We start from the raw sequence: 60,838 nt of genomic DNA, 5'->3' as shown, positions 1-60,838 counted from the left end.
CATGCAGCTGTATCATGGAAAGGAGCGGACAATGTAAGGAGAAATGCAAAGTGTGAGGGGAAAAGGAAGGACATGGAGTGTAATGGAGCTAAGTCCAGTGCTAAAGAAGTAAACTTTACAGAAGTTTACTGTGTGGGCTATGTGGAAGAAAGGGACAAGCCCCACAAAGCTAGCTTCCTATCTATGAATGAGAATTAAAGAAAAGCTTAATCGGTGAAGAAAAAAACCCACAGAGGTGATCAGGCTGTAAGCAAACGAGGAGGCCAAGTTCCAGCCACAGCAAGCGACAGAGCTTGGCAGCTTTCTTCTGCCTTATGGACTCTCCCTCCTGTTATCTGTCCACATTGTCCCTCCATGGAGGCCCAGAGAGCCCATTGAGCAAAGCTGGGAGAGAGAATCCTGGATTTTGCTGGAGAACCCAAGATTGGGGGATGCCAGTCTTCCTGTATTCCAAAGGAAAAGCTGCTAACAGGTATGAACCTGCCTGAGAGAGAGAACTGTGTGGCAACAACACAGCTGACAGGAGTTGAAGATCTAAATAGAGCTTTGGCATCAGACATGGAGATGCAGTTTGCCCAGCTGGATTTTAGGCTGTGGTCCAGTATTTTCTCACTTTGTTACTTTTCCTTCCTTTTGAAACAGAAATGTACATCCTGTGCCATTGTATATTGGAAGTATGTGACCTGCTTTTTGATTTTCTTTATAGAGGTTTTGCAGCTAAGAAATTGTCTTGAGTCTCAGAAGAGACTGTGAACTTTGAATTTTTAAAGTGTCGAGACTGACAGACTGTAAGAACTTCAAAGTTGGACTGAGTTCCTTTTACATTATAATTTGGCTACAAGCCTGTGGGCCAGGTAGAAGAATATGGTAGTTTTGAATGAAAATGGCCCCCACAGGCCCATAGACATGGAATGCTTGGTCATTAGGGAGTGGCACTATCTAATGGATTAGGAGGTGTGTGTGTCACTGGGGTTGGGCTTCCAAGTTTCCAAAGCCCAAGCCAGGCTCACAGGCTGCCTTCCTGCTGCCTGAGGAAGCAGATGTAGAGCCCCCAGCACTGCTCCTACACCATGCCTAACTCTCTGCCAGCATGCCTCCCTCCACTCGGACAATGAACTAAACCTCTGAAAGTATATTCAACCCCCGGTTAAAAGATTTCGGTTGTTGTTTCTGTTGTTGTTGTTGTTGTTGTTGTTGTTGTTGTTGTTGTTGCCATGATTCTGAGGTCTCTTCACAGCAAGCAAACGACAATTAAGACACAAGTCGAACTTAAAAACACATTATTGTAAAGGCCTTTAGTGAAAAACTGAGAAACTTGTATCTTTCTTTGTTGTATCAAATTATAAGTTATGTTTTTTTAACTAAAGAGTTAGAAAAAGAAAATCACTAAAAGTCAGTCTGACTCACAGGATGTTGAAGTAACATTGTATTTAGAGTGAGTATTCACAGATTTGCAGCTCTGCCCGTGCTAGGTATGGATTAATTCCATCCTCTTAGGTGTTCAGGATCATCCTGTAATATTCTATCATTTTCTTCCCCCCCCCCCTCCCTTTTGATGGCTGGCTCTGGGGAACTAAGCTGCTCTGTCAAAAACAATCTCAGAGAGACCTAGGGAAATAAGGACAGAGGACTCCTGGAGACAGCCAGCCGGAACCTGAGGCCTTTCCCAGCTGCCACATGAGGAAGGCATATCTTATGTGACCTCAGCTCTAGAGAAGCCTTGAGAAAACACAGCGAAAAGAAAACAGGACCTGAGTTTGGTCCTGAGCCAGGGTCAGCCAGGGACTCTTGATGTCACACATACTGTGGAATATCAGTGGTTGGTTTCTCCAGATGCTGAGCTTGGATGCTTTGCTACAGTGCAGCAGATAACTGAGAAGTGAGGTTCTCCAGCAATCTTTCTGGAGAAATCACAGAACTCTGAGCTGAAGCTACAGTGTTCAAAAATGAGGAATTGACTCAGCAGATCTCAGGCTTCAGCTCTGCACCCAATCCCACCAAACCCAGAGGAGGCAGATCTCCCAGGAGCTCTAACCCCAGCAGTATCTCAGGTAAGGAGACAGCAACACCCACCCCAAACAGGGAGTAACTGGGACCCATTGGGAGCCAGGAATTCACTCCTGGCCTGGAGCACTGGTTCCTTCCTGTCTGTGCCTGAGCACTGAGCAAATCTTGGGCCTCAGTTCTAACTCCAGCAGCAACACCCACCCCACACACTTCTGACACAACCAAGGTAATAGGAAAGACAGGCTCCAGTCAGAGACAGGGCAGGTAGCACTAAGGAGATCCAGATGGTGAAAGGCAAGCACAAGAACATAAGCATCAGCAACCCAGGGTACTTGGCATGATCAGAACCCAGTTCTCCCACAATAGAAAGTCCTGAATTCCCCATATCACCAGGAAAGCAAGATTCAGATCTAAAATCACTTCTAATGATGATGATAGAGGACTTTAAGAAGGACATAAAAAACACTCTCAAAGAATTTGAAGAGAACACAGGTAAACAGGTAGAAACCCTTAAGAAGGAAACACAAAAATCCCTTAAGGAATTACAAGAGAACACAACCAAACAGGTGAAGGAATTGAACAAAACCATCCAGGACATAAAAATGGAAGTAGAAACACAAAGAAATCACAAAGGAAGACTACCCCTGGAGATAGAAACCCTAGGAAAAAATCGGGAGTCATAGATGCAAGCATCACCAACAGAATACAAGAGATAAAAGAGAGAATCTCAGGTGCAGAAGATACCATAGAAAATATTGACACAACTGTCAAAGATTATGCAAAATGCAAAAAGTTCTTAACCCAAAACATCCAGGTAATCCAGGACACAATGAGAAGATCAAACCTAAGGATAATAGGTATAGATGAGAGTGAAGATACCCAACTTAACGGGCCAATAAATATCTTCAACAAAATTATAAAAGAAAACTTCCCTAGTCTAAAGAACGAGATGCCCATAAACATACAAGAAGCCTATAGAACTCCAAATAGACTAGACCAGAAAAGAAATACCTCCCGTCACATAATAATGAAAACACCAAATGCACAAAACAAAGAAAGAATACTAAAAGCAGTAACGGAAAAAAGCCAAGTAACATATAAAGGCAGACCTATCAGAATTACACCAGACTTCTCACCAGATACTATAAAGCCAGAAGATCCTGGACAGATGTCATACAGAACACAAATGCCAGCCCCGGCTACTATACACAGCAAAACTCTCAATTATCATAGATGGGAGACCAAGATATTCCATGACAAACCAAATTTACACAATATCTTCTCACAAACCCAGCACTACAAAGGATAATAGTGGGAAAGCTCCAAGACAAGGAGGGAAATTATACCCTAGAAAGAGCAAGAAAGTAATCCTCTTCCAACAAACCCAAAAGAAGATAGCCTCACAAACAGTGCCACTGCTAATAACAAAAATAACAGGAAGCAACAATCTCCTCTCCTTAACATCTCTTAACATCAATGGACTCATTTCCCCAATAAAAAGACATAGACTAACAGACTGGGTACATAAACACGACCCAGCATTTTGCTGCATCCACCTCAGTGCAAAGAGTCTACCACTACTTACTTTGAATGAATTTTGATTCTAAGCTATCCAGGTTACCATCCTGCTACAGAAATAGCTGTTACTGATGCTATGATGTACTTACAAAGAGAGGACTATCATGATTGCCCTCCAAAAAGCCCAACAAGCAGCTGAAAGAGTCAGGTGCAGATATTTGCACCCAACCAATGGACAGAACCTGGTGAGCCCTGTGGCTGAATTAGGGGAAAGCTGGAAGAAGCTGAGGAGGGCGATCCTACAGGAAGACCAGCAGTCTGAACTAACCTGGAGGTCTGGGATCTCTCAGACACTGAGCCACCAACCAGGCAGCATACAGCAGCTGATATGAGGCCCCCAACACATACACAGCAGAGGACTGCCTGGTCTGGCCTCAGTAAGAGAAGATTCACCTAATTCTGGAGAGACTTGAGGCCCCAGGGAATGGAGAGGTCTGGTGGAGATGGGGGTGGGGAGGAGGTGTGGGATGTGGAACAGTCGGACAGTAGACTCAGAGAGAGATAAAATCTGGACTGTTAAAAAAAAAAAGAACGATTAAAGAATAAAAAAATTAATTTAAAAAATGAGGAATTATTGTATCCGGCCATCCTATCTGCACTAAGCTATTATAAGACAGTCTTCTTAGCATTTTATTTCAATTTTAAGTGTTCGAAGCAAAGTCTTAGTCCAGGGTAGGTCAGGAGTGGGGAAGCCCAGGTCAGGGGATTCCCCATCTCCCCAGTTTCACTTCTGCTCCTAACCTGTCCTTCTGCCCTGACACTGATGACGAGCGGGTAGTTCTCACCCCCATTGGGTGGCGCGCTCCTGGGTACCCACACAGGGTTCCAACGGGCACCGGCACGGGTTTTAATGTCTACACAGCCCTGGGGACTCAGACGCCCCGCATCCCAAATGGGGGCGATAGCGCCGCGCACACTGATCCTGCTGCTGGCGGCCGCCCTGGCCCCGACCCAGACCCGCGCGGGTGAGTGCGGGGTCGGGAGGGAAATGGGCTTTGCGGGGAGGGGCGGGGGCGGCACCGGGGAAGCCGCGTCCCCGCGTCGCCCATCGGACCCTCCGCCCCTTCTTCACCCTCGTCCCGAGCCCTGCGCCCTGCTCCCCTCCCGGCCCGCGCTCCCGACCGGGATCCCGGGAGAAGGTCGGGGTCTCACCGTGCGCCACCCCCAGGCTCACACTCGCTGCGGTATTTCCACACCGCTGTGTCCAGGCCCGACCCTGGGAAGCCCCGGTTCCTTGTGGTCCGGTTCCTTATGGTCCGCTATGGACAACACTCAGTTTGCGCGTTTCGAGAGCAACTCGGAGAATCCGAGAGAAGAGCCACGCGCGCCGGCTGATCTTTTTTAGTCTTTCTTTTCTCTAACTCTGAAGCAAATATGAAATTATCACTGTCCCAAAGGAAATACTGGAGAGTAGACATCCTTGTCTGATTCTGACTTTTGACAGAACTCTGGCTCTTTCCTTTGACACAGTTTTCCTTTCTCTCCTTCTCTCGTACTTGGGAGGAGCAGAGTTCTCCTCTCCTCACCCTTTATCAGGAAAGGCTCTCCCTTCTCCCAGGACAGCTCACTGTGGGTCTCAGGAGGGAAGAGCCTGAAATAACCAACTCAGTTAAAATTTCATCTGCAGTCCTTGTGAGCCATGGCCTTGCTCAGCGCCCATGCTCAGCCCACACACAAGGGAATTGGCGTCTGACTCCACTGAGGCTGAGTCTCTGGCCAACCTGGTCAGGGAAGAAGTCACTTTTTCTACTGCCTGAACTTTTCAACTTTTCTCCTCAGACATCCCAGAGACAAGAGTGACCCGTCACCCCAGATCTGAAGGTCATGTCACCCTGAGGAGCTGGGCCCTGGACTTCTTACCCCCTGACATCACCCTGACCTGGCAGTGGAATGGGGAGGACCTGGGTCAGGTCATGGAGCTTGTGGAGACCAGGCCTGAAGGGGATGGAACCTTCCAGAAGTGGGCATCTGTGGTGGTGCCTCTTGGGAAGGAGCAGAATTACACATGCCATGTATACCATGAGGGGCTGCCTGAGCCCCTCACCCTGAGATGGGGTAAGGAGGGTGTAGGTGCAGAGCTGGGTCAGGGAAAGCTGGATCCTTCTGCAGACCCTGAACTGGTCAGGGCTGAGAGCTGGGGTCATGACCCTCACCTTCATTTCCTGTCCCTGTCCTTCCCAGAGCCTCCTCCATCCAGTGACTACAACAGGATCATTGCTGGTGTCATTGTTGTGGTTGGAATTTTATTCATCATTGGAGCTGTGGTGGCTTTTGTGATGAAGAGGAGGAGAAACAGAGGTAGGAAAGGGCAGGGTCTGAGTTTCCTCTCAGCCTCCTTTAGAAGTGAGCTCTGCTTATCAAGGAAAACACATCCACAGACTGCACTGCTACTGTCTCTAACCTGAGTCTGTGTCAGTTCTGGAAACTTCCTAGGGTTAGACTCTTCCTTCATTTCTCACACTTTTCTTCTCACAGGTAGAAGAGGAGACTTTGCTCCAGTTTGAAGAAAGTGTGGGGGACAAGATTGTCCCTGAGGCTCTTGGGGTGAAGCTGGAGCTCAGTCAGTCCATCATAGCCCCTCCAGCCCCACCTGTGTCCCTGCACTGGCTGTCATCCCTTCCACAGCCAACTAGGGGACATCTGCATCTGTGCCCTTCCAGCCTAAAATCTTTAGTTGCCTTTTGTTTTCCCTGTATATTCCCTTTGCTCAAGCCTGTAATGTGTTCAGAGACTCATAGTGTTTTACCGTGTCCTTTACTCAGTCTTTAAGGGCGTCTGGTTTCCATCACTGTTAACATTTTCTACTAAAACTCTAGCCAGGAGACAGTTCCTTTCTTTGCACCTATTTTCTGTCCTTGTGAGACTCTGATCAGCATTTTTTCCTTGGTGGTCAGTGTTGGGATTTGACCAGCTTTTTGCTGACCCTGCCAGGTATGCCATCTAACACAGAGAAGTATAAAATTTTAGGGACTGATGAATTGCCAAGTTAGGTAAGAAGAAACTAATTGATAAACCAGAGTGCTGGTTAAATTGTAATTTGCTTGATGAGGTAACTGCCAGCAACAGGGTAGAACTATCCAGAAGGCTAGAAAACCTCTGTAGATTTTAAGTGTTGAACAAACTAGGAATGTCATACATCCCTGGATATCTGGGAAGACTGAGGGCTATGCTGTCCCTGAGGACTTCAGTTCAGGATCTCTGTCCACTGGCCTCCCACACTGGAATGGTGCTCTTTCTCTAGAACACACTTCAGGTTGCATGGAGGTGCTAATTACTTCACCTTAGAACTCACTCAGGAAGTTGCTCCTCATAACACATAGTCCACAGCAAGTGTTTGGTGAAGGACTAGGCAGTTTGGCTTCTATCTTTTAAGCCTCTAATCTTAAGGATTGTAAAACTGGCCGGGCGGTGGTGGTGCACGCCTTTAATCTCAGCACTTGGGAGGCAGAGGCAGGTGGATTTCTGAGTTCGAGGCCAGCCTGGTCTACAGAGTGAGTTCCAGGACAGCCAGGGCTACACAGAGAAACCCTGTCTCGAAAAACCAAAAAAAAAAAAAAAAAAAGAAAGAAAGAAAGGATTGTAAAACTGACCAACTGATGTTACACACGGTAGTTATTTTCTCTCTCATGTATGAACATGTGGAGGGGGCTCCCTAATGAGGTCCATCTATTCTGTTCATCTATTCTAGCCTACAAATAATTTTGCTCAGTCAAGTTGCTCTGCACTCGAGTGATGGCTCTTAAAGTTTTTCTCATTACATTAACAGATTGAAAGTGCTGCTTGCTGTGAGACTCCCCTGCAGAATTCTTCCTCAGAATATACTAGGGCAGTGTATTGTCCAGTGTAAGAAACTAGAGCAGACCATTAGGAACCAAGAGGACAAAGCTGGGCCGGGTACAGAAATGCACCCAGTCTGGAAGGTGTAAAGAACATATTAGCAAGCCGCCTCTGGAGGACACTGCCAGGAGAGGGCCATTGCCATTCAGGAATTGTTTCTGCTGCCTGCCCTGTTTCTCTACCTTTGAATTGCCAACACCCTTATCATCGGATAACTCATAAATAGCTTTCATCCTTGCACACACTGGTCTGGCTCTGTCCATGTCACACCATCCAAAGGCCTAGTGGAAGCATGCTGCTTTTTTAAAGTTTCTAGTGGTCTATTTAGTGTTTTAAATTATATTTCTACTTTAGAAACACATCTGAATATTTTCTCAGGTAGCTTTCCTGAAGTTACCATGGAAAGGCATCCTCTATGTTACCTGATTGTCAGGCCTCAGAGGTAGCTAGCCTCCTTAGGCTTGTCTCTGCCTTAGTCTATGTATTTTCCTCTGTGTGTTAATACTCTTAGAGATCACCATTGCGTGACTTTTTGATTTATGATAATAAGCGTTGATGAAGCTCTCAGCCTACCCAGTCACTCCACAGCTGTTTGCAGCTTTTGATGAAATTACTAGATAAGTGTTGGCCATCATTAGCCATTATGTTCCATGGCTGTGGGATCTTTTATGTCTTCTCCTTTCCTCAATGTTTTTGCCTCATTCATTTGGCCGTTTTCTGTTGATTATGTCACAGATTCACCCTCTGTATCTGATAGCATTATAAATCGTCTCAGTGAGTGATCGCCCCTTTAATTTGACCCCTTTTCTAGCGCTTCTTAAAATGTCCCAGTTAGATGCCAAGTCCAGTTGGTAGGGCTGCTATGATGGAGTATCATAGACCGAGGGGTGTAATCTATAGGAATTGTTATTGTTTCACATAGTTCTAGACGCTGGGAAGGATAGAGTCAGCGAGAATCTGTTTTGTAGATGACTGGTAGATGACTCAGTCTCTTCTTGAGGTCTTCTGTCTTAATACGTTAATAACACTCCCCTACTCAGCCCTTCCTCCTCCTCCTTTTTTCTTTTATGATATGCTGAGATGCATCCTCAGCTCTCTCTCAAAGATGCCAAGTCATTAGATTCAGACTCACCATGGAGACCTCACATTAATGTATTTGCCTCTTGAAAGACTGCCCCAAATGCAGTGATATTTCAGATACTGGGGCTTAGAACTTTACCAGGAATTTTGAGGAAACACAACTGTTGATAGGAGGCACACTGGCTATTTCTTAACGTGGGACATAGCTCCCGACCTGAGCTCTCTTCCCTCTTGTCATTTCTTAGAACCCTCTTATGTGTCCTGGGTCCCAGGTTCTCCTTCGTGACTAATTTCCCATTTGACCATATGTCCTTCAGCAGCTTCTCCCGGCTGGGTAGGGAGTAACAGCTGAGCCACAGAAATGGATCTGTTTGATTCTTTCTCTGCTCCTGTTCTTTGATTAGCTACAGTTTCAGGTAGGCACTTTTCTGTGCCTCGGTTCACATTGCTACCGGCTGTTGAAACCCTGTGTTGCCTGATGTCAAATCTTGGTCTGTGACCTGTAATTGTTCTCTTGAAGTCTTAGGGTCTTCTTTCTCTCACATGTCATAGTGTGTTTTCTATCCACGATGACATATACCAGCTGAGCTCTTTCAACATGGTAAATTGCAAGAAGTTTTTATTTAATGCTATTGTGTTAGCATTAATCCCTAACCCTAGGGCAGCTTCTAGTAGGATGTTGGGCCTTGGATGAGGTAACTCCATTTAACCTGCCACCTTCAATCATGTAACACACAGGTAGAGGGCGTGATTAACAAGTCTCCACCTCCAGAGATTTAAATATTAATGAATTATCAAAAGGCCAGGGGCATAGCTAATTAAGTTATTCCCTCCCCTTTTCCCCTCCCTATAAAAGTCCTGCTCCCTTGGCTTTTGGTGGGGAAGCACATACCATCTATACCCACTCAACATGCCATGAACAATAAAGCTTTGGAAAACCGGACTCCACGTGTCGCCTGGTCTCACCGCCAGATTCCCAGCTTTTGGAACCCTGGAACCCGAGCCGCTGCCCCAGCCGCCAGCCCGCGGCGGCTGTGTGAATGTGGGATCCCTGGCTGGCGGTGTGGGAAGCGCGCGCCCGGACCCGCTGCTGGACCGCGGAGACCCCGCCTCCGGACTCCCTCTGCCCACGAGATTTTTTTCATCACACATTGACAGACCTAGAGGGGACTGTGAGGGTGAGGGTGGCTGAGAGGGGGCTACAGTTAGGAGGGAAGGAGGTGAGGGGCAGCTGCAAGGTGGGGAAACTGGAAAACCAAAACAGACTGTAGCTTTCAGAACACGGGAAGGCAAGACTCTAAATGTCTTCACTGCAGAAATCACAACTTTGAGATGCATTTGATTCCCATTCAGACCTTATACAGTGTATACAGGTGTGGAACTCTCACAGGATAGCCCATAAATATGCATACAGGTGTGCAACTCTCACAGGATAGCCCACAAATATGTATACAGGTGTGCAACTATCACAGGATAGCCCGCAAATATGTATACAGGTGTGGAACTCTCACAGGATAGCCCACAAATATGTATACAGGTGTGCAACTATCACAGGATAGCCCGCAAATATGTATACAGGTGTGGAACTCTCACAGGATAGCCCACAAATATGTATATAGGTGTGCAACTATCACAGGATAGCCCATAAATATGAACAACTTCTCTCTTTCATACAACAGTTTAAAAAGAACTTGAAAGCCTGGTGTGATTGTGCACACCTTTGATCATAGCACTCAGGACACATAGGCAGAACTCTGAGTTCAAGACCAGCCTGGTCTACAAAGTGAGTCCAGGATAACCAGTGATGGCCACACTGAGAAAAATTGTCTCAAAAAACAAAAAAACAAAAAACAAAAGAACAAAAACAAACAAACAAAAAAAAAAAAAAAAAAAAAAAACAAGAAAAGAAACTGTGTTGTGGGCAGGGAGCTTCAGCAAAGAGCTTACTCTCTTCCAACAGAGCACATAAAATGCAGACCCTCCTTGGCACTCCAGTCAGCCCATGCAAAGACAACAGCTCCTGGTGTTTTCACTGCAGGAGGAGAATGGGCAGCCTGAGGCAGATCAGAAACACAGGAGGTGACAGGTGCTGGAGACACATGTCTGTAATCCCACCACTTGGGAGGCAGAGGCAAGCAGAACTCTGAGTTTGAGGCCAAGCTAGTGTACACAGTGAATCCCAGCACAGCCAGGATTGTTACACAAAGAAACACTGTCTCAAAAATTCCAAACAAACAAACACAGAGACAGAAACCCAGAAGGTGGAGGAGGCTCAGGGCAGACAGTGAACCATCCTTTTGTTCAGTGCCTTCCTGCAGGTTCTCAAATTCACTGAGGCTCCTGGTGACTCACACAGGACACACTTGGCTACTAGGGTTGGAACACACTAGGCAAAGAACGAGGAGTGAGTTGGCATGGAATGTCCTGCCACCAGACCCCTAGACCTGCAGGACTCAGACTGAGGGCCCTGGAGCAAGACCAAACACTGCTTTAGTGATCCACCATGAAGTCATGAAGGAAAGAAAAACTGAAGCCGGGCGGTGGTGGCACACGCCTTTAATCCCAGCACTTGGGAGGCAGAGGCAGGTGGAGTTCTGAGTTACAGGCCAGCCTGGTCTACAGAGTGAGTTCCAGGACAGCCAGGGCTACACAGAGAAACCCTGTCTCGAAAAACCAAAAAGAAAGAGAGAGAGAGAGAGAGAGAGAGAGAGAGAGAGAGAGAGAGAGAGAGAGAGAGAGAGAGAGAGAGAGAGAGAGAGAGAGAGAGAGAGAGAAAACTGGGTGCATGGGCTCTGGTGGGAATGGGATCCGCAAGCACACAGAAGCACCAGCAGGGGGCGCTGACAGATCTGGGTTTGTGAGCTTTCTAGGAGCTGAGCTTGGTGCAGCCCTGGCAATCCAACCAACCACTCTGGCATGGAGATATTTGATGCGGTCAGACCTATCCACAGAGCTCTGGGGTGGAACTGGAGAGAGACAAGCTTTGCCTCAAATTCTCTGTTTGGAGTTCAGTCCCTTCTCAATGTAGCAGTCACCCAAGGTACAGGCAGCAGAGCAGCCACCAGACAGAGGAATCAAAGTCCCTGGAATCTGCTCTTCCCGGCTCTTGAGGACTCATAACCCAGTCTCCCAGGTGCTTGGGCAGCACCAGCTGCATCTGATGCCTAAACTGCCACCTTATAAACCGGATGCAGGCTCTGTCAAGGCAGTTACAAGACCCTGTGAACCACACCTGCTGCTGGGGCTCCAGCTTGGCCTACATCTTGTTGAACCAGCACCTCATGGCCACAGAGGATCATGGCCACTTAGCACTGCCTGCTCCAGGAAGGAGTTCAACACAGCCACCATTGCCACAATTTAGGAGCTGAGGGTCTCCTAGTGCCTGGTTTGCATAAACCAGAAGATACTTCTCCCAGTTCCTGAGATTCAGTTTGCTGTAGACCTTGGGGACCTTGGGCTGTTCATCTGGTCAGAACCTGTACTGAGCTCACCCTCACTGGCTTTCTAGTCCTTGGTACTGGCAATTTCCCCAAGTGAAAAGAGATATCCCTGATACTCCCTGGCAGCAGAGTAGACACATTTTGCTCCTACACAGTTTCAAGACGACCACCAGCCTGCAAATGTCCATGAACAGTCTACCTAGTGCCAGTGCAGTCTGCAGGGAGCCTGGGTCTCACCTGTGTATCCAGCTGCAGGCGCTGGCTCTGCATCCCCAGCAGCCCAGGAGGCTCTGATGCCCGTAGCTGTCCCAGAAGAGGATAAGGACTCAGAACTGAGGTCAAAATTGACAGCAGAGAGGACCTCCCCTCCTCTTCATCTTGGCTTGCCCTCTGGGTACCTTTGCTCATCCAACTCTCAGCTCACCATGACTCCGTTTGCCAGGGTGAAGCCGCATCTTACTCTGGATGCTGTGGCCCATACTGGAGTCCTGAGCTGACTGCAGGCCTTGGAGTGAAAGGTGCCCTGTTCCTGTGACCATAGTTACCTCCTGATCAGTGGTCTGCTGGTTGTGCAAATGAGGGCTGGTGTGAGAGGTAGGATATGACCATTCCCTCCCTACCTTTGCAGATGGCCAGGGAAAGAAGCAGAAAATGCCTGACATCTTAGTCACCTGAGCCCTGACCAGAGCATGGGCTTTCCCTGTCCTTCAAGTGTGTCCACACTGGTGATTCCTGCTTCTGTCAGGAATGCCATCCAACATTGCCTGAGTGAGGGTGCCTAACTCCCCAGGAGATGTCTGAATGCTTTCCGTAGCATTTCAGAGCCGTGCTCTGAGATCTGAGCTCTTGAGTTTGCATAGGAATCTGTGCAGTGAACAGGATGCCAGAAACTGAAGAAGGGAGTTCACTCCAGATGTGGACATGGGTTTGAGAGGGAAGGCTAAGCAGGCTGGCCTCAGACATCTCTGTGTTGGTGGGGAGCATAGGGATGCCTTGAGAGGGACAGAGTTTTCTGAGTGCATTGGAGGCAACAAACAAATCCATCCAGGATAAGGAGAATCAAACTGAGCAGCAGCTGAAGCCATCATCTGACCCCCGCTGGAGAGCCGAGAGAGAGAGAGAGAGAGAGAGAGAGAGAGAGAGAGAGAGAGAGAGAGAGAGAGAGAGAGACATGTGCACAGATTCAAAGACAAGAGGAAGCACGAAGGCTGGGAAGGGAGAGACCTGCAGGCCATGTTGATAGTATGGGTTTGTGTGTGTGAGTGTGTGAATGTGTGTGTAAGTGTGTGTAGATGTGTATATGATTGTGTATATGATTGTGTGCCTGAGTATGTGTGAATGTGTGTAGATGTGAGTGTGTGTATGTGAATGTGTGTGTGAGTGTGTGAATATGTGTGTTGTGAATTGTGTGTGTACATGTGTGTTTCAGAGTGTGGGTGTGGGTGGGTGTGAATGTGTATGAGTGTGTGTATCTGTGTGTGTGAATGTGCATATGAGTGTGTGTGAATGAGTATATGTGTCTATGTGTATGTGAGTGTGTATGTGTGTGTGAATGTGTGTATGTGTTTGAGAATGTGTGGGTGTGGGTGTGAATGTGTGTGTGAGTGTGTGTATGAGAGTGTGTGTGTGTGTATGAGTGTGTGTGAATGCATGTATATGACTGTGTGTGTGTGAGAGTGTGTGGATGTCTGTGTGTGCCTGCACATGCTTGTACGAGTGTGCATGCACTTATATAAGCATAAGAAGACTAAGAGGTGTAGATGAACGGCTCTTAGTGTGAAGAGACCTCAGAAGGGGATATGGGGGTGGTTGGCTGTTCTGGGCAACTTAGAGATCAGGTCAATGGTGAAAACATCTTCCCATTTCTCAGAGGACAATGCAGGCATGAGATCCACATAGTAACAAGGAACCTGAGAGGTTGAGAGAAGTCATGCTAACACTCGAGCATTTTGCAGCATGAAGGAAATATCAAGAAGCTGACAATCTGGTGCTGGTGTGCAGGTGGAACCTGTCAGGAGCCTGTTAGGACCCACTGTGGGTCTGGCACAAGGCTGTTAGGACCCATTTATTTATGTACTTACAACACAGATTCCTGAGCAGTCAGGCTTCTTAGTGTGAGCTAACCCTAACAACCCTAAACCACTACAGGTGAACACAGACCCCTGGTCTCTGTGGGAAACTGTGGTGATTGCAGGTCAAAGCCTCCTGCTTTAAAGAGAACATCTGTCCACTGCATTCCAGACCACCTGATGGCGTCACAGTGGGGTTGGTGTGGAGGTAGGAAGGAGCAAAACAACTGCTCTTACCCTGAAGGTTTCCACTCTGATTACTGTCTGACAGGTAGAGGATGCTATCTGTACACAGGGCTCAGTGCAGAGGAAGGAGTCAGGAGTCCCCAGTTGTGGTTTTCAGTGTCTGAGGGCTGAGGGCGGGGCTTGGGTTGGTTTCACTTCTTGCTCTTGCTGACATTGTCTGTTTTACTGCTGCCTGAGGACGGTTTTCTGTGTAGCAGCACCTCACAAGCCCATTGGGAGGAGGTTCCTAGAAGACAGGATAAACGTACCTGTGACTGTAAATTACAAAGTCCAGAATTTGGATCTCCCTATCCGAAGATGGGGACCCTTATGCATTGCTCTCTATTGCTGCTGCTGCTGGCGGCCGCCCTGGCCCCGACCCAGACCCGCGCGGGTGAGTGCGGGGTCGCGAGAAAAACGGTCTTTGCGGGGATGGGAGGTTGCGGTACCGGAGAAGCCGCGCCCCGCGTCCATGCGTCGCCCACCGGACCCTCCGCTCCCTTTCCACTGGGGTCCAGAGCCCCGAGCCCTGCTCCCCTCCAGGCCCGCCCACCCTCCCAGGGTACCTGGAGGAGATCAGGGTCTTACCGCGCTCCGCTCCCAGGCTCACACTCGCTGCGGTATTTCGCCACTACCGGCCTGGCCTCGGGGAGCCCCGGTTCACAGCTGTGGGCTACGTGGATGACATGCAGTTCATGCGCTTCGACAGCGACACCACGGAGAGCCTTGGGTGGAACAGATGAACCCAGAGTATTGGGAGCAGGAGACACGGATATTCATGAAACACACTCAGAATTTCCGAGCTTGCCTTCAGAACCTGCTCCACCTGTACAACCAGAGTCAGGATGGTAAGTGACCCCCTCGAGTATTGGAGGTCACGTCCCCTCACGAGTTCACTGAAGGGTTTTGGGACCCTGTGTGGGTGCCTAAGTTTTGCTTTAGGTTTGGGGACTTCCTGGAAATGGGCGAGCCTGAGTACATGCCTGGGCCAGGTTTCCACGCTATCCAGGATATGCACGGGTGCTACTTGGGACCAAATGGTCAGTTCCTACACGGGCACTATCAACATGCCTATGATGGCTACAATTACATCACCCTAAACGAGGACCTGAGCTCCTGGACCTCAGCAGATGCAGTGGCTCAGATCACTCAACGCAAGTGGGAGGAGGCTGGCGTGGCAGAGGAATACAAGACCTACCTGGAGGGCACATGCGTGGAAACACTCCACAGATTACTGGAAAATTGGGAGGAAACTCAGCAACACTCAGGTAAGTAGTGTAGTGCAAGGAACAACTCCCCCTCAGCTTCCTTTTTCTCTGACTGAGGAAGAAAAACAGATGAGCTGAAATCCTGCCTTTGTCTTGCCTCAGGATAGAAAGAAGGCTTCAGGCTTTCTTGATCCAGTATCCCAGAGGGGGAAAGGGGCTCTCCTCAGTGTGTACCCTCCTCTCAGGACAGTTCAGAGTCTGTTTCAGGATGGAAACAGAGAAGATCCCTGGAATAACCAACAGTAGCCCCCTTCAGTGTACAGGCCTTTGGAGCAGTGGCTTCTCCGGGGCCCTGTTCTCTGCACACACTGGGGTCATTGGAGTGTGACTCTGGTGACACTGAACGTAAGAATCTGAATGTGAACTTCATTGCTCAAATCTTTGACCCGAGGGGTTGATTAGTGGGTAGACAAAGGGATTGAAAATACTCAAGAGTCCTGTGGAGTAAACAAATGGCAGCATTGAGAAAGAACCTTCCAGAATCTGTGTTTCTGTCCTGAGTGTCAGGTGGGACAGGAAGAGGTGGTGGTCATGCCCCTCTGGAGCCCAACTCATGAGCACTTTTGTGTGGACTGGTCATTCCTCAGCTGTGTCCTCCTGAGATCTTTTGTCCTGGTCACTTGGTGGAACCACAGGCTGACAGACTCTGTGATCCAAGAGACACAGGGATGACCTTAGCCTTGTCTTGTCCCCAGGATTACAAGCATCCAGGGCAGCTGACACAGGTCAACCTTGCTTCAGCCCTGGCTCTCGCTCTTCACCCTTTTTCTGTGTTTATTTCTGCATCTTTTTAGTGTGGATGGCAGAGTAGGCCCATTCTGGTTCCTGTGAGTGGTGCTGGTCTCACTCTCTTGTGAGGTCCCTGAATGATGGCAGTGTTTTTCCAACCTTGTTCCTTTAAGGCCCATCCAGGCCCCTGCACTCAGGAGACTAGGTTAAAAACGAACTTCTTCCAAGCAGAACATGTCCTCCATCCAGGCCTGTGCCTTGAGATACATCCCTCCCTCCACCCAACCTTCCAGAGTCTAACTCCTGTCTGTAGGATCAACATAAAGGAGGAATGAACAGGGTCTCACCTGAATCCAGTCCTGGGGGACTGTGTTCTGCTCTGCTCCACTTTGTAACATGCTATCCACCCTCACTCAGAAAACACGCACAGGTCTGTGAGCTCAAGCTTCTGGTCCTGAGGGCAAGCAACAGGCTGGGGGCAGCTACACAGACTTTGTGCTGGATCCTCAGACTTGCTAAAGGCATTCCAGCTTTGACAGTTCACAGTGGGGCTCTCCAGGGGAAGGTCCTGCTGGGTGTTCACAAGGCCCAGCTGCTGCTGTCAGGAGCTAAGTGGTGCAGGGGCTGTATGATGCAAGTAAAAATACTTCCACACACTCAAACTCACCTCTCTTTTTTTTTAAGCAGTTTTTTTAACCTTAGAACTTTTCTTGTCTTTTTTTTTTTTTTTTTGTAACAGAACAGGTAGCTTTGTTTTCATACTGTACTTACGTTATACAAATTTTGTTTTCTGACATCATCATTATATTATTATTACATGTTAGTTCCCACACAATGTTAGGTTACACAATGGCATTTTAATACTTAGATACCACCGTTTTTGTTTTTTTGGTTTTTGTTTGTTTGTTTGTTTTGTTGTTTTTTTATGAGTACACTGTAGCTGTCTTCAGACACACCCAGAAGAAGGGACCAGATCCCATTACAGGTGGTTGTGGGCCACCTTGTGGTTGCTGGGAATTGAACTCAGAACCTCTGGAAGAGCAGTCAGTGCTCTTAGCCGCTGAGCCATCCCTCCAACCCCAACCTTAGAACTTTTCTCCTGGGAAAAAAAACACTCTAGGGCCTGACTTTTGTACAAATTTTCACTGGAAAATAGAGATTTATCTTCTGCCCGTGAAAAAGAACAACAAAGTTGCTGGTGCTTCTCACGTTATTTATTGGTTGTTTGGTGATGGCTTGCTTTGGTTGGTTTGGTTTGGTTTAGTTTGGTTTGAGACAGGGTCTCACTACGTAGTTCTGACTGTCCTGGAACTCACTCGGTCGACCATGTCAATCCACCTGTCTCTGCCTTCCAAGTGCTGGGGTCTGTAACATCCCGTTCTGTCCCTCGCTTGGGGGCCACTATGTTGCTGTCCATACTGCCCTACGCTTTGGGCTAAGTGCTCTGGTCAAGAGAGAGAGTAGAGATGGAGGGGCAAGAGACTCGAAGAATGGACACAAGACAGAGGGTGTGACCAAGTCTCCTTTACTGGCTCTTGTCGCCTTTTATTGTCTCCTACTGTTGCAGGGAAATCCTGGGTATTTATGAGCACAAGCAGGGGAACACAGCTGAAGACACTTTACCACGTGCACCTTGCAGCTGGGGTCACTAAACAGCAAAACAAGATATGTGGGATAAACAAGATGTTTATCAGAGTGTGCTTCAGCTGTTGCAGGCTGTTGAAAAACAAGTCTCTTGTCAGGGTATATGGCTCGAGATGTTTGCAAAGATAGCCGCTTTCTGCTAAAAGTCGGCTCCCAACAGGGGTCAAAGGCAGGAACCACTATGGCCTGTAGAGTCTGCAGTGAGGTCTCTGCCAGTTAGGTTGTTGGTGAAGTCTGTGATCACGCTTTGTGGAACCAAGAGGTCTTGGTTATGAGGAGTCCACACAGTTAGGTCTCAGCATCAGTTATTTGTTTGTTTGTTTGTTTGTTTAATGTAAAATTATCTATTTAATGTGTATGGGTATTTTGCCCCCATGTGTGTCTGTGCACTACCTTCCTGCCTGATGTCTGGAGAGGGAGTAGCAGCCCCTGGAACTGGACTTACAGACAGTTATGAGCTGTCCTGTCGGTGCTGGGAATTGAACCCCAGTCCTCTTGAAGAGCAGCCTGTGCTCTTAACCACTGAGCCCACCCTCCAGTCACTTCAGCATCACCTAATTCTTTTTTTTTTTTTTTTTTTGGTTTTTGTTTGTTTGCTTGTTTTTTTCAAGGCAGGGTTTCTCTGAGTAGCCCTGGCTGTCCTGGAACTCACTCTGTAGACCAGGCTGGCCTTGAACTCAGAAATCCGCCTGCCTCTGCCTCCCAAATGCTGGGATTAAAGGCATGCGCCACCACTGCCCGGCGCATCACCTAATTCTTAACACAATTCTTAATTCTTAATTTCTTAACTAATTATTAATTACAAGGGTATCATCAGCCTCACTGTGAATTCTGCTCTGTCCTCAGTAAACCTACAGTCATGTTCTTCAGCTTTCACTGAAGCTTTGGTGAACCATAAATTTTTCTAAGCAAATTTGGCAAGCTATAATGTGATTTTTTTTTTTACACAAACAATAAATACTTTAAGCATCAATATTTCACCACAATTTTATTATAAAATGTACATTGTCATTAAATAAACTTTGATTTTAAAAATAGAATTGCTTGTCATTATATACTATATTTTACAAATGAAGATAAATTTGTATAAAAGCAAAAATAATACCTTTTTAATGTCAAATGCTAATTTTAAAACAACATAGAAAATAGAATTAAGTGTGCTGCTAGTCTAATGGGAGTTTCCCCAAGCTTTCTTTAGTCCTAGCTTGGAAATGTGTATGTCAAATTTCTGGAATGTGTCTCAGCCAAGAATTGTATCAACCCATATATATTTACAGCTTGTATAAAATAAAACAACAATGTGTAACTATCTTGAGCAAGGTAGTTTTGCAAATTTCGTGTGAAGCTTGCCAAAAGAGTAAATAATAAATGATTTTTTTTTTTTTTTTTTTTTTTTTTTTTTTTGGTTTTTTGAGGCAGGGTTTCGCTGTATAGCCCAGACTGTCCTGGAACTCACTCTGTAGACCAGGCTGGCCTCGAACCCAGAAATCCACCTGCCTCCGCCTCCCAAGTGCTGGGATTAAAGGCGTGCGCCACCACAACCCGACAATGAATTAAATTTTTAAAAGAACTTTTTAATAAAGATCTTTCAAGAAATACTGACTTGTGTCTTTCTATATTGTCCCAAATTTTAAGTATTTTTTTAATTAAAGATTTAAAATCGAGAAGATGGATAAAAACATCATCTGACTTACAGGATGTTGGGTAACATTGGATTTTGATGTAGGTTTTCACAGATTCAGCTATTTTCTTGCAGAGGTAAAATTAATTCCTCCTGGGTCTGGAAGGTGTTCAGGACCTGTTCACTCTACCCCAGATGGAGAGAGGCTGGGGGATGGAGGGAGGCTGGGGGATGAGCTGCCATCTGGGATTGGATATTGAACATATTGTACAGATTTCAATCTCTCTCTGTCTCTCGCTTCCTCCTCCTCCTCCTCTTCTTCCTTCTTCTTCTTCCTTCTTCCTCCTCCTCCTTCTTCTTCTTTCTTCTTCTTCTTCTTCTTCTTCTTCTTCTTCTTCTTCTCTCTCTCTCTCTCTCTCTCTCTCTCTCTCTCTCTCTCTCTAATGGCTGGCTTCGGAGAAGTCAACTGATGTGTCAAGAGCAGTCTCAAGAAAGACCTAGGGGCTCTTGCCTTCTTGCTCTCACTTTGTACCATCGCCCCTTAACCCCTCTCTCCCCATTCCCTCCCCCCTTTTCTCTGCACCTGCTCACGGCCTGCCTCTACTCCTCTACACCTCTCTCTCTCCTCTCTCTCTCTCTCTCTCTCTCTCTCTCTCTCTCTCTCTCTCTGACCCTACTACCCGCTTAACTCCCCTCCCCATTCCCTTAATAAACTCTATTCTATACTAAGAGACAGACAGACCAGACAGACAGACAGACACCCAGTGGACAGAGGACTCCTGGGGACAGCCAGCAGGTACCTGAGTTCTTTCTAGTTGCCACATGAGGAAGCCATATCTCATGTGACCTCAGCTCTAGTGAAGACTTGAGAAAATACAGCAAAAAGAAAACAACTGTGACCTGGGAGAGGTCCTGAGCTAGGCTTACCAAGGACTCTTGATGTCACACACAAAGCATCAGTCTCCCCTAGATTCCACACACAGCCTCTGAGTAGGTCTCAGGAAGACAGGGTGAAAGGAACAGTTAAGTCTGTGCAGTCACTCCCAGGCAATGGCTTTCAGGATCCCAGGAGTAGAGACTGGGGGATTCCCCATCTGCCTCAAGTTTCACTTTCGAGTCCTAACTTCTCTTGAGTTCTTCTGCGTAGATACTGATGACTTAATATCTATTCTAACTCTCATTTGAAGTTGGCTTCTAAGATAACCCAATCACTGTCGCTCTGGTTTAAAAGTTGTCCAAGATTGGCTCAGACCCATACGCTCCGGGTCCCGGAGGATGGGGGTCGCTGCGCTCCGAGCCCTTTTCCTGCTGCTGTCCGCACGCTTGTCCTGGGCTCAGACCCGCGTGGGTGAGTGAGACCCGGGAGGGAAACGGTCTCTGCTGGGAAGGCTAGGGATAGCACAACCCAGTCTCCCTGGACCACCCAGAAAGATCCTCCCGCCCCCTTCTTCAGCTGTCCCGAGCCTCACACCCTGCTCCCCTCCCGGCCCGCGCACACGCTCGGGGTCCGAGGAGGAGGTCGGGGTCTCACCGCGCGCCGCCCCCAGGCTCACACTCGCTGCGGTTTTTCTTCACCGCCGTGTCCCGGCCCGGCCTCGGGAAGCCCCGGTTCATAGTCGTCGGCTATGTAGACGACACGGAGATCGTGAGCTTCGACAGCGACGCGGAGAATCCGAGGATGGAGCCGCGCGCGCCGTGGGTGGAGCAGGATGGGCCAGATTACTGGGAGCAGCAGACTAGCATAGTCAGGACTCAAGCACAGCAGTTTGAAAGAAACTTGGTGACCTTAGTTCGTTTTTACAACAAGAGCGAGGACGGTGAGTGACCCCGACCCATCCCAAGGATGTACCAGGGTTGTCCACATTCACTGTTCCATGACACCTGCCCAGTTCCTCAAAAAAGAAGGGAGTCGCTTGGACTTGGTCTGTGCTTTAGTGGTGCTGCGCTTCCCGACAGGGCTGACCACCATCTACCTCCTCCCTAGACTCTCACACACTACAGTGGCTCCAAGGCTGCGATGTGGGGACAGGTGGGCGCCTGCTTCGCTGGTACAACGAGCTCGCCTATGATGGCATGGACTGCCTCATCCTGGACGAAGACCTGAGTTCTTGGACAGCGGAGACCAGCACTGTAACTCAGATTTCTCAGCACAAGTCAGAAGCCTACCTGAAGGACAACTGTTCAGAGCTGCTGCAGAAATACCTGGAAAAAGGGGAGGAGAGGCTGCTGCGCTCAGGTGCCCAGGGGAGCCAAACCTTGTCCACGGTTCCTTTAGGCTGCTTGCTGGGGGTTTGGAGAGCAGAGGGTGTGTGGGTGGGAAGAGAGGACTTAAAAGAGTATAGCTCACAGGTTGAGCGCTTGCTACCAAGCAAGCACGAGTTCTGGTTTAGATCCTTAGCATTTGCAAAGGAGGAGAGGGAGGCAGGTGAAAAAGAAAGTCCTCCCCAAGTCCAGAGAGGCAAGAGCCCCTTGTGTTCCAGATCTGTGACCAACAAGAAGACAGCCCCTCTCTTACTAACAAGAAGTTCATTTTCTCCAACAGGAGACCAAGCTTTTAGTAACTGATCAACAAGTTTTTGACTTGAACAATGGCCCTGAACCCATAGAAAGCTTTTTCTCAGACCTCATTCTGTGCCACAGACTTCAGTGTCTCTGGAGTCTGGCTCCAGCTTTCTGAGTCTCCTGCCTTTCACCCAGCCCTTCCCCGAGTCTGCAGAGACCTGGAGCCTCCTGCCCCATATTGTCACACTCACACCCTAGATGGCATCTAGATTATGGACACTCTAATCCCATCCCAGGATGGTCCCATGAACACTGCTGAGTCCCCAGAAGAAATCAAGATGCCTCATCCTTTCAACTCTCTCCCTCAGATCCCCCAAAGACACGTGTGACCCATCACCCCAGATCCAAAGGTGAAGTCACCCTGAGGTGCTGGGCCCTGGGCTTCTACCCTGCTGACATCACCCTGACCTGGCAGTTGAATGGGGAGGACCTGACCCAGGACATGGAGTTTGTGGAGACCAGGCCTTCAGGGGATGGAACCTTCCAGAAGTGGGCAGCTATGGTGGTACCTTCTGGGCAGGAGCAGAAATACACATGCCATGTGCAACATGAAGGGCTGCCTGAGCCCCTCACCCTGAGATGGGGTAAGAGGGTGTGGGTGCAGAGCTGGGGCCAGGGAAAGCTGGAGCCTTCCTGGAGATGCTGAGCTGGTCATGGCTGAGAGTTGAATGGTCTTCATCTTCTCTTCCCCTCCCCTTCCCAGTGCCTGCTTGGTACAATAAGCCCAAGTGGATTGCTACCCTGATTCTAGTTCCTCTCGTTTGTCTCACCTTGGTGCTTTGCATATGGGTGAAGAAGAATGCAGGTAGGGAAGAAATGTGTTCTGGGTTTTCTTGTCCCACTGAGGGTTTGAAGCCTTGGGTAGAGGTACACCCTGCTTAGGTAATGGGATGTACCTCCCACAGCCTTGTGTCCTCTTAGCCTGGAGCCTTTTTGTTTAACCTTAAGTGAAGGGGACTGAAGGACAGCTTCTGTTTGGGGACAGTTCTGGTGACTAAGACCTCATGTCCAGCTGTCACAGGCAAAGGTCTCACTGAGGGCAAACCTCCAAGGAGGTGCAATGTCACCTCAGCTCTGGAGATTTTCCTTGGGCCCAGGACTAAGGGGTTTCACTAGACCAGTGGTTTTCAAACTGTGGGTCAAGACTCCTTTGGGGGGTCCTTATCAGACATCCTACACGTGAGATATCTACATTACAATTTGTAACAGTAGCAAGATTGCAGTTATGAAGTAACAACAAAATAATGTTATGGTTGGGGTCACCACAACACAAGGATAGTGTATTAACGGTCACAGCATTAGGAAGGAAGAGAGCCACTGGTCTAGGCCCTTATGGCTGCCTGCTCCTATGCCACCCATACATGGTTTTCTTTCCTCAGGTGGGAGAGCAAGGCGTGACACCCAGGAAGCAGGTGAGTGTGGTGAGGGCTGATCTCTGAGACCCTTGGAGCCCATGGGAGCCTACCCAGCCCATAGCTCTTCCTTTAACCTCCAGTCTTCTCGAGTCTGACTGGGTCCTATTTTGTTTGTTCCTAGGCAAAGACAGTCCCCAAGACTCTAGCGAGATTGTTGTGGATGATGGGGTAAGATACGGGGTGGCACAGAAGACTCATGATGGGGATGAAGAGGGTCTTTTGGATTGGGACACTCTAAGTGAGGAGTGAGCTATTTGGAATATCACCAGTTACAGTACCTGCCCTGAATCTGTTCTCACCCGTGCAGGAGACAGAAACTCGCTTTTGGGAAAATGACTATAGGAATAATCTAAGTCACTTCCCTGGAACTTCAGGGTCGCTTAGCCTGTCACCCTAAAAGAGGTATCAGCCTGTTCTCCTCATCCCTCCCCACTGTTGGTGTTGCTTCCCTGCAGCTCTCAGAGGCCTCACTTAGTCTCCTCACTCAGGAACACCCTCAAGAGAACACGCACAGCTGCACCCCCCGCCCATCACCTGTGGGATCGCCTGCAACAGCTACTGAAGAGTGGAATCTTTCCTTTTGTATCCCATTAGCGAATCTTCATTGTCAACGTGACTGGATTTAGAGTCACCTGGGAGATGCCCCTTTGGGTGGATGTGAGGGTGTTTCTAGACAGATTTAGCCAACAAGGGATGCAAGGAGCCCCACTGATTGGACAGAGTCTCAAGAGAAAGCCAGCAAAATGCTAGAGCTCCCCTTCCTCTGCTTCATGACCAGGGCATGAGCAGGACAGGTCTTGCCACCCTGGACAGAAAATAGGTCCCACCTTTCTGTCTTGAATATCTGACCACCTGTCTCTTCCCTGTGTGGCGTCTAGTCAGGCATTTTGTCACGATGTCAAGGGGTCCAGGGAGAGGAAGCTCCCTCCTCTCACCCACAGCACTAAGGGTGCTATCCCCGATGTCTCAGGGACATTTAATCAGTCAAATTGGGATCAATGGCTTTGATGCAGAAAAGAACTGTGGACTATAGTAGAGATGGGGTTTAATAAAAAAATTATTTTTTTTAATTTTAAGGTGTCTTAAATCTATTTATTTATTGTGTATGCACATATGAATGCTATAGTACACATGGGAGACAGAGGACAACTTGCTGGAGTCCGTTCTCTTCTTCCACCAGGTAGGTCCCAGGGATGGCGCTCAGGTCAGCAGACTTGGATGTAAGCGCCCTTACCCACTGCTGCCCCCAAAGAAGTATTTTTTGAAGGTTGTACCATTTTTGGTTACTCATTTTTACTGGACTTAGACTTGGAAGTAGAAGCAGCTTACATGCGGTCTGACCCTGGCATGTTTTCTCTGGCTTCCTTCATTCTCTTGGCCCAACACTCAGCTCTGCAGCCTCTCCTTGGTCTCCATAGCACACTGTCTCTACAGAACAATACAACGGGTGTTTTGTTGCAGGAATTGTGGAGTGACGACGCGGGGTCTCTGGGGCTTTGGTCCTGGCCTTCTTACCTTTGCTTACTTTCTGACAATGTACTGGCCAACACCCTCAGCTTCTTTAGGAAGACTGAAAAGCTTTCAGATTCTGCAGTTCTTTTGGGCCCCAACCGCAGAGGCACAGTACTATCTGTCAGCCCAGGAATCTCCTTGTCTCCTTTGCTTATGATAACCAAGTTGAGACGGACTCTGTCCCCTCTCTCCAGCTTCCCTTGGTCTCTCAGAAGAGTGTTAGACAACAGCAGGTGCACTCTGCTGTGGGTCCAGACGCCTTGCTGGGACCTTTCAAGGGAAACCCTTGTTTGCTGTTCTCACCACTGTTTCAGACCATGCAGACTATTCATCCATAGGATCAGCAACTACTTCTGTGACATTCACTTCTCCTGGAAGGTACAGAGCTTGCATTCATCTTCCAGGAGTGTGGCAGCCAGTGGCTGGGAAGGAGATAGTTAGCTTCATCCTGACATAGCCGACCACCTGGGGAAGCCATGAAAAAGAATCAATAAAAGCATTTTAATGTCGACTTTCAGCAGGAGGATTAAGAGAGATGCCAAGAGAAGAGAAAGATAAATGTTAAGAAAGACAAAACTGCTGTGGTGGCCATGCCTCTAAACCCCAGCACTTGGGAGGCAGAGGCAGGTGGATCTCTAAGTTCAAGGCCAGCCTGGTCTACAGAGTGAGTCCCAGGACAGCTAGGGTTACACGAAGACACTGGCTCAAAAAACATAATAATAAATAATAAATCAATTAACTAATTAAATTAATCAAAAATAAATATACTTTTAAAAAATCAAACAAATCCAGATCTAAAATATCGTTGAATCCTCTGTGTGTCTTTTCATTTTCCAAAACCAAACACCCAATATTTACTTCATCGATGACCATGGTTGTGAGCTGCCTTGTGTCTTGCAGAGGACCTGTGTGTAGCATTCACACACAGGTCCTCTGCAAGAGCAGCCAGCATTCTCTCTTAACCACGAAGCCATCTCTCCAGCCCTAAATTCTAATATTCCTTTAAAGCAATAGAAAATCGAGTCTTGACAAGATTACAGTAAAATGCCTGAGTGGGAAAGTCTATATAAATTATCATGTACAACAGGGTTCCATGGTACATTAATGGATTGTTTTACAAATAAATATTCTTTCTAAATCCCTTTCTGCCTTAACTCTCAGAGTTAAAATCCCATCTAGAGTTATTTACAAGCTGTGATTCTTGCCTTTGTTTGTGAGACCCATTATTACAACAGCTCAATACCACATCTCAGCTTGCACTCTATGCAATAAAAATCCTACTCTGACATATTGAAAAAAAAAAAAGGCCAGAAAAGAAGTTTCCACAAAGTCATGGGGATGGCTGGCTCTGAGAATACACTGTCGCCTGCAAAGACGGATGACTCCATTCTGGTCCTATGAGCACACTGTGGATTCTATCTGAGAACCAACAACCCACCTAAGACGTGACAACTGGAAATCTGAGGTTCTTGTGGACCAGCTGAAGTATCAGCCATCTGACTCAGACTGTGGCAGGCATTAGGCAATGGCATTTGTTATAAGATAATGGGGTCACTCACCCTAGGATCAGGTCCCTTTACAACTCAAAATGTGTCATGTCTATAAAATTAATGTTTGTTGATGGATGTTGGTGGCACACACCTTTAATCCCAGCACTCGAGAGACAGAGGCAGGTGGATCTCTGTGAGTTCAGGTCAGCCTTGTCTACAGAGTAGATAGATAGATAGATAGATAGATAGATAGATAGATAGATAGAATTAGTGTTTCTTAATAAAATAAATCAATAAAATAAAAGAATAACAGTTCACAACACAACCATGAACTTTGAACAGAGAAATCCCAATACTCCACAGTCAGGCAAGACAACTGTTTCTCAGGGTGGCCACCAGGTGGCAGTTTGCTCCTGGCTGAAAAGGCTTTCGTGGCAACAATTAGCTACACGGGCTTACAAAACAAATTCATCCTGTTCTAGGAATTCCTTTAAGGCTGGAGGGTGAGCTCTGGGCCTCAACCACTTTCTGTGAATTCTCTTTCTGATTTCTGCATAATGTGGTTCTCGGGATCACATCTGAAGAAGCAACAACAGATGCATGCCCTAAAAGCTGCCTCAGGGTTCATCTCCACCAACCAGGAGAGTGAGACTTCCACAGCTTAGTCCCACCCCAGTGCTGGGTCAGGTCAGTTTGCGGCTGTGAACCATGTCCTGCAGCAGGAACCTCTGGCCTGGGTTGCTTAATGCAGACAAACAAATGACTGCAGTGTTCCTGCTGCCCTACTTGCACCATACACATGCAGGTCCTCCAACATGGAGAATAAGTGGGTCTTTACACTATAGAAGATAAAATTGCTCCTACCCTCCCACAGTGTCCCTGTCACACTCAATCGGGTCCTCAGGCTGTGATGTAGACATTCCCAGGGGGATCCGTGTTCCACCATTGTCAGGAGCCATAATGAGACAAGTTAATAATTAGCAGGTGATCATCCTGAAATGCTTGCCTTGGATTATTATATAATCTGTGACAAGTGAGCCCTTATCAGCAAGGCTGTGAGGGACTTATTTTAGGAAAGATTCCTGCTATTAATATGCTTTTCCTATTATTATTATTATTATTATTATTATTATTAAAACATATGTAACAATCACTAAGCAATAGCACACCCCTTTAGAGCAGATCTCTGCAGATCCACGAAGATGTACTGTCTTGTAGTGATGCTATATAGACAAATAGATGACTTCTTAAGTCTTAATGATGATCCTATAAGAATTCCTAAAATTATATCAATGATTATTAACCTCTTTTATAGTGGGACTGCTATTACATCCCTTTCTGATAGTCAGAACTCTGCCAGTCTCCCAAGTGTCATCAGTTAATTGCTTTTAGATAGTAACCAGACCTTCTCCTACTCAGAGCACATTCCAAGAAGTTGTAAAACAATTAACCAAAGGTCATAAAAAGGGAACTAATGATTTATTACAGGTGCTGGGACAGAAGATAAAAGATATTGCCTGGGTTTATCTATACAAAACTTCACTAATAACCTATTGTTTTAAAGCTTCAGTGAACCTGTGGAGCTGAGACAGGTGATGGATGTTTAGCCAGATAATTACTCCTAATGGATACGCATGTAAACATTCTCTGTTGTGAACTTCTATTTCAATTTATGATTTGATTTTTGGGGTGAACTTGTGATGAACTTTGTAACATGTGATCATATATTCTGAAAGATGTATAAGTACTGAAGACAAAGACAGAGAGATGGTTGTTTGTTCCTTCCCTTCCTTTTCCCCTGCCTAGAACTTTTTCCCTTAGAATTTTTCCCTTTTTAGATTTTTTTTTCCTTTTCCCCACTTAGGACCTTTCCGCTTTTCCCCTCAGATAGCTTTCATAGGAAACTTTTTACACTTAGAAATAAACTTTATAATAACTTCTCTAAGTGTCTTTTCTTCCTGGGACCTCAGACTAGAAGGCCAGCAGGCTCAGTTAGAGCCCAGCAGTTCCCGCTGAGATAGAACAAAGGCCACATTGCCTAATCCTCTGCTGTTAGGCTACAGGTGTTAATCACCTAAGCCTGCAGTCTCTTACCCTCAGAAGAAGTTTTTAGGACTTTTTAGAAGTTATCATCAGCATTTCAGTACAGGTCAGAGAGCCAGAAAGCCCTGAGATCCTCAGACTTTAAAGCCATCACCAGAGTCCTACTCTGTGCCCCTGCCACTACCCTCTCTGAGCCGGGAGGCTCTCAGCACACCATTTGTTAAGAGTCGCCACTGAACCTTAGACCCTTCATAAACTTGCCACCGTCAACGGTTTTGGTTTTGTGTCCTGGCACTGCTGCTCTGCACGGATCCAGCCCTGTTTCCTAGTTCCCCTAATGGTCCTGAGTGTTCTCCAATGTTCTCCAAGGCACCTGCTTCAGTGAGCTCTAAGAACCCGTGTATTTGATTACCAGGGAGATGCAAACCAGCCGGGTGTCCAGTGCCTCCCACGTCCACTGTGGCTCACTCCCACTAGTGCATTGTGCATTCTACAGTGTGACCAGAGCCACATGCAGTTCTTGTGACCCTTGTTGGGCCAGCTTTGCACGGGTCTTGTAAACAATCCAGTTTGGGCCACTGAGGTGTGTGTCAAATGTTGCCTTTCTCATCCCCAACTCTCCCATCAGGGACCCACCTTCTTCAGTTTTGCAGTGACACCGAGAAGTCATGGGTGCCAAGTCCACACAGAGCACTGAACCTCAGGTGTACAGCGCTTGCCTTTCATTTGTGAGGCCCTTGATTTGTCCCCAGCTAGAAAAAGGGGACACACAAATGACATGGAAGCCTTCTTGGCTATGGGCCTGGTTTATTTCAAACATCTCAAAATTGAGCAAGAACTTATCAGGTCAAAGCTTTTTAAAAAAAAAAAAAAAAAAAAAGATTCATTTATTTCTTATGTATGCAGTGTTCTGCCTACATGTCTGCCTGCAGGCCAGAAGAGGGTTTGTCTTCAGAATTGGGGCCCTGCTGTCAGTGTGTGGAGAGACAGCAGCCTGGATTGTTTGGGGATTTCCTTAAGACCCGTTTGGTCAATAATTCAATTGGATGTAACCCAGTTCTGTTACTGGAAGCTTCCTTTGGTGGCAAGAACTGGCCAGTTAGGGCTCTGTCTCCCTCTTTAAAGACTTCATATTTTAGGAAGTTTCCACTACATTAGGTTTCCCTTCTGCCCCTCAGTTCTAGATGTCTCTCCCCACATTCTGTTCCTCAACCTCTTCTCCACTTCCCCCCACCTATTCATCCTGCTCTCCCCCCACCTGTTCATCCTGCTTTCTCCCCCACCTGTTCATCCTGCTCTCCCCCCCCCAATGTTCATCCTGCTTTCCCCCCCACCTGTTCATCCTGCTCTCCCCCCTCTGTTCATCCTGCTCTCCCCCCACTGTTCATCCTGCTCTCCCCCACCTGTTCATCCTGCTCTCCCCCCACCTGTTCATCCTGCTCTCCCCCCCACTGTTCATCCTGCTTTCCCCCCCACATGTTCATCCTGCTCTCCCCCCACTGTTCATCCTGCTCTCCCCCACCTGTTCATCCTGCTCTCCCCCACCTGTTCATCCTGTTCTCCTTCCCACTGTTTATCCAGCTCTCCCCCCACCTGATCATCCTGTTCCTGTGCAACCCCCTGCCCCGGCTCCAGTCCAGCCATAAAATCTGTACTGTTTTCCCTCCCCGGGAGATCCTTGTGTCCCTTCCTCTATGCCTAACCTCTCTGAGTCTAAAGACTGTAGCTTAGCTACCATTTATTTAATGGCTAATGTCCACATATAAGTGAACACATACTGTATTTGTCTTTCTGATGACCAAGTGGTTTTAGCATATATAGAGAGAAACATTCCATGGTGGAGTTACATTGTAACCAACCATCTAATAGCTACCACTTGTGTAGTTACAGTGTTGTATGTTTACACAGAACTGAGTACTGAACAGAATCCTGCAGACTGGAGAGATGGCTCAGCTGTTAAGAGAGCAAACCTACAGCATGCAAAGAACCTGAGATCAGTTCCCAGCACCCATGTGGCAGCTCACAACCACCTGAAAGTCCAGCTCCAGGGAATCTGACGCTGTTTGGTCTTCCTCGGGCACTGCACTCAAATACACACACACACACACACACACACACACACACAAACATAACTTATAGAATAACTACAACTTGATACCCACTGGGAAGCCTCCCCTTTTTTAAAGAGAAATGGAGGAGTGGATGGGGGAGAAGAAGGACCGGGAAAAGAGGAAGGGGAAACTGTGGACAGGATGTAAAGTTAATTAACTAATTAATTAAGCCCAAACTTACACAGACTCTGCAACAAGACTTGGAGAAACAGTGTGCCCAAGAACTTTAAGTGGCAGAGAAGATAGTTCCGTTAAAGTAGGTCATACAAATGGCTCCTACTGCTTTCTCATTCATAAAGAAACAAATGATGCAGTCTCAATTCCCATTCCTGTTGGACGCCAGTTTCTAAAGAAGCCAATCAGCGACGCACAGGTTCTAAAGTACAAAGTCAACAGGAAGACAATCCACATTCAGGCTCCTCACAGACCCAGGGGGTGAGGATGTTTCTACCTTCAGCCTACTTGCTCCTGCTGCTGGCCAGCGCCAGGGTCCTGACCCAGATTAGTAAGTGAGGGGAGGGGTCGGGAGCGGAAAAAGACTCTGCGGGGGGGGGGGGGGGGGGGGGGGGAAGTGGAGGGAGGGTGGTGGTGGCAGGGGTGCAGCACCCCAAGTTCCGCCGCCCTGTCCTAGTCCCTCCCCTGCCTTCACTGGGACCCTGAGCCTGGAGGAGGTCGGGGTCTCATCGCACGCCGCCCCCAGGCTCACACTCGCTGCGGTATTTCCACACCGCTGTGTCCCGGCCCGGCCTCGGGGAGCCCCGGTTCATTATCGTCGGCTACGTGGACGACTCGCAGTTCGTGCGCTACGACAGCGATGAGGAGAATCCGAAGATGGAGCCGCGCGCGCCGTGGGTGGAGCAGGAGGGGCCGGAGTATTGGGAGCAGGAGACTCGGAAAGCCAGGGACATGGGGAGGAATTTCAGAGTGAACCTGAGGACCCTGCTGGGCTACTACAATCAGAGTGACAATGGTGAGTGACTGTGGCCGGGATCACAGACACGACCACTCCATGTCCCCTGAGACGGGCCTGGGTCATCTTGACCCGCTGGGTCGAAGTTTTATCCAAACACTTTCCCAGAACCTCAGACACTAAGAAAGCCTCCGCAGAGTTCTGCTCAGGTTTCAGTTGCACTTTCGTTTCTGAAAGTTTTGGGATATCCACTGACAGAGGGTAAGGTGGCCGCAGGTGCCGCTGGCCGCAGGTGGCGCTGATTAGAGTATCCCTTTCAGGGTTTCACACGCTGCAGTGGATGTACGGTTGCGACGTGGGCCCCGATGGGCGCCTGCTCCGCGGGTATTGTCAGGAGGCCTACGATGGCCGGGATTACATCACCCTGAACGAGGACCTGCGCTCGTGGACTGCGACTGACATGGCCTCACACATCTCTAAGCACAAGTCAGAGGAGGCCGGTGAGGCCCACCACCAGAGGGCATACCTGCAAGGTCCTTGCGTGGAGTGGCTCCAGAAATACCTAGAGCTGGGAAAGAAGACGCTGCTGCGCACAGGTACCCTGGAGACATCTCAGTTTTCCTCTGGGGTTTGGGGGAAAGGCTTGTGGTATAAATAACTCAGGGGCAGAACGCTGTCCAACAGGCGCAGCGCTGAAGAGGAGGGAGACTCCCAAGGCTGCTTTTCCCCTGCAGGGAAACTAATCCTTAACACAAGCAGATCAGCCTTGGGCCTGGACCCGTAGGGAGCTTTTTCTTAGGCCTCCCTCTATGCCCTACTCAGTGTCTCTAGAATCAGACTCCAGCTTTTCCCAGTCAGATGGGGACCAGAAGCCCTTCCCCCAAGTCTGCAGAGACCTGGAGCCTCCTGCCCCATATTGTCACAGTCACATCCTAAAGCATCCCAGAGAACACACCTCCCAGGTGCATGTGTTCTGGCTGGGGTCTAGATCATAGACACCCTAATCCCAACCCAGTCCTCCTGTCCTTCCTAGGATGGTCCATTGGACACTGCTGAGTTCCCAGAAGAAAGCAAGATGCTTCATCCTTTCAACTTTCTCCCTCAGATCCTCCAAAGGCACATGTGACCCGTCACCCCAGATCTGAAGGTGATGTCACCCTGAGGTGCTGGGCTATGGGCTTCTACCCTGCTGACATCACCCTGACCTGGCAATTGAATGGGGAGGAGCTGACCCAGGACATGGAGCTTGTGGAGACCAGGCCTTCAGGGGATGGAACCTTCCAGAAGTGGGCATCTGTGGTGGTGCCTTCTGGAGAAGAGCAGAGATACACATGTCATGTGGAACATGAGGGGCTGCCTGAGCCCCTCACCCAGAGATGGGGTAAGGAGGGTGTGGATGCAGAGCTGGGATCAGGGAAAGCTGGAGCCTTCTGCAGACCCTGAGCTGGTCAGGGCTGAGAGCTGGAGTCATGACCCTCACCTTCATTTCCTGTACCTGCCCTTCCCAGAGCCTCCTCCATCCACAGACTCTAACATGGTGATCATTGCTGTTCTAATTGTCCTTGGAGCTGTGGCCGTCATTGGAGCTGTGGTGGCTTTTGTGATGAAAAGGAGGAGAAACACAGGTAGGAAAGGACAGGGTCTGAGTTTTCTCTCAGCCTCCTTTAGAAGTGTGCTCTGCTCATTAATGGGAAACACAGCCACAGCCCTCATTGCTTAGTCTCTAACCTGGGTCTGCTGCCAGTTCTGGATACTTCCTAGGGCTGGAGTTTCCCTGGTCTCTCATGGCTTTTCGTCTCACAGGTGAAAAAAGAAGCTATGTTCATATTTCAGGTAAGTGTGCATGTTGGGAGGAGGGACAGGGGCACCCTTGTCCCTGAGGCTCTTGGGATGGAGCTGGAGCTCATGGGGAGTTCAGCCGGCCCATAATTTCCTCTTGCCATGTCCTCTCCGTCTCCTGAGTGTGCCTTCTTATTTCTTCTACTGCAGGCTGCAAGGCTTCCCAGGTCCCTGACTGGCCTCAGAAGGCATAAAAAGGTACAAAAACCCCTAGGGGCCTGGAATTGGACCTGAGGCAAAGGGGAGAACACTGGGTCCCAGGGCCTCTCAGATTTAGACATTTGAGTGACTGGGCATCTTTATATTGAGTGTTCATGACTCTTGTTCTATTGTTTCAGACAGTTGCCTCGTGGGGCTGAGTAACAAGTTCTGACTAACCGTCTGAGGATGCTGCTTTCCCCTGTGAAGAACTGACAAGCCTAGTTCTTCCTCGCCTACCTGGACACCTGATCTCATAACAAAATTATAATCTGATTCTTGGCTGGGTGTTTCCTACTGTTTTTTTTTTTTTTTTTTTTTTTAATCTGTTCTGAATGAAAATGCAGTTTCCAGCAAGGTAACACAGTTGTGCAGTGGTAGTGACATTGGCAGATGTTTGTGAGCTGGGTGTGTGGTGTGCTCTTGTTGTTGTAGGAAGAACATGCTGTGAGCCCCCCATCGGAGAGAGGGCAGGGACAGGGCACACTTTGTTCAACTGTGCTGTCTGTTTATCCTTAGACATCAGTTTCTTTAGAGTCACACAAGGTCATTAAAAGGACTGAGGTGGACAATGACTGGAGAGATAGCTCAGTGGTTAACAGTGTTTGCTGTTTGATGGGTGGTGGTGGCATGCGCCACCGAGCACTCAGGAGGCAGAGGCAGGTGGACCTCTGAGTTCAAGGCCAGCCTGGTTTATAAGGCAAGTTCCAAGATAGCCAAGAGTAGGAGAAGCTAAGGTGGGAGGAGGAAGGAGAAGGAAGAGGAGGAGCGAGGAGAGGCAGAGATGTAGCACCATGGATGACCTCGCATGTACCAAGAACAGTCCTGGGTAACAACTTATATTTAGGTTAGCTAATTGGGAAACACCTCTAATTGTGTGGGCATCTTGTTACTGAGCATTACCAAATATATAAAGCCTTTGATTAATATTTAAGCATTAGAGTCTCATTTCACATCGGGCCTGCGTGGATGGCGGGATGGTCTGGGCAAAGCCAAGCCTTGCGGAGACAGCGTGGAAGATTGGCAGAGCCATCTCCCACTCTGGCGTCTCCTGGGTGGCAGGGCCGGTGTCTCTGGCCTCTGAGCAGACGGCCTGAGCTGAGCAGCAGTGGTATGCCGCCTCCGCTTGTGGCTGCAGGCCTAGGCTAGTTGGGAACATGGTGGCTGAATAAGAAAAGCCAGATTGAATGCCGCCGGTTTAAATCTCTCCAGCAACAACCAAGGCTACACAGAGAAACCCTGTTTCAAAAAAACCAAGCCTAGGGCTGGAGAGTTGGCTCAGTGGTTAAGAGGTTCCAGAGGTCCTGAGTTCAATTCCCAGCACCAACATTGCAGTTCACTGTCTGTAACTAGTAACAAACAGTCCTTGTCTCACACAGACATGAATGCAGATAAAACACCAACACACGTAAAATTACATCTTTTAAAAAACAAAAGGTCCGTGGGCTGGACAAATGTTCTGATGGTAGCTGTGAACGACTCACAGCCTTATAGCAGTTTCTGTTGTTTGGTGTTAACCATCTGTCTTGGTTATTTTTCTCCTTGCTGTGATAAGACACTATGACCAAGGCAACTTATAGAAAAGTTTGTTGGGGACTTAGAGTCCATGGCCACCATGGCAGGGAACATGGCAGCAGTCAGTCAGGCATGGTGCTGGAGCAGACGCTGGCCACTTGTCTCTTGATCCACAAGCATGAGACAGAGAATGATGGATAAAAATGGCTCAGCAGGCTTCTGAAACCTTAAAGCCTATCTCCAGTGATAGGCCTCTTCCCACATGGCCGCTTCTCCTGACCTGCTCAAAGAGTTCCACCAACTGTGACCAAGTAAGTATTCAAACATCACACTTGTGAGGAGTAACAATTCAACCTGGGGCCCCGCCAGTCACACACGGGTGTAGTATGGCAACACAAGAGAGTCAGCTCCACCTCACCTCCCTCCAGCCCTCAGGCCTCCACACTCCTCGAGGTTTCTGTCATTTCTCTCTTGGTGCCCCCAGCCTGTGTGAATCCAGCTATGTATTCCTTAGTTCTCTAACTGGGCCTTGAGGTTCTTCTGCACCTCCTTCAGCGGGCCTGCATACTTGGTTAGCATTGCGGTTCAAACCAGTCAGGTTCACAGTGATTCTGGTCCATGTGAGCTATACCAACCAGTGCATCATCGCTGTAAACAAAGGTCCGTGCAATTTATTTAGTTTATGTATTTGTCCATACTGTAGCTGTCTTCAGACACACCAGAAGAGGGCATTACATCCCATCACAAATGTACATCCCATCACATGTAGGTACTGGGATTTGAACTCAAGACCTGTGGAGTTCATTTAGTGAGTGCTCTTAACCACTGAGCCATCTTCCCAGCCCCTACTTTTTGTTTGTTTTTTTTTTTTTCAGACAGAGTTTCACTATGTTGCTTTGGCTGGCTAGGAGCTCACTGTGTAGACCAGGCTGGCCTCAAACTCAGAGAGATCTGCCTGCCTCAGCCTCCCGAGTGCTGGGGATTAAATGAGTGAGCCACCATGCCTGGTGCTATGCCAGTTCTTCTGGCCCTTGTTGGATCAGCATCTCCCAGGTAAGCACAGTCCAGTCTGGACTGTGGGACTGTACATAAAGTGCTGCCTCCCTCACCCCGACTCCCAGCAGAGACTCGCCTTCATCTGCAGTTTCCCATGGGACAGGAAAGCATCATGGATCTGGAATATAAACCAATCCATCAAAGCAAGGCTTCTAAAACTTTCTACTTATGACTTCTTTTCTGCCAAGATATCTTCACATGGCCTTGGGCTTTTGGAAATATAAAACAGATATACAAATCAAACACGGATAATAAAACAATTTATTTTAAAACAAATTATTTGTGCTGTGGTGGTGGCACACACCTTTAACCTGAGCACTTGTGGGACAGAGGCAGATGGATCTCTGAGTTCGAGGACAGCCTGGTCTCCAGTGTCAGTTCTAGGACAGCCAGGGCAACACGGAGAAACTGTCTTGAAAAACAAACCAACCAACCAACCAAACAAAAGGTATTATTTGATATACATATATAATTTTTACAAGTTATTAAATTAAAGCAAATTTCTATATGGAATGCTCATTTTAAAGAAATTTTAGCGTAGTCAGAGGTGGTGCTGCATGCCTGTAACCCCAGCACTTGAGAAGCAGAGGCATAGGATCAGGAGTTCAAAGTCATCCTTATTTACAGAGTGGGTTCAAGGCCAGCCTAGGCTACGGAGCTACATGAGAAACTCTCTAAAAACAGACATGGGAGGGGTGGGGGATGATTAAATATTGGCCAAGTATTTGATCCTGGAGGAGCATCTTTGATGTTTTTCATAGTTATTGATAATTTCATTTTATAGTCATCAGTACTGAGAATGACACTTTATATAAATGCATGAGACAAAATGACAGAAGTATATCTAAGGCCATTCAAAAAACAGGCCCTAATCCCAAGCCCAAATTCACGTAACAACTTTTTGTCTTTATTTTTTTGTTTGTTGTTTTTGTTTTGGTGTCTATTTTTTTGAAACAGAGTCTCTTATGTACCCCAGGCTGGCCTCATGTTTGCTTGGTAGCTAAGGATGTGCCATATGCATGCTTTATGCAGTGCTGACTACAGAACTCAGGACTTCATGTGTTCTAATCAACTAAATCCCCAGCTGGAGCAGTTTGTTTTTGTCAGACTTAAGTCAGCAACTCAAATACCAAGTTTCAAAAGATTTTTATTTTTATTTTGTGGGAGTGCTTGTTTGCATGTCTATCTGTGTACCGTGTGTGTTTGGTGCCACTGGAGGCCAGAAGAAGCATCAGATCCCAGGACCTGGAGTTACAGACAGTTGTGACCCAGCATGTAAGTGATGGAGCTGAACCCACATCCTCTCCAAGAGCAGTAGGTGCTCTGAATTGCTGAGTTATCCTTCCTTTAAAATCACCCTAACATAATGTAATCCGGCATGCTTACACACTGAGGACAGTACTGTATTTTCTGCAATTAGACCATATCTCCATGAGAGTACAAAACTTCGTGTACAGTAAAACACTACAACTCCTAAAGTGTGGTGGTTTCAAGTCTGAGCAGAGGAACTCGGGGCATTGTTCCTTGGTGTGTAGTGTGGGGTCACCAAGGCTGCATCGGAGTCATGTGGGAAAGCCAGAGTGTGCACTGATGGGGACAGCTTAACCGCCACACTTTTGTTTTTGATTCCGAATTACTCTTTGATTCCTGAGCACTCTAAGACCTTGCCTTGTCTATGGCCCACCACGTTAGCTATGCAGATTCAAGACCCACTATCTAAGACGTCTCATAAGATGGATTTTCCCTCATGCTGCTGCAAATCACCATAGCAATGTATTCTAGTTTCCTTTTCTATTGCTGAGATAAAACACACTTCAGCCCAAAGACAAAGTAGGGGCGGGAAAGTCTATTTGGCTTACAATTCCAGGTTACAGTCCATCCATCACGGAGGGAAGCCACGGTGTGGGAGCCTGAGACAGTCAAAAGAAATGAATGAGTCCACACTGCCTGCTTGTTATTCCACAGATATGACAAAGGAACTCACTTCACACCCAGAGAAGTTTGGCAGGGACCATGAAAGATGTTGCTTGCTGGCTGGTGGGCGTGGCTCTCCTGCTATCTTTCTTACAGTCTGGGACCTCCTGCCTAGGGGCATGGTGCTGCCTAAGACAGCACCATCAATCAAGAAAATTCCCCAGAGACATGCCCGCTGGTCAATCAGTTGAGATTCTGTTCCCCCGAAGTTCTGGGTTGTGTCAAACTGGCATTTAGAGTTCACCACAAGTGAAGGGACGCATGGGGTGACCTCCCCCACAGCACTCACGTCACTCTCACATCCTGCAGCCACGCCACCAGGGTTGCCCATAAGCCTGAATAAAAATTTCCCCATAATTTTAATAGATCAGAAGGGGATACTCTGGGGCTACCAAATTTCCTTGTATGGGGCTCTTGTTCATGCTGGATTATAGATATTTTTCTTCTTTAAGGGTCAAACTTTTAAAACATCTACTCTTTGTATCCCTGACTCCCACTATCTGTATGTGTCTTCCCAAGGTGTCCATGGTTTTGGATCCCAGGATAAACTCTCTAGCCCTGTGTGGACTTGACCTCTGTGGTGTGGGGTTTTTCTACCCTACCAGCTGTAGAATATGCAAGCTAGCATTTTTGTCTTCTGTTTTCTTTCATTCTTATGCTTTATCTGATGATGGAGCGGACACTGCTGTTCACAAAGTCCCTTCCTGTTAGTTTCCCCCTTTAGGCAACAGTTTGCACTCAGCAGATCCCACTGCTGATGGGGACACTCCACTTCCCTGCCACCTTCCCAAACATGCTATGTCTGGGGAATACAAGCTCTCTAGTCCACTCAGAACTTCAAGTGCTGTGATAACTCTCTCAAAGAGACACGACCTAGAACTACATGGGAAGAATCTCAATGCGGAACTGTCCACACTGGACTGGATGGTGGACATGTCAGTGGGAGATTGTCTCACTATTCCCTCAGCAGTCTCCATTCTGAGTGGAAAGACAGCTGAGCAAGCAAGTGAGCCTAGATGTACACACTCCTCTCTCTGCCTCTGACTCTGTGGCATGGCTGGCTTTCCTAAACTTCTGCTTCCTTGGCTTCCTGACACCTGTAACCTGGAATCATAAACTGAATAAAGCCCTCCCCCCCTCAGGCTTCTTCCTACCAGGACACTTTATAAAAAACAGAAACTAAACTGACAGGGTATTCTCATCTCATACAGCACACCGCATTATACCGCATTATACCGCATTCTAATCCAAGTTTGGACAGTACCAACCACTCAGAAAATGACTCAGAAAAGGTCAGCCTGAGTAATGAGTGACAGTGTGTGAGTCACTGCATATGACCTTCAGTGGCTGCATCCCCCAAGTCCCACTACCCCTGGTTTATGGTTTCCTTTTATGTACACTAAGGAGTCTTAGGTACCTGTCAATGGCAGCAGCAGGGGAGGGTTGGTAGCTAGTGGACTCTAGGAGGGCAGCTGTCTATAGGTATCTCCCTGAGATATAGTTATCTCAGAGTTATATTTTCCAACAGGAAAATGTCAACAGTCCCCTCAATTTTATATACAGTTCTGCTTATGTCCTTGCTTGGCCACAAGCTGGGGTCTCTGCTCAGTCACCATGGCAGCTCCTGTCCCAAAATGGTGATAGTCAGGCATTCTCTCAGATTCACCTCTTAAAAAGTCTTTAAATTTTATATGTGTGTATACTTTGTTTACATGTATGTCTGTGCATCCCTTACATGCATGATGCTCTCAGAGACCAGAAGAGGTCTTTATATCCCCTGGAAATGGAGCTACAGATAGTTGTGAGCCTCCATGCAGGTGCTGAGAATAGAACTCAGGTCCTCTAGAAAAGCAGCCAGTGTTCTTAAACCACCGAGTCAGCGCTCCAGCCCCTCACACCAACCTCTTAATATTATTGCACAGTAATCATTTTATTTCCTCCATTCCCTTCTAATATGGCCAGAGACAGCCCTGGCTTTGGGAGCTCACTGGGAAACTATTATACATAAAGTTTTGGAGAGCCTGCAGTTCCATGTAGTCACCCCTAAGTCGCGGCCGAATGGCAAAGGAAGAGCAGTGGGGTTTCTGTAGAAACCTGGTTGGAAAGCTGAAGTGCAAGTTGGATCTGGGTGAAAGAAACAATGACTCCTTTGTCCCTTCGTTTACTGAAGAGCATGGTGTCTTCCTCCTCCTGCTTTCCTCCCCCAGTGGACTTGTGTGGAGAACTTGTCTGTCCTGTTCCCCCTCCAAAATCAACATCAAGAGAATTCTTGATTGACACACATATGGCAAAGGAGGGGGAGAGCTTGGGTTTAGGCGCTCATTAGCCTGGGAGGACTGAAGACTGCACAGGAGGAAAATGAAAGAATGTGTCAAACTAATGCTTTACCCTGCAGGTGCTGGCCCTGCCTCCCACGCTCACTAGAGTTTTAGGCAAAGGTTCAAGGGAGTAACATGCGGAGCTCTAAGTCCCGCCTCTGGGACCTTGCAGCCAGCGGTCATCCACAGCTTGACTCCCAGAATGCAGGAAGACGGTTAAATGAGGTATTGAGACAGGGCGCTGTTATGTAAGAGAGTTGGGCTGAGGATGACTCCTAGCCCCCAGGCACACACACACACACACACACACACACACACACACACACACACACACATCCCCGCCCTCAGCCTCCTCAAGTTTCATTTTCCAATTCCCAGGCCTTAGGTTTCTTTTCTGAACAAGCTGACAGGAAGCTCACTGCCCGTATCTAATCAGACCATTAGCCGTGGTAGTAATTTCCTTTTCCCACTGAGTTTTGCCAGCTCAAGGTTTATTTCAGGGGTGGGGTACGGTGGGGGTGGGGATGGGAGCAGCATGGTTTGGGTCTTTTTAAAGCGTTTGTTTTGTGTGTATGTCTGTGTAGGTGCATGCATAGCATAAATGTGTGCAGAGGTCAGAGGGCAATGTTAGGGAGCTGGTTCTCTCCTTCCACGTGGGGTTCTGGGGATCAGTGTGAGGCTGAGGTCATCAGGTGTGGTGGTGAGAGTTCTTCCCCACGGAAAGAACCATCTCAGGGCCCCCTCCCCGACAAGTTTTAGACATCTAACCCCCCCCCAGCTCATCCTCAGCCCCTTTAAAGGAGTGGGAAGCACCACCAATCACAGGTTTAAAGGGTTTAACAACATCCTCAACCCCTTAGCTCCTGCTCAATCATTCAGTATTCTTCTGTAACACCAGTTAGACGCAGCAGTGTCCAACAGCAAAATTTCATGTTCCACAGGGTCCCAAACTGGTGTCTACCCACACAGCCTGAGAGCTGTGAACACACTAGCAGAAGAAGCTTGTGCCGTGGTTCTGTGGGTAAAGGGTTGGCTTTGAAGCCCGACAGTGACCTGCCAGGCTGAAGGCTGCAGCCGCTGACTCCCCTGGCACTCCAAAGGGCCTGGTGGGACTGGATGGAGGCTAAGACAGCCCCTACCTACCTCCTCTCTGCCAAGGAAAGCAGGAAGGGCCCACAGCCAAGAGGCCTCTTCAAACTCTCCTTTGAAGACCTGGAACTCCACCATGTAAAGACGGAAGTGTCCTCAGACCTCTCCATACATGCTATAACACACATGTCACACAACCCCATTACCAACACAACAGTAACAAAATCAAAAAAATAAAATAAAATAAAAACTTAAACAGTTGCTCTTGCTCTGCAGCAGGGTGAGAGAGACCAAAACCCAACCCAAGCTACAGGAACGACAATGATGGCTACTCAAGACAAGGCCCTCAGTCAAACCCAAAGCCCACTGATACAGCTGGCCAGCTTGCTCTGGGGAATCTCGTGTCCACCTCTGGAGTTTAGAATTACATGTAGGCTGACATGCTTACGTAGTGAGAATTTTGGTTTCCTTAAAAACACAGAACTATTATAAGAATGTGCTTTCATTTTTAATCCCAGGTGTGGGGACATGGGGCTGCTTTGAGACAACTGACCATGCCTCTTGCTCTAGCAGGGGTCTGACTGCCAACTGCAGACAGTTCCTGCAATTGTGTGACACTCAGAATTCTGGGGACTCTTCGGAGGGCAGGTTGGGTTGTTGGTGGCTGTTGGTCTCCGTTTGTTAAGCAGTTGTTCACAAAGAAAAAACATGAAGAAATAGATATCCTGACTGCGAAGACCAAACTCACCCAAGGAACTCAATGCCCCTAGTCAGCAGGAAGTAGTGAGCTCAAGCAGGAAGTAGTCTGACTGTTGAAACCCGCATTCTGCCTCAACGCTTTTCCTCAACACTTTTGTCGCTAGATGCTCTGGTCAAGAGAGAGAGTGGGGCTCTTGGGGCAGGTGACGCGAAGAATGGAGACAAGACAGAGATTCTGATCAAGTCTCGTATCAAGTCTCGTTTATTGAAGGGAATTTTGAGGTATTTATATGCTTTTGCCACGTGCCTTGTAGGCACGTGGATATCACGTGCCTTGCAGGTGTTGATATGATGTAATCCTTACAGCATCTATAGCGTGGACAGCACATGCACCACAATGCCTTGCAGGCTTAAATAGCACGTGCGCCTTATAAGCATGTATGGCGTGGACAGCACGTGGACAGCACGTGATGGCTACAATCATTTACATTCTCACTTCCCTACATCCTCCCGTGGGTTTTCCCGTTATTGCTGTTGCTAGTTAGCATTCTGACTGAGCTGCTCACTGTGGTGTGGGTCCTGACTATTATTCTTCATACGCTTGTCTAATTTTACAGAATATTCAGATCCTTTGACCATTTTTCCTTTATCTTGTAATTGTATTTTATTATTTTTAGAGATGTTTATTTTGGTTTTGCAAGACAGGGTCTCTCTGTGTAGTGCTGGCTGTCCAGGAACTCACTCTGTAGACCAGACTGGCCTCGAACTCAAGAGCCTGCCTCTCCCTCTCAAGTGCTGTACCACCACTGCCTAGCTTATTTTTATTATTTTTAAGCATGTGTTTGCATATGTGTCTGTGTATGTATCTGGACCTGGGGGTGACTGAGGAGTTCAGATGGGTGCATTGGGAGCAGGAGTTCCAGGTGGTTATGAGTGGCTGGATGAGGGTGCTGGGAACCAAACTCTAGTCCTCTGCAAGAGCAGTGCATGCTCCAAACTGCTGCACCATATCTCCAATCCCACTGCCCCTTTTACTGAGACAAGGTCTCATCTGTATCCTGCCCTGCTCTGGAACTCACTATGTAGTCCACTCTGGAACTCACTATGTAGCCCACACTGGCCTAGAACTCAGGACAAACCTCTTGCTTCAGCTTCCTGAGTACTGGATTAGTTAGGACAGTCCCTAGTCCTGCAGGTCTCAGTGCTTGAGAACCATGTAAGAAAGCTACAGAGACAAGCAGTGACAAGCCTGTTGGAATCAGGATTTCCTGGCATGGGTGTCATACAGAGCCTGGTCTTTGACCAGCTGTGGCTAATTGGAGGACCACCACACACTAGTAACTGCTCCTCTAACTGACTGCAAGGCAAAGATTCACAGATTATCAGAGGAAACAAACAGCAAAGACATTTTACCCTGAAAAGAGGATGAAAGAGAAGACATGCTGTCTGGAGGGCAGGAAGGAGTTTGTACTTAAAATTTAAAACAAACTTTAGTCTGTGTGTGTGCGTGCATGCCCACGCACTTGCACCTGTGTGAGTTTATGTGCACCATGAACTCAGGTGCCTGTAGAAGCTAGCTGAGATCGAAGGATCCCGTGAATCTGATATACATGCTGGGATCCTAACCTGGGTCCTCTGCAAGAGCAGGTAAGTGTTAAGCCATCTCTCCAGCCCCTAATTAAGCTTTTTAATTATTATTTTTTCTTTACTTAGCACACAAAGTAACTGAATAGCTGTGGTGTCTCAAGCATACTTATCATTCTATTTGGTTCTTTTTTACCCCCTCCTTCCATCTTCACCCTTCCTGGTTGTATATGGTACAGCTTACAGCATGAGAGCAGTGACCGCCCTGCAGGCCAAAGGCTAGGCTGGCAACCGGCAAGCCCCAGTGATTCCCCTCTCCACCTCCCCAGCACTCCAGTCACTGGTGTGGCCTAACATGGCTGTTTACACGGGTGCTTGAGATTTGAACTCAGATCCTCATGTTTGCACAGGGCACATATTGCTTTTCCTGCAGAGAACCAGACTCAATTTCCAGCATCCATATAAGGCGGCTGACAATCATCTCTGGCTCCAACTCCACCGTATCCAATGCCGCATCCTTGGCTGCCCACCCAAATGTGGCACACATTCACACACACACTGTGGTAGTTTGAATATGCTTGGCCCGGGGAGTGGCACTATTAGGAGTGTGGCCTTGTTGCAGTGGGTGTGGCCTTGTTGGAGGAATGTGAGTGTGGGCTTTGAGACCCTTCCCTGACTGCCTGGAAGACAGTCTTCTGGTTCCCTTTGGAACAAGATGTAGAACTCTCAGCTCCTCTAGCATCATGCCTGCCTGCACGCTGCCATGCTTCCTGCCTTGATGATAATAGACTGAACCCATGAACCTGTAAGCTAGCCTGTCCCCCCACCCCCAGTTAAATGTTGTCCTTTTTAAGAGTTGCCTTGGTCATGGTGTCTCTTCACAGAAATGGAAACCCTAATTAAGACTAAGACACACACACACACGCACACACTCACAAATTAAAAATAAAATAATTTTTTTTCTAAAAGAATATAAAATAAAATCTTTTTAAAACACAAAGTACCTAGTGAGAAGGAAAAAGAAAGCAACGGCACACTAAGCTAGCACAGCGGATGCCTTGTCCGGGAGCCCTTGATGCTCTAGGTGAATCCGCTGAAATGAACGCAGGTAGGAGAAGGAAGGAGACAAGTACTGCTGTAGCTTTGATCACCACCACTTCCTGCCTGAGAAGGGGCGGGGGTGTGGTGGGGGTGTGGCAGGGGTGTGGCAGGGGCGTGGCTGGCGGGCTACAGGAAAGTGTGAGGGTTCAAAAGTAAACAAGCTGGAGCTGCTGGTCACACAGAGGGCACAAGCCCTGCAGGGGCCACTAGGAGTCACAAGCCTGTGAGCCAGCGATCTATATCCAGAAAAGAAGGCCCTCATATCATCCTAGGGGGAGCTCTGCAGGAACCCTGGAAGAGAAGTATCCCTAAAGCTCTCACTGGATCCGCCCTTAGCCCTTATCTGTTGATGACACACTCTACCCACACTGCTTTCAGTTTCTGGTTCCTGTAAGCAGTTTCATTTCTTTAAAACCTAGTTTGTCAGGACAGAGAAGACTTAAAACTTAATCCTGACACCATCCATGTGGGCTCTTATCTTCTGGGTCCTGAGCCTCCCCCAGGACAGCGGAGCCCGTAAGTAGTATTGGGAAGTGGGCTGGGTAAATTTAAGGCAGAAAAACCTCCAACAGGGAACCTTGGGCCATTTTGCAGAAGACTAGGTGTCACTTAGCTCTGGCTGTCTTAGAACTCACTGTGTAGACCAGGGTGGCCTTGAACTCACAGAAGTTGGGATTAAAGGCATGCACCACCAAACCACCCTTTCCTTACATTCTAATGTGGGTTTGAGTATTTGCTTGTATATGTGTATACATGCCAGAGGTCAGAAGAGGGCATGAGGCCCCCTCCAGATGGTGCTCAGAAGTACACCACGGACTTCTGAAGAGCAGTGAGTGCTCTTAGCAGTCTCCCCAACAACCTCCCTACTTCTGTGAACTGCATGTTTACTTACAAAGTATACACATTGTAGTGTACAGTAACTCATATGCATGTTTGTGTGTGCTCACGTACATAGCCTGCAACCCATACTACAGCTCAGATGTGGAGGTCAGGACAACCTAATTTGGATCAGGTCTCCTTCCACCATATGGTGTCAGCAGGTGCCTTTACTGGCTGAGCAGTCTGTCTCCCTGGCACCATCATTTGTTAAAGTTAAGTCCGGGTTCTTCCTGCCAGCCCAGGCTCCCAGAAATAAGACTCAGACTCAAATCATATTTACAAATACCTTGGCCATATAGTTAGACTCTACTCTGACTAGATTATAACTAAAATTTTAAGCTGCATCTTGCCACCTGGCTGGTTACCTGTGCTCAGGTACCATGTGTCCGTGTGTCTGTCTCCTCACCTTTTTTTTCAGGCTCCTCTCCCTGACTCTTTCTCTCCCAGAATTCTTTCTCCTCCCCATGTCCCACCTCTTATTTCCTGCTTAAGCCATAAGCTTTGAAATTGACAGGTAAGGCATTCATACAATACACAAGATGATCTCTTTACAGTCATTATCATCATCATTATCATTAATAATTATTCTTGAGATAGGATTCTATTTACGTGACCCTCAAATTCACGATCCTCATATTTATTGCATGCAAATACTCGTGAAAATATCATGTATAATTATGTATTTATGCTAGCTCACTATAATGGTTGATTTTGTGTATCAATTTGACTAGAACACAGTATTCAGATATTTGGCTAAACATTATTGTTGACGTTTCTGCGAGGCTGTTTTTGGATAGGATTTACATTAAATCAGGGAATTTCTGGCACAGCAGAAATTCCTCTGTCATGTAGAAGGAAGGGCCTTACCAGTTGAACAGAGAGACAGATTAAGGTCCTCAAGGAAGAAGAGATTGCACCTGCAACTTGGTCTTCACAGGGTTTTACAGTGCACCTCTGGCCAGTTTGCACAACTTCATGAGAAGTTGTCCTGTGGTTCTCTAGGTCTCTAACTCCTGTCTTGTGCTGGGGGGCCTTATCAGATAGCAGATGTGTTTACGGACTTGTGGGTCCCCTTGTGAAGGTGCATAAGAAAGACCATCCTAGGCAGAAGGCCTAGGATGCATAGGAAGCATCAAGGTGACAGGTAGGTGGAGATGTGAAGGTCACAGGTCCTGGGAAGGAAAGGATGCCTTAAAAAAAAAAAAAAAAAAAAAAACCAAGGAGAGAGAAACTGGAGAGATGGCTCAGTGGTTAAGAGCACTGACTGCTCTTCCAGAGGTCCTGAGTTCAATTCCCAGCAACCACATGGTGGCTGACAACCATCTGTAATGGGATCTGATGCCCTCTTTTGATATGACAGTGTACTCAAATAAATAAATCTTAAAAACAAAACAGAAACTAGAGCTCAACACAAGCTCAGCAGGCAGAGTGCCTGTCATGTGTCGGGGTCAATCCCTCCGACCACAATGAAATAAACTTTATATAGAGACAGATTGGGATAGAGGGGTTTCTGGCTGTGGTTCCCAGACCCTACCAGTGCCTCTTAGGAGCCCCTAGGAGACTTCTGAGGCTTTGGGTTATAGAATGATAAAGGGGAGAAGCCTGGACTTCCTACCAGCTTTCTTATAAAGTATAAATGGAGCTGGGTATGATATCTCAGAACAGGAAACACCCACAGGAAACACCCACAACAACCTGGAAATCCTGCTTGGGTGTGTATCCACAGAAGACTAGATAAAGAAAAAGCCAAGCCAGGAGATGGTACCTAGGACTTGGAAGGCAGGCAGATCTCTGTGAGTCAAGGCTAGCCTGTTCTACAGAGTGAGTTCCAGGACAGCCAAGGCTACACAGAAACCTTGCCTTGAAAAACCAAACAACAACAACAAAATGCAGTTCAAATACACACTAGAATTTGATACAATACAATGAAATCTTACTTCACTATAAAGTGAAATTCCATGCCATTTTTAAGCAAAATGAAATTATGACATTGTGAGAGATGGATACAACTGAAATCAGTACACTAAGAAGCAAGCCTCAGAAAGACAAATATCATATTTCTCATCATTGGAACTCCGATTTAAAATTATTATTATCATTATCATTATTATTTTCATGCTGAGTATGATGGTACACACCTGTAATCCCAGAATTTGGGAGGTGGAGGCAGTAAGATAGAAGTTCAAGGCCGGCCTCAGCTACATGAGCCCTTCTCAAAAACAAACATTGAAAAACAAACATAAAATTATACACACATGTGTATATGTACTTTTAAATATATGGGAGGATTGCAAAAGATGGAAACATGGAACAGATCTTAAAGGAAGCAGGTAATACGGATCATGTGATAAAACAGAAGCAGCAGAGCCGGGTTTAACTAGGAAAGAAATGTAAGCAACTGGAGAAGGGCTAGGAGTATGGGACAGAGCAGTGGGTGGTTCAGGGAAGCACATGGTACAGAGTCTAATGGCAGAGGCTGCTGAGGTACTTCACTGGTAACAGAGTCTAATGGCAGAGGCTGTGGAGGTGTTTCACTGGTAACAGAGTCTAATGGCGGAGGCTGTGGCGGTGTTTCACTAGTAAAGAATGCACACTGCTCTTGCAAAGGGTGGAAGTTCAGTTCCCAGTACAACCACCCATAACTCTACTTCCAGGGGATCAGAAACCCTCTCCTGGTCTGTGTGTGTGTGTGTGTGTGTGTGTGTGTGTGTGTGTGTGTGTGTGTATACACATCACATACATTAAGTACCTGCACAAGCCAGAAGAGGACATCGGATCCCCTGAGACTAGAGTTACAGAGGGTTGTTAATAGCCATGTGGGTATGAGAACTAAACTTGGATCCCTAAATTAATCTTTATAAAAAGAAAAAAAAAAAAGGCTTGGGTCAGTGGGAGAGTAGCTGTCTATCTAGCATGTAGAGTCCTGAGTTCCACCCGCCCCCCAGCACTTAGGACACACAATGGCCCTGTACCCAAGCGTATGCACATATGCACAAATGTGCTAAGATGAAACCCATTACTCTGTCTCCTTAGCTTCTTTAATTAACTAAAAACAAAGGCAAAACTCTGATAAGGGGAGAACAAGGTACTTCAGCTTCACATGTGTGCCTCACACAGAAAGTGCCTTTGTGGGGTTCAAGGGGGCAGAAGGCATTGGATCCCCTGGGGCTGGAGGTACAGATGGTTGGGAGAGGCAATGTGGATGCTGGGAATTGAACCCAGATCCTCTATAAGAGTGGCCAGTGCTCTTAACCGCGAGTCATCTCTCCAGCCCCTTACGCTGATGCTCTGAAGTATCCCAGTGTGGAACCCGAGTCTCTTGGCTGGTGGGGGTGCCATGAAATGTTCTCATTTATGTTTGTGTGCCCTGTCTCTGCTAGAGCTGGGCCCTCGCTCAGTGGCTCACACTAAACCCTATTCTTACCTCAGGATCACACTCTCTGCACTATTCTTACTCAGCCATGACTGAGCCGGGCCCAGGAGTCCCTGCATTTTTTGCCAGTGGCTTTGTAGATAACCAGCCCTTCATCCACTACGACAGCAGGAACATGAAGGCAGAGCCTTGTGCTGACTGGCTGAGGGAAAATCCAGATTACTTTACTCACGAGACCCAGGTTTTCACCAATCGGATGAAGATTTTCCAGTTGAGCCTGAGAAACATTCAGCAATACTACAACTACTCGGGTGCCCGGAGTCAGAGAGCAGACGGCTCCCACCAGCAAGCAGGTATGTGCCTGGCCATGGCGGCAGGAACACTTACCTGCCTCACCCAGTCCCTCAGTGCCCGGACAGACTGTCCCTTGAGAACAGGCTGGTCACATCTACTCCCAGAGCTCAGGGTCTGTTTGGCATTCACCTGTCACATGAGTCACAGATGTACACACAGCATGCGTCCGAACCAGAAAACACAAGTAACCATTTGTCTTCAAAGTGTTTACAACTTCTATGGGAAGGCACTCAGACCCTTGTGACTCTGAGGCCAGCGCCTCTTTAAAACCCCAATGAGATGCACAAACATTTGCTATCACTGACTGAAGCAAGCAGAGGAGACACCCAGTGCCAGCAAGTTTCAAAACTGAGACAAAACTTTAACTAAAACCAGAGGATGGGTCCGATATGCATCTACGAGGAATACAGAGGACAGGCTTGGTGATTCACACTGTAATTCCATCCAGCACTGGGAAGGCTGAGGCAGGATGGCTGCCTCAAGTTCAAGGCCAGGTTGGGCTACACAGTGAATTCCAGGCCAGTCTGAGCTAAAGCATAAAGTCAGAGAGAGACAGAGCTCAGCACTACTGAAACAAGCCTGTGAAGGGCCTTTAGGCCAGTGTGGAACCATCGAGAGCTGAGAGGTGAGCCTGCTGATCCTAAAACGATCAGAGATTCCACAGGACTGGCCACGACTGGCCACGTATGTGGTCACACCTTCAGAAACTCACTGTGTGGAAGAAGAGACACACACAGTCTCATTGGATGAAGTAAGCATTGGCTAAAAAGCTTGGCCCTGAAACCCACGGGGCAGAGGAGGCTCTAAGCTGGCCAAACAATCAGTTACACAAAGAATTCTTCAGCATAAAGGCTGTTCTCTTAGTGGTCAGTGGTTGGTCTGGTTCAGTTTGGGGGTTTTTTGTTTGTTTGTTTGTTTGCTTGCTTCAAGACAGGGATTCAAGCAGCCCAAGCTGGCCTCTAATTCACTATGTAGCTCAGCATGACCTTCTGCCTGCACCTCCCCAGTTACGGGATTACAACCGTGCACCACTACACTGACAAATCAGTGCTTGCATTCTCTAGAACCTCGAGGAGAAATATTGAGCATAGTCTGTCCTTTACCATCGTGCTTGTGTGCCATGCTCTGCTCCTGGGAGGTTACCCCTGGACTCTGGGACTGCTTGCCCCGGAGTCCTCTGGTCATGCTCTAGGCTTGTGCACAGGTGAACAGAGCCACAGAGGATGAATAACTGGCACAGCAAAGTCCGAGTTCTAGCTTCCTATCCAATGCTCTTTTACTATGACCTGGAGCATCTTGGGCCTTGCCCCTGACAGAGCTTACAGCACTTCAAAGGTATCAGTGGAAAGCCAGACTGGGTTACCTAGAGTGTAAACATCCATCCTCTACGGAGAACCCAAGGAATCTGGGAAGCAGTGCTAGGGCAGCAGGGACCAGGCTGGAGAGGCCTGGGAAATACATCTGTGGTCCCTGACGTACCTGTCCCTGGGGCTTCTAGGCCCTCACACCCTCCAGTTCACATATGGCTGTGAGATGCAGGACAACAAGACCTCAGGGCACTGGCAGTATGGCTACGACGGCAGGGATTACCTGACCTTAGACTTGGACTCCATGCAGTATATAGCAGCCACCTTCATTGCTGGCTACACCAAGCGCAAGTGGGAAAACGATGAGTACTCCCTGGAGAGAGAGAAGACCTACTTGGAGAAGGAGTGCATCCTATGGCTGCAGAAATACTTAACCATGGGAGGAGAGAACTTTACCCGAACTGGTAATGACACCCCTCCAAGCCCAGCCCTCCTCCCTGTGCCCAGCAGGGTGAGAGCTCACTCTGTAGTTGGGGAGCTCCTGTAGCCACCAGGAGTGTAGGCTACCTGGGTGGGTCCAGTGTGCTGGAGGTAGCTTCCTACAGCAGGTGTCAGTGGTCACCTACCACCTCTGTAGTCTCAGTGTGTCCCAAGGGTACCTGGGGGTGTCTCCTACTTCTACAGCATCTATCTGTCTGTCTACTGCAGACCCTCCGCAGACAATAGTGACCTATCGCTTCAGACCTGAAAGTGATGTCACCCTGAGGTGCTGGGCCATGGGCTTCTACCCTGCTGACATCACCCTGACCTGGCAGTTGAATGGGGAGGACCTGACCCAGGACATGGAGCTTGTGGAAACCAGGCCTTCAGGGGATGGAACCTTCCAGAAGTGGGCATCTGTGGTGGTGCCTCTTGGGAAGGAGCAGAATTACGCATGCCATGTGCAACATGAGGGGCTGCCTGAGCCCCTTACCCTGAGATGGAGTAAGGAGGGTGTGGATGCAGAGCTGGGGTCAGGGAAAGCTGGAGCCTTCTGCAGACCCTGAGCTGGTCAGGGCTGAGAGCTGGGGTCATGACCCTCACCTTTATTTCCTGTATCTGTCCTTCCCAGAGCCTCCTCCATCCACTGACTCTAACATGGTGATCATTGCTGTTCTGGTTGTCCTTGGAGCTGTGGCCATCATGGGAGCTATGGTGGCTTTTGTGATGAAGAGGAGGAGAAACACAGGTAGGAAAAAGCAGGGTCTGAGGTTTCTCTCAGACTCCTTTAGAAGTGTGTTCTGCTCCTTAATGGGAAACACAGCCACACCCCGCATTGCTGCTGTCTCCAGCTGGGTCTACTGTCAGTTCTGGAAACTTCCTAGTGTCAAGATCTTCCTTGAACTCTCACAGCTTTTTCTTCTCACAGGTGGAACAGGAGGAAACTATACTCCAGCTCCAGGTTAGTGTGGGTCACAGGGTTGTCCTGAGGCCATTGGAGTGAAGCTGGGGATGATGGGAGCTCTGGGAATCCATAATAGCTCCTCCAGAGAAATCTGGGGGCCTGAGTTGTACCTTGATATGAATACATACATACACATACATTTGTTTTGTTTTACCCTAGGCAGGGACAGCTCCCAGAGCTCTGATATGTCTCTCTCAGATTGTAAAGATGATATTCTGGGGTCTGACTGGGGAGGGGCAATGTGGACATGATTGGGTTTCAGGAACTTCCAGATTCCCCTGTGAGTGGTGGGTTTTGGGGATGTTGTCTTCATAGTGATGGTTCATGACTCTCATTTTCTAGCCTGAAGACAGCTGCCTGGAGTGGACTGAGTGACAGACAGTGTGTTCAGGTCTCTCCTGTGACGTCCAGAGCCCTCAGGTTTCTTTAGACAACACTGTCTGATGTTCCCTGTGATCTTATGGGCTCAATGTGAAGAACTGTGGAGCCCAGCCTGCCATGCACACCAGGACCCTGTCCCTGCACTGCCTGTGTTCCCTTCCACAGCCAACCTTCAGGTTCAGCCAAACACTGGGGGACATCTGCATCCTGTCAGCTCCACGCTGCCCTGAGCTGCAGCTCCTCACTTCCACACTGAGAGTAACCATAAAAGTCCACCCGGGACTGATCTCCAGTGAGTCCCTGAGCTAGTGGCTTCCAGTCCCGGCTTGAGACCCTGTCCTCCTCCATCAAAACTAACAGCTGAGCTTGTTCTCTCCAATCTGAACCTCTTCTCTCTCGAAAATGCTGGCTTCCCTGCCTCTACTGTAACACTAGCACTTCTATGTCACTGGTTCTTCTCAGCTGCCCCATGTCCTCACTCTCTTTACGTCCCATCTGCAAGTCCCAGTTCCCATAGAAAGTACCAGTGTGCTGGGTAATTTTATGTCAGCTTGACACAGGCTGGATCCATCTAACAGGAGGGAGAAAAGGCCTCCACTCCTTCAGACTGCCTGCCTGAAGGGCTTTTTACTAATTACTGATTGATGGAAGGTCCCGCCCATTGTGGGTGGGGCCACCCCGGGCTGGTCCTAAGTTCTGTAAGAAAGCAAGCTGGCTGAGCAATCTATGGTGAAAAAGCCAGTAGGCAGCACTCCTCCATGGTCTCTGTATCAGCTGCTGTCTCCAGGTTCCTGTCCTGCTTGAGTTCCTGCCCTCCATGCTGATAATGAAGAGTTGGGTTTTTTTTTGGTTGGTTGGTTGGTTTGGTTTGGTTTGGTTTTTGTTTGTTTGTTTGTTTGTTTGTTTGTTTTTGGTTTTTCCAGACAGGGTTTCTCTATGTAGCCCTGGCTGTCCTGAGACTCTTTCTGTAGACCAAGCTGGCCTCGAACTCAAAAATCTGCCTGTCTCTGCCTCCTAAGTGCTGGGATTAAAGGTGTGTGCCACCACTACCCGGCATGAACTGTTATTGTTAAGAGTGAGTGAAATTAAACTCTTTCCAAGTCAAGTTGCCTTGGTCACAATGCCTCATCACGGCAATAGCAGCCCTAACTAAGACAAGCATGCTCACAGTCTGTAAAGATCAGAATATGGACATCTTTGGGGACCATAACTCTGCCTATGAAACTTTTTCTCCAAGAACCCAGTATTAGGGGCTGGAGGGGTGGCTCAGTGGTTAAGAGCACTGACTGCTATTCCAGAGGTCCTGAGTTCAATTCCGGCAACCACATGGTGGCTCACAACCATCTGTAATGGGATCTGATACCCTCTTCTGGTGTGTCTGAAGACAGCCACAGTGTACTCACATATATAAGACAATAAATCTTAAAAAAAAGAAGCCAGTATTATTTTTTTGTGTGTTTAGATGCTTTGCCTGTGTTAGTGTGTATATACCATATGCCTACAATGCCCCTTGTCAGGAGCCGACTTTTAGCAGAAAGCGGCTATCAGCTTTGCAGCCATCTTGAGCCATACACCCTGACATGAGACTTGTTTTTCAACAGCCTACAACAGCTGAGCACACTCTGATAAATGTCTTGTTTATCCCACATAGCTTGTTTTGCTGTTTAGTGCCCCCAGCTGCAAGGTGCACGTGGTATCCACGTTATACACACCTGTAAGGCTTACGTCATATCCATGCCTGCAAGGCACGTGGCAAAAGCGTATAAATACCCCAGACTTCCCTTCAATGGGAGAGACGATAAAGAGACTTGATCAGAACCTCAGTCTTGTCTCCATTCTTCGAGTCTCTTCCCCTTTATCCCCACTTAGTCTCTTGCTAGACCCTGACCCATGGACCGGAGCAGCTTGGGCCAGGACATTTTGGCCCCCAAGCATGGGGCAGTGCAGACTTCAACAGCCCCTGGCAGCCAAAACAGGGTACTGGACCCCTTGGGACCAGCGGTCCAGAGAGCTGCCATGTGGGTGCTATAGGTCAAACCCAGGACCTCTGGAAGAGCAGCCAGTGCTCTGAACTGCTGAGCCAACACCAGCCCTGAGATGGATTTTATCTTTCAGTATTTGTGCTGCAAGGAGGGACGTGTTGAGGAAAGCACAGAGTAGAGGTGCCAGAGTGTTACAGAGAAGGGGAGGCCGGCAGTATTACTATACTAACGTGTGGCAACACTATGACTGGATTGTACATGAGGAGTTCCCTTCTAGATTTGGGGAAGGGAGGACTGGTTTATTTTGTGTTTGTTTCTTGGTTTTCTGAAATACTGTCTCACACATCTTAGGCTAGCTTCAAACTCATTATGCAGCCCAGACTAGGCTTAAGCTCTTGATCATCCTCCTGCCTCAGGATTACAGGCCCACACCAAAATGACCAGCCCCATGAGGGGTCCTTTAGGGATCTCTCCAACACAGCACATACATTTCCTTAAGAGAGGCATGTGGCATTAATATTACTGTGTTTGCAGGCAACCCTCAGGGTCTGCTTAGTTACCAGTCTGTTTCTGTGGTAAATCGCCACAAGCCTTGATAAACAAGGTAGTTTATCAAAGGAAGCTTTTAATTTGGGTCCCATGGTTCCAGAGAGTTAGGAGTCCATAGCCATCATGCAGGCAGGCGGGCTTCGTGCCTGAGCAGTAGCTGAGGACTTTCAAGAGAGCTAACAGGAAATGGAGTGGGTGGGATTTTGAAACCTCCAAGCCTGCCCCTAGTGATACACCTCCCCTCCAACAAGGCCGCACCTCCTAATCCTTCCCAAACAGTTCTACCAACTTCAAGTCTTCAAATATATGAGCCTTTAGAGGCCATTCTCATTCAGACCACTACAGGACACAAGGAACGGCTCATCCAAGCGGGCAAGGAGGTACAAGCGAGGGAGGTCCCACTGCAAGAGCCGAGCACCAAGTGAGCAGCTTCAGGGGCTCTGCTGCCACCTTTCAATCTCTTAGTCATGGGCGGGTGGGTGGGGGATGACTAAAGAATTTTGTGGTGAGCATCAGGCGTATCACAGCGGCCCCACACAGCCAGCTTGTTAGGAACTGACACATTAGGAAACTATGCTAAGCATAGCTGAGGGGGAGGGGCACGAAAGGCTTATGTGAAAACCCATATGCCCATTCTCCAAAAAAGTAACAGCCAAGACAGAAAGCCACCAAAGTGAACTCTTTTCTTTTTTTTTTTTTTTTGGTTTTTTTTTTTTTTTTTTTGGTTTTTTGAGACAGGGTTTCTCTGTGTAGCCTTGGCTGTCCTGGAACTCACTCTGTAGACCAGGCTGGCCTTGAACTCAGAAATCCGCCTGTCTCTGCCTCCCAAGTGCTGGGATTAAAGGCGTGCGCCACCACCGCCAGGCCAAAGTGAACTCTTAAAAGTGTGATTGGGGATGGAGTGGGGCTGGAGAGATGGCTCAGTGGTTGAGAGCACTGACTGCTCTTCCAGAGGTCCTGAGTTCAATTCCTAGCAACCACATGGTGGCTCACATCTGAAATGGGATCTGATGCCCTCTTCTGGTGTGTCTGAAGACAGTGATACTGTACGTTATATGAATAAAATATTTTTTTTTTTTAAAACTGTGATGGGGACACTGAAGTATGGCTCTCCCCAGCTGATTCCTTCTGGCGGGTGTGGGAGAGGGAGGACTCGGTTCTAAGGGGCAGGCTACTGAGAGTTTGACCATGCTCCATTGCACATAGAGATAACACAAATTGGACCCTTTTTTTGTATTTTTATTTTTACTTCTCTTTGGAGGGTCACAAGGGTGAGGAACATGGAAGGACTGGGAAGTGGGTCTGATAAGGGTGTATGATGTGAAATTCCCAGAGAATCAATACAGATGTTTTGTTTAAGAAAGAAAGAAACAAACAAAGAAACAAAGAAACAAAGAAAGAAAACAAAACAACAACAACAAAGACCTTTAAAGAGGCTGGCTGGGAAAGCAAACTGCTCTGACCACGCCCCCGACAGTGTGGAATTCCCCAACCTAGCAGTGGTCACAGATGGAAGAAATGACAAAGTGGACTTGGCAGAGGGAGGGATGACGGGGAGGCCAGCTCCTTACGTGGTATGCATACAGGCTACAGGATAAAGGAGAAACTAATTAAAATCTTTAATTATTATATGTGCACGTGTTGTGTCTGTGTATACATGTGGGGGTCACAGGGCAGCTTGTGGGAGTCTGTGGGACACACTTAAGTCATGGAGTTTGCCAGCACACCCTTACCCACTGAGCCTTCCCTCAAGCCCCAGTACACGTCTTTGAATTCTTATCTTCTTTTTAAAAAACATTTTTATTATTTTGCTATTTTATGTGTATGGTATGGCTACTTTGCCTGCATGAATGTCCTGTGTACCACATGGTGTGGTCTGGTGCCTGGAAAAGACAGAAGGGGGCATTAGATGCCCTGGAAATGTTACAGGCAGCTGTGAGGACACCATGTGAGTGCTGGGATTAAAACCTAGATACTCTGGAGGAGCAGCCTGGTGGGTTTTTTTGTTTTTTGTTTTTCAAGACAAGGTTTCTCCCCATAGCCCTGGCTGTCCTGGAACTCACTCTGTAGACCAGGCTGGCCTCGAACACAGAAATCCGCCTGCCTCTGCCTCCCAAGTGCTGGGATTAAAGGCCTGTGCCACCACCCCGCGGCCTTAAGGTTCTTATTACTCAGTCTTAACAATAAAGGGAAGTGGGCGCGGGTACCGTGGCACACACTTGCAATTTGGGAGGCTCACACAAAAGGACTACCTGATGCTGTCAGGTGTTGGTGAAGGGAGAACTGAGAAGTTTCTGTTTAATGGGTACAGAGTTTCAGTTTTACAAGGTGAAGAAGTTCTGCAAACAGATGGTAGGGATGGTCACACAAACATGGATATATTTACTGCCACTGAAGTGTCACTAAAGTGGTTAATGTGAAAAGTTATATTTATTATTTAAAGTACTAAAATGTCAAGTTAACTTCAACATTGTTTTTAGCTTGTACACCTGACATATACATACACGTATATCTCTAAAGATGTTTTATCAGAATTTAAAACTTTGTTACATCTCTTAGGAATCTGGCACACAGGTGTAAGGCCAGATAACAAATTTAGGGTGGGTTCTTACCCAGAATGTGGGTCCGAGAGCTTGAACTCACATGATCAAGCTTGGTGACCTGTGCCTTTACCCACTTAGCCTTCTTACCAACCCGAGTTTCCCAGCAATAATCTGTTTCCCTAATTCCCATTTAAGCAAACAGAGCAGTCAAGGTACCGCAGGAGACAGGAGATGGCCTTGCACAAGGTAATTTAATAATGTAACCATCTTAGGGAATCTAATTAGTATCAAAAGAGATAAAAAAAAAAAAAAAAAAAAAAAAAACACACCAGGAAACAGAGCTATCTCTCTCACAGTGTCCAGGGCTTCTCCTTCCACTCACTGCCAATCAGTGTCCTGGTGTTCGCTCATGCTGCCTCTGCCTCTGCACCTGCCAGCCTCTCCAACTGAGCACAGACTTTGATTCCTGTACAATCTAAGTCTCTCCCAGTCTCTCTCTCCCTCTGTCCCTCTCCCTCTGTCTCCTTCTCTCTTATAAAGAAAAAGCACTTACTGGGTACTTGCTTTCAGATTCAGAGGGTTAGTCATTACCATCCTAAGAGGAAGCATGCCAGCAGGCAGACAGGCATAGTGCCAGAAAAGTAGCTGAGAGAGAGAGGGAGAGGGGGAGGGGAAGGGAGAAGAGGAGAGGGGAAAAAGAAGAGGGAGAGGGGGAGACAGACAGACAGACAGAGCGTGGCAAGGACTTTCAAAACCTTTAAAGCCACCCTAGAAACACACCTCCTCCAACAAGGCCACACCCCCTAATCCTTCCCAACCTCCGACAACTGGGGACCAAGCATCCAAATGTGTGAGCTGATGGGGCCATTCTTATTCAAGCCATCACACTGAATGATGACCTTAAGTGAATAAATTACATGTCACAAAGTATTAACTGTAGTCATTACTTTTCTCAGTACTGAAACAAAATACCTCAAAAAAATAAGAAAGGAAAAAAAAAAAAAAACACTTTTGGCTCACCCTTTGGCTGGGAAGGCATGTGGTTGGTCACACTGCACCCTCAATCGGGAAGCAGAAAGTGGGGAGTGCTCCTGGCAGCCTTTCCCGTTTTACCCAGTCTTCACCCCAAGACCACAGGAGCTGGCTAACCCAGCAAGCCTGGCTGGCCTGAAAGCCCCACCCCACCTTCAACATCACACCTCTGCCTCCCTAGGGAGGGGATTACAGCTGCCAACAAGCAGTTTTTCACAGCATGGGGTGCAGGGGACTTGAAATCAGAGCCTCATGCTGGTACAGAAGGCATTTTTCCAGACTGAGCCATCTCTCTGGCTATAAATTTGCTAATCTCTGTGATGTAAAAAGTGCAAACTTGAGTTGGGCAGTGGGGCACGTCTTTGATCCGGGAGCTGGAAGGCTGGGGAGGGTGTGGGGAAAGAGGCGTGGTCTATAGAGTGAGTTCCAGGATAGCCAAGGTTATACAGAGAAATCCTAAATAATAAACAAACAAACAAACAAACAAAAAAACCCAACTCCTGCAAAGTGACATCACTGAGCATGACTTCCAACAAGAGATATGTAGACAAAGTCTACCACTAGCATGGAGAAGAGCAAAAGTCGGGTAAGATAACCAAGCAACAGGTTTGAGTATTTACTGTGGCCTTATTCTGGATGGAGGCAAAACCAGAAGCCAGGCAGGTGTAGTGGTGAGTTCCTATAAACCTAGCTCCCAAGAGGCTGAGGCAAGAAAACATGTATCCTAAGCCACCTTGGGCTACACGGAGAGTGAGTGAATAATTCTGGCAGAAATAACCATTTAAGATAGGAGTGAGACAAAATATTTATTAATCCTGTGAAGATGAATTCAAAGAAACAATCCAAAGTAATCAAGCTACAACTGTGAAAGACAGTTGCTCCTCGTCGGAATTCTGGCCAGATTCATCTTTCACTCTTGGCAGGCTGGACCTAAATAACATAGCCTGCCTGCCCTGAGCCAGTGTCATCCGGCCTGCCCGCTGACACTCAATATCCTGTCAGACGCTGCCCTCTAGTGACCATTTGGAGAATCTTCAACTCTCATTCTTCAAACGTCACTGATCCTAGAATCTTCTCGATCTTTCCAGGCAGCCGCCTAGAATTGTCAGCCTAAACCACAGACAAGGAAGGGCTGCTGGCACCCCCTAGTGGTGCAAAATGGTGCAACATGTATCGGGATCTGATACCTGCTAGCAACCCAAACCTAAACTTTCATTAAACAATGTTTCCTGGGACCACCCAGGATCAAAATGCTGTATTTTTATTTTATATGTATGACAATACTGTTTGGGTTTTTTTTGGCTTTTTCGAGACAGGGTTTTCTGTATAGCTCTGGCTGTCCTGGAACTCACTCTGTAGACCAGGCTGGCCTCGAACTCAGAAATCCGCCTGACTCTGCCTCCCAAGTGCTGGGATTAAAGGCCTGGACCACCACCGCCCGGCTACTGTTTGTTTTTTTTAGAAAGGGTCTTGCTATGTAGCAGGGCATGAAGTAGAGTGGCCTTACTACATAGCAAGACCCTTTCTAAAAAAAAAAAAAAAAACAACAAACAACAACAACAAAAAAAGTATAGAGTTCTCTGAGTAACTGGCTTAATCTCTTCTCTTCAAGGGCTCATTCAGGCTAACCTCACAGAGACCCAGCCACCTCCTGAATGCAGGGATTAAAGGAGTGCGACACTTGCCTACTACCGGTCCGTTATAAGGTGTAATGAGTACAGACCAGAGGACAACTGTATCTTTCCTAACATACTCTCCGCTTTTCTCTGAGACAAGGTTTCTCACCGTCCTGAAACTCACTAATTAGGCTAGTCTGGTTCACCGAGTAGTCCCGGGGATCGGCCTGTCTCTTCCTCCCAGCTGGGTTTTCACAACAAGCCACCACACTCAGATTTTTTTACGCGACTTCCGTGGATCAACCTCATTGGTCCTGTGCTACAAAGCAAGCACTTTACTGCTTAAGCAATCTCCGCCGCCCCAAACAATGTATTTTAGAACACCACGTTATATATTTCAAACTTGTGCAGTTTTGTCACTTATACCTAAATAAGTAAGGCTGGGAAAATAAAATCTAATAAGG

At 47.7% G+C, this 60,838-nt stretch overlaps 4 protein-coding genes, 1 long non-coding RNA gene and 1 pseudogene across 10 annotated transcripts; 5 read left to right on the top strand and 1 right to left on the bottom strand.

Annotated features, from left to right (window-relative positions):
• Positions 1 to 4,393: 4,393 nt before the first annotated feature.
• LOC143433866 (H-2 class I histocompatibility antigen, alpha chain-like) lies at positions 4,394 to 9,577 on the top strand. The gene is made up of 4 exons (XM_076706430.1): positions 4,394 to 4,550; positions 5,365 to 5,640; positions 5,767 to 5,883; positions 6,061 to 9,577. The coding sequence occupies exons 1-4, from the start codon at positions 4,436 to 4,438 to the stop codon at positions 6,087 to 6,089; spliced, it is 537 nt and encodes a 178-aa protein (XP_076562545.1). The 5' UTR covers positions 4,394 to 4,435; the 3' UTR covers positions 6,090 to 9,577.
• Positions 9,578 to 14,428: 4,851 nt separating this feature from the next.
• On the top strand, positions 14,429 to 19,144 carry LOC143433787 (popy Class I histocompatibility antigen, A-1 alpha chain-like; annotated as a pseudogene). Its single transcript, XR_013070385.1, has 4 exons — positions 14,429 to 14,630; positions 14,841 to 15,084; positions 15,229 to 15,504; positions 15,607 to 19,144. The product of XR_013070385.1 is annotated as a popy Class I histocompatibility antigen, A-1 alpha chain-like (transcript).
• A 1,589-nt stretch (positions 19,145 to 20,733) lies between these two features.
• On the top strand, positions 20,734 to 24,551 carry LOC117702316 (H-2 class I histocompatibility antigen, Q10 alpha chain-like). Of its 2 annotated transcripts, XM_076706427.1 has the most exons (9): positions 20,734 to 20,846; positions 21,046 to 21,315; positions 21,483 to 21,734; positions 22,369 to 22,644; positions 22,764 to 22,865; positions 23,440 to 23,472; positions 23,597 to 23,643; positions 23,783 to 23,877; positions 23,964 to 24,104. In XM_076706427.1, exons 1-8 carry the CDS (start codon positions 20,774 to 20,776, stop codon positions 23,870 to 23,872), a joined length of 1,143 nt encoding a protein of 380 aa, XP_076562542.1. In that variant the 5' UTR covers positions 20,734 to 20,773; the 3' UTR covers positions 23,873 to 23,877; positions 23,964 to 24,104. The 2 variants fall into 2 exon arrangements, with proteins under 2 accessions (XP_076562542.1, XP_034349421.2); XM_034493530.2 differs by lacking the exon at positions 23,783 to 23,877 and having other exon boundaries at positions 23,931 to 24,551.
• Positions 24,552 to 24,718: 167 nt separating this feature from the next.
• LOC143433911 (uncharacterized) lies at positions 24,719 to 51,201 on the bottom strand. Of its 3 annotated transcripts, none has more exons than XR_013070387.1 (2): positions 51,116 to 51,201; positions 24,719 to 25,452 (listed from the first exon to the last, which is right to left on the bottom strand). It is a non-coding gene; the product is annotated as an uncharacterized LOC143433911 (long non-coding RNA). The 3 variants fall into 3 exon arrangements; XR_013070386.1 differs by having other exon boundaries at positions 51,000 to 51,128; XR_013070388.1 differs by lacking the exon at positions 51,116 to 51,201 and adding an exon at positions 30,813 to 30,938.
• Positions 30,992 to 34,512, top strand: LOC117702317 (H-2 class I histocompatibility antigen, D-37 alpha chain-like). 2 transcript variants are annotated; one of them, XM_076706428.1, is made up of 8 exons: positions 30,992 to 31,136; positions 31,332 to 31,601; positions 31,862 to 32,137; positions 32,647 to 32,922; positions 33,068 to 33,166; positions 33,345 to 33,374; positions 33,531 to 33,578; positions 33,719 to 34,512. In XM_076706428.1, exons 1-7 carry the CDS (start codon positions 31,073 to 31,075, stop codon positions 33,572 to 33,574), a joined length of 1,059 nt encoding a protein of 352 aa, XP_076562543.1. In that variant the 5' UTR covers positions 30,992 to 31,072; the 3' UTR covers positions 33,575 to 33,578; positions 33,719 to 34,512. The 2 variants fall into 2 exon arrangements, with proteins under 2 accessions (XP_076562543.1, XP_034349422.1); XM_034493531.2 differs by having other exon boundaries at positions 33,050 to 33,166.
• Positions 45,101 to 53,757, top strand: LOC143433834 (H-2 class I histocompatibility antigen, alpha chain-like). The gene is made up of 7 exons (XM_076706429.1): positions 45,101 to 45,430; positions 49,223 to 49,519; positions 51,019 to 51,291; positions 51,536 to 51,811; positions 51,939 to 52,055; positions 52,236 to 52,268; positions 52,614 to 53,757. The coding sequence occupies exons 1-7, from the start codon at positions 45,379 to 45,381 to the stop codon at positions 52,616 to 52,618; spliced, it is 1,053 nt and encodes a 350-aa protein (XP_076562544.1). The 5' UTR covers positions 45,101 to 45,378; the 3' UTR covers positions 52,619 to 53,757.
• Positions 53,758 to 60,838: the final 7,081 nt, after the last annotated feature.

This window comes from Arvicanthis niloticus, unplaced genomic scaffold (genome assembly GCF_011762505.2).
Source record: "Arvicanthis niloticus isolate mArvNil1 unplaced genomic scaffold, mArvNil1.pat.X pat_scaffold_691_arrow_ctg1, whole genome shotgun sequence".
NCBI classification, from domain to species: domain Eukaryota; kingdom Metazoa; phylum Chordata; class Mammalia; order Rodentia; family Muridae; genus Arvicanthis; species Arvicanthis niloticus.
Note: the sequence above shows the minus strand (reverse complement) of the source record. Positions and strands in the feature narration are given on the sequence as shown.

Coding starts and splice junctions, on each gene's coding strand:
- LOC143433866 (XM_076706430.1), top strand. CDS start 4,436: ATGTCTACACAGCCCTGGGGACTCAGACGCCCCGCATCCCAAATGGGG. Junction 4,551..5,364: donor CCCGACCCAGACCCGCGCGG/GTGAGTGCGGGG, acceptor TTTTCTCCTCAG/ACATCCCAGAGACAAGAGTG. Junction 5,641..5,766: donor GCCCCTCACCCTGAGATGGG/GTAAGGAGGGTG, acceptor TGTCCTTCCCAG/AGCCTCCTCCATCCAGTGAC.
- LOC117702316 (XM_034493530.2), top strand. CDS start 20,774: ATGGGGGTCGCTGCGCTCCGAGCCCTTTTCCTGCTGCTGTCCGCACGC. Junction 21,735..22,368: donor GGAGAGGCTGCTGCGCTCAG/GTGCCCAGGGGA, acceptor TCTCTCCCTCAG/ATCCCCCAAAGACACGTGTG. Junction 23,644..23,930: donor AGATTGTTGTGGATGATGGG/GTAAGATACGGG, acceptor GCTTCCCTGCAG/CTCTCAGAGGCCTCACTTAG.
- LOC117702317 (XM_034493531.2), top strand. CDS start 31,073: ATGTTTCTACCTTCAGCCTACTTGCTCCTGCTGCTGGCCAGCGCCAGG. Junction 32,138..32,646: donor GAAGACGCTGCTGCGCACAG/GTACCCTGGAGA, acceptor TTTCTCCCTCAG/ATCCTCCAAAGGCACATGTG. Junction 33,167..33,344: donor GAAAAGGAGGAGAAACACAG/GTAGGAAAGGAC, acceptor TTCGTCTCACAG/GTGAAAAAAGAAGCTATGTT.
- LOC143433834 (XM_076706429.1), top strand. CDS start 45,379: ATGTGGGCTCTTATCTTCTGGGTCCTGAGCCTCCCCCAGGACAGCGGA. Junction 45,431..49,222: donor CCCCCAGGACAGCGGAGCCC/GTAAGTAGTATT, acceptor TTCTTACCTCAG/GATCACACTCTCTGCACTAT. Junction 51,292..51,535: donor AGAGAACTTTACCCGAACTG/GTAATGACACCC, acceptor TGTCTACTGCAG/ACCCTCCGCAGACAATAGTG.